Here is a 72,089-nt window from a genome sequence, read left to right on the forward strand (position 1 = left end):
TTCTCACATGCATGTATCTTCTCATAGGGCATCTTAAGTACACGGAGGATTTTCTCTGACTGGTACATGTTTGCAGGCAGTACATGGCCTTTGGGTAGAAAGCGTCCAAATATCGTCATCATCGCGTCGTAGCATTCTCTGCCTGGGTTGAATTGAGCCTTCAGAGCCATTACTTGCGCGATGGCATCCAGCTGACAAAGCTCAGTCTGCTCGCGGAGAGGACGTTTTGAAGACTCCAACATTTCATAGAAGGCCTTTGCAGATTCCTCCATCTCATCGTTCGAATCCCGAGCATCATCAAAGTCTTGCACCATGTCTTCAATCCCGGTACCATGCTCGTCGGTGCGACGACGAATCACCTCAGCTCTGGCACGTTGGTCAGACTCACCATGAGAAGTCCACACCGTATAATTAGGCGTAAAACCCCACTTCTGCAGGTGTTTACCCATTTCAAACTCTGTCTACTTTTTCCAGTTGTCGCAGTTGGGATAGGGGCACCATGCTTTTTGCTGGCCATTTGCAAATGCGGCTCTCACAAACCCCCTGGTTTTTGTTAACCATTCATGGGTCATGTCTTTCTGACTAGGGTGACCAGTGTACATCCAAGCACGATCACTCATGTTGCCTAGCTACCTATGGGGGCACAAGAAATAAATATATAATTCATCATCTATATTCATACGCTAATCAAGTTTGTTAGTTTTATTACGTCCATGCAACCTACACGCTAATAGGTAAAGATAGGTCCTAATCCTACCCGAGTATGTGTAGACTGGGTTCATTTTCCCATGCTCTGCTCCAGATGCGACGCAGAATTTCGGCAGCACCTCCCTGTTGTTCTCCTGATACACGTCTCGACAATAAGCAGAGAGGATGTGTACCCGGAGAACAACAGGGGAGGCACTAACGAAATTCCGCATCGGATCCGGAGCACAACATACGGGAAAACAAACCCAATGTACACATACTCGGGCTGTCCATGGATAATGTTGGACAATTCGAAAGGATGGCGGTTATAAATATGCAAAGAAATGCATATTTATAGATGTCGCCCTTCCGAACGGGAGACGCATACTAGTCACGCATACTCATGATTGAAGAAACCTATAGCTAGCAAGTTTCATCGGCACGAAGACCGGGACAGAGCAAATTAAGGGGGTAGGAGGAGAAGTCATTTGTGCTCACCAACAAACGCAAGGACGGTGCTCGTCCAACGCATGTGGAGGTCGTCGAACAACTGCACATTGAAATTCACACGATCAACACAAATATGATGTTTTTATAATTAACATAATCGGAAAATATGTGACATAACTCATAATTTACAAAACTATGACCCCGTGGGCCTCTAGAAGGCCGAAAAGCACCTTCTCGTTCAACAGAAGGCAGAAGAGGTGTCGGGGGTCAGGGCTTAGTGGCGTCGGGAGTCAGTGCCGTCGAGGGTCGGTAGTGTCGGGTGTCGGTGGTCGGGAGTCGGGTTAAATGCGTCGATGGTCGGGGGTCAGTGTCGTCGGGGGTCGAGGGTCACTAGCGTCGGGGGTTGGGGTCTTTTCGATCAACAAGAGGCCAAAGAGGTGTCGGGGGCTCGGGGTTGGGGGTTAGTGGCGTCGGGGGTCGAGGGTAGGGGCTCGGGGGTCGGGGGTCGAGGGTCAGTGGCGTCGGGGGTCAGGGGGTCAGTGGTGTCGGGCGTCGGGGGTCGGGAGTCGGGGGTCGGGGGTCAGTGGTGTCGGGCGTCGGGAGTTGGGGGTTGGGGTCAGTGGTGTCGGGCGTCAGGGGTCGGGGGTCGGGAGTCGGGTGTCAGTGGCGTCGGGGGTCGGGGGTTGGTGGCGTCGGGCGTCGAGGGTTGGTGGCGTCGGGCGTCGGGGGTCGGGAGTCGGGTGTCGGGGGTCAGTGGTGTCGGGTGTCGGGGGTCGGGAGTCGGGTGTCAGTGGCGTCGGGGGTCGGGGGTCGAGGGTCGGGGGTTGGTGGCGTCGGGCCTCGGGGGTTGGTGGCGTCGGGCGTCGGGGGTCGTGGGCGGGGGGTCGGGGTCCTTTTCTTTCTTCTTCTCCTCTCTCCTCTTTTTCTTCTTCTTCTTCTTCTTCTTTCTCCTCCTCCTCTTCTTCTTCTTCTTCCTCTTCTTCTTCTTTTCTCTCCTCTTCTTCTTCTTCTTCTTCTTCTTCTTCTTCTTTCTCCTCCTCCTCCTCCTCCTCTTCTAACAGTAACCTAATTAACACTAAACTAATAGTAACCTAATTAACCTAAACTAACAATAACCTAATTAACATTAAACTAATAGTAACCTAATTAACCTAAACTAACATTAACCTAATTAACACTTAGAGTAACCTAAACTAACAGATGCACTGAAATGAAAAAAAGAAGAAAAAAAAAAGAAAGAAAATGAACTCATCAGGGAAGTTGCCGCGGGAGGGGTGTGGCCGCGGGGAGGGGGTGGCCGTAGGGAGGGGTGTGGCCGCCGGGAGGGGTGTGGACGCGGGGAGGGGGTGGCCGCAGGGAGGGGTCGCCGGGAGGGGTGTGGCCGCGGGGAGGGGGTGGCCGCAGGAAGGGGTCACCGCGGGGAGGGGTGTGGCCGCGGGGAGGGGCTGGGGTGGCCGCGGGGAGGGGGTCGCCGCGGGGGGTTGCCGGTGGGAGCGAGGCGGGGCGGCGGCGGGGGCGAGTGACAGTGATCGCGAGGGGGAGAGAGAGACAGTACTGTGGGGGGAGAGAGAGACAGTGAGGCGCGAGCGGGAGAAGGCGGCTGTTACACGGTCGGCCCCTTTGCCGTCCGCCCCCCGACGGCAAAGGGCCCCACGGTAGACAGCAAAGGCCGACCCATGGCAAAGTTAGCCTTCCGTCGGACATGGCAGGCATGGGACCCACCCGTGCTCTTTGCCGTCTGCCCTTGGTCCCTTTGCCGTCCGCTGGCAGACGGCAAAGGCCCGACACATGGCAAATAGTATTTTTGCCATCAGTCAGCCCTTTGCCGTCCGCCTTGTGTCAACTGACGGCAAAGAGGTTCTTTGCCATCAGCCAGCAGACGACAAAGACACGGTTGACGGCAAAGAACTGGATTCCAGTAGTGGGTCCACATTGACATCCATTGCCATACCTAACTGAACTTTCCTAAAATATTCTTTGGATATGCATTAGTTCAATGATGTAAATGTTAATATTAATTACCAAAACCACATGGAGACTAGTTACACTTTCAACATATGAAGCTTGCGTGCATGGTTTAGTCATACGTTGGGGCAGCCAAATGTGCTTCTCTTCCCCACAAGATTGCAAAGTCTTGTAGGGATTACAAACCACAATTTGGGCGTTACACATGCTCTCTTGAAAATTCCCTAATTCCATGTCCCTCTTCTCTACTCGGGCCACTGGGTGATTTCATGATGATTTTGCAGAACTGGGCTTGTGCGTAAATAGTCATTCATGAGGGTCATGGCATAGTAGCCAGACCTTTGGAAGGTTTTGACATTTGGTTCTTTGTAGCAACAAGAACCGATGTTGAACTTGAAGTCTGAATGGTGTATCTGATCTTTTCTGTTCTCCTGATACATGACCAGAGCAGCATTTAGAACTTCCTTCAGTTTGGTCAAAGCCTTTTGAGGGTCACTCTTTGAATCAAGGAAATATGCACGGTACTGCACCAACAATAGTGAGAGCGATCCAATGCTCATTGTTGTGTAGATGATTTAACAAATTAACACGCATGAGATCAACTACAAAGTCACGTATACGTTTTAGCATAAAGGAGTAGATGACTTATTTCAAAAGTATGGCATGAGATATATGTCCTTTTGTGCATGATTCGCAATCGAGCACTAGAAGAGGTAGTGTGCGATGAGTTTGTGGCCATTTACGGAGTGCATGTGATAAAGATCAAGTAAGGAAAAATTACCATGCCAAAGTTAGGGATCCGAAGCTTGATCAAGTGCCCAAAGCCTCATTAAGGCCTGGGAGACTGTACTGACATAGAATATATTTGCATAGATCACCTCATTAAAGTCCAGACAAATTTTATGAACACCCTCTATAACCTTGGTATGTAACACTGGTCATTAAAGTGCAGGTATTTTACACTTGAAAGGAGGAAATTAGTTTTTCTCCAAGTCGAATAGTGGACAGTGGAAATACACATGGAAAATGCATTTAGTTTACAAAGGTTAATAGAGTCGTACAAAGGATGAATTCACCATTTTCATGACCTCAGTTTTCTACTAATGCAACTCATTTTCTCTTTTGGACAGTTGAACCGTTAAACTATCCACCTACCAAAAGTATGAAATTATTAAATCATTCACAAACAAATGGATTGTGTAAGCATATATATGTAGATGGAGACTTCTTTGAAGAAAAACATAAAAGCAAGTTTAAAACAGTTGCTACTTCATTAAAGATGCTCTAAAGACACATGGAGGAATAATAATACTTCGTGAAGCTCTAAATATGGTTCAGAAGAAGAAACTGGCCATATATGATGATTCCTCGGTTTCATCCTTGTATTTGACAGGTACTTAGCGCATCAACAACTTGAAGACATTCCTTAGATTGCTAAGAAGAATGTGTTGCTCTAATAAAGCCACTTATCTCCATTTAACGTGGAAACTAAAGCCAAAGCTAGATAAATATCTTAAGGTATAAATAACTATCTAACTTATGTCTCACTCTAATAAAACCACTTATCACCATTTAACTTGAGAGATAAATCCAAAGCTAGACAAATATCTTAAGGTGTAAATAACTCTGCTAATCGAACCAATTGCTAGATGAGTATTCAGAGAGATCAGGAAGATCCATACCTTGCTAGATTACAATGCGGCAGTACGGAGACCCTTGCCCTTCTCAAATTGTATTGCGAGCTCGCAAACTCAAAGGCGTCGACATTGATCAAGATGATGTTTCTGGCTGACCTGAAAAAGTCATGTCTATCCCATTCAAACCATACTTATACATCGGGAATTTATTTCTGATGACGCTTACTGGCCGCAACGGCCTGGCCACCAGTTGTGTCTCTCCATCATTGAGAGAAAACCAACCATCGGTGCCCGAGCCATGGATAAGTAATTCTGAACAGTGACCACTAACTTCAAACGGTGAGAAAAATAAGGTGAAGGGGAAAACCTCACCTCGTCATCAAAAGAGGAAGATGAGTCCATTTGGCGATGGAGGCTCAAATGGCATCGCCACCATAGGTTGCGCGCCATCAATCCACACCATCCCCAACGTGTGGTAATCATGAGCCTGGCCGAGTTGCAAGGTTGATCGGGAAGATTGTTGGTTGGGCGGAGGAAACCCCAAGGGATCCCCGCCGCACAGGACGACGCAATGGAAGGTGGAGGAGAACGCGTTGAGGCTGGAGCGCGACAGGGTCGCCACCATCGATTGCAGGTCCACAGTCACGAAGGAGCGGTCATGGTGCTGCTGGGAAGGGGGTGGGGGAGATGGTTAAAAGATCAAAATCCCCGTCTCCCATCCGCCCTAGCCCTGGTCGCTTTCTCCTCTCATATCTCTCTCTAAGAATTCCTCTCCCTCCCTCCCTCTTGCCCCCGGCACGAGCGATGATAGCAACGTAGGGCTGCAGGAGCAGCAACATAGCAGCATGGTTCCCTCTCCCATCTCCCCCACCCCCTCCACAGGGGGGTTTTTGATCTTTTACCACACTTTATCAGGGGTTTGATGATTTACCACAAGATTGTGTCAATGGCAAGTGGACCCGACCCCACCTGTCAATCTCAGGGGTGGCAAATGATCAAAGTGAAAAATAAAGTGTGGGAGATTTCAGGAAAAAAGGTGTAACGCCCAAGATGCGATCCTATCCTCAATTTGGCACGAGGGCCTCATCAGCGATAGAAGCGCATCTCGTCGTTTCGCAAGAATGGACATCGTTACAAGTACATGTACTGAAAAGATGAGATATATGGAATTGGCTTACACTCGCCACAAGCTACATCAGAGTCACATCATTACAATACATAAACATCATGAAGAAGAGCAGGGTCCGACTACGGACGAAAACAAACGAGAAAAGAAGAACAACGTCCATCCTTGCTATCCCAGGCTGCCGGCCTGGAACCCATCCTAGATCGATGAAGAAGAAGAAGAAGCAACTCCAAATGAACAATCAACGCGCTCGCGTCAAGAAACCTTTACCTGTACCTGCAACTGGTGTTGTAGTAATCTGTGAGCCAGAGGGGACTCAGCAATCTCATTTCCAAAGGTATCAAGACTAGCAAGGCTTAATAGGTGAGGTATGGTTAAGTGGTGAGGCTGCAGCAAGCGACTAAGCATAATATGAGGTGGCTAACTTACGAGTACAAGAATAAAGAGGGGGATGATCTACGCATAACGGACGTGAACCACTGATGATCAAATGAATGATCCCAAACACCTACCTACGTCAGAGAAGGAACTCACGAAAGAGACAGTCGTGGTTACGCACTCAGTTGGCATATTTTAACTAAGTTAACTTCAAGTTATCTAGAACCAGTGTTAAACAAAGTTTCCACGTTGCCACATAACCGCGGGCACGGCTTTCCGAAAAGATTTAACCCTGCAGGGGTGCTCCAACTAGTCCATCACAAATTACCACAAGCCGCATAGAAATCCTCGATCACGAAGCTCGCGATCTCATCGGACTCCTTAGTGGAAAACCTCAACTCTGAGATTACCCAAAGCATCACCGGAAACCCGATGCACAAGATATCTCGTCAAAGGTAAAAACTAATCCAGCAAGGCCGCCCTACGTGTCGACGATCCCGATAGGAGCAGCATATCTCGTTCTCAGGACACGATGGATGAGCTAGACGTCGGGATCGCTAAACCCTGGGTGACCAGGGGCGCTGGACATCGCTCAGGTGGGACCAACACTCATGCGGAGCACTGGCCCGGGGGTTGATTAATTATCCTCGGGGTCCGGAAAGTCCCTATGCAATTTTATTAGGTTATTAGGCAATTGTAGTACCAAAGTTGGGCCTTGCCAGACCAGCTTTAATCTAAAACGAATTATCAAGGGGGTCCCCATAACAACCCTGATCGTGTTAGGAGCGCTCAAATATGGAACATAACACCGGTAGCCGAAACTAAGGGGGCAAAGGTGGAACAAAACACCAGGCTAGAAAGGCCGAGCCTTCCACCTTTTACCAAGTATATAGGTCCATTAAATTAAATATCATTAATATGGTGATATAACAAGGAACCCATGTTATCACATGGAAGCAACTGCACCTGCATCTAGCAAAGCTAACACATGGTTAAACAAGCAGTAACATAGCCAATCAGTGGTTTGTTAGGTTGTGAATAGGTTAAGGTTTTCATGGCATGGTTGAGAGGCTGATATTTAACAGGTGGTAGGCAACGAGACATAGCGACAAAAACGATGATACTAGCATGGCAATGATAGTATGGTATCTGAGGAAATGGTCATCTTGCCTGAGATCCCGCTTGGAAGAAGAATGACTCCGTGAAGCACACGAACCGATGTAGTCGAACGGGTCCTCACTTTCCGACACGCTTGCGGAACTCTATCGAGACAGAGGAAACCGGAAACAATCATCAACACAGATATTCACCACGGCATATGAACGACAAGATGCAATCCACGTATGATGCATGAACAGCTGAACATAAATGCAAGTCATAGCATGACAATTCACACAATCAAACACTACGCATTAAGTGAAGTTCAATATGCAACGAGTTGCATATTGACGAAACTCCACATACGAATTATTTAGTTATATCCTGATTAGGTACTCGGCAATATTAAATGTTATTAAACATGGCAAGAGGTGAAGCGCAATTAATCTACCTATCTAGGCATTTTAAATGAGGTTGGAAATGTCATATAGCATCTCTGAAACGACCTCACATGTTAATTAACAATTTTGTCCAGATCTGAACTAATATGTTTTAATAGTTGTTAAACAGCAAAATAAATAGGTTCACGTGATTCTACGCGTCGTTACAATTAATTTACACATAGAGAACATCTCCAACGGAGCTATAGATCAAAAGATACGAGCACCGCAAGATATGATGGCATGAATGCAATATGTGTGCAACGACAGTCACAAGAATTTCAAAACATACAACCAGCAAGATAATGTGAAACTACACGAGATTCTAAGCAATCTTCATATAGGACACGATCAAAACGGAGCAACGGTTCAACAACTACGAGCTAAACAAGAAATCACTACAATTTATCCAAAATCAGCCACATAGCATTTTCTACACCCCACAACTACGAGCTACAGAAAACCAATATACTCAACCAAGGCATGAGACGATAGAAGGCAAGATGCACTACCACATGCAACTTATAACACCTAGCATGGAAGCATGGATCACTAGGAAAAGAAGTCACAAAATGGCTTCTCACACACAGTTTCAGACTTAGTGAAAATAACAGTTTATGAAATTACAGTTTTTGATCTGAAGGCATATTGACAGCAGCAAAACCATAAGCTACAGAACTCCAAATGGCATAAAAATCCACAGCATGCTAGAAATCCTAAAGTCTACAACTAACTCCATTGCACAAATCTCAAAGGAGCTACAGGTCACCAGATAAAATCATGACAAGATAGCAACAAAATATAACAGAATCCAAACTTAGAAATATTTCAGCACCTCCAAAACAACACTATTTCCTAGCAAGTTGAGAGCAAGCAAACCACACCTAGACATGGATTTCTATTGCAACCAAAAATACCAGGGGCTAGCCTACACATCCAAGGGCAAATCTCTAGTTGACAACTCCTTCATATCATGCACGGATTAAATCCCACAAAAATAACAAAAGGGCATCAGGGCAAAATATCACGCGAACTAACTTGCTCAAAAGCTAAAACTAAACACACAATTAAATTCTATGGATTTTTCTACCCCGAAAACATATATAACAAGTGGGGTTGCAACATAAATATATCGCCACACGTATATGCGAGATTATGTCCTAAACGCGGAATAATAAACTAGCGACTAAACCCTACATGCAAAAATACAACAAACTACTCTAAAATACATGGCAAAGGGTCCCTAAAAACATGAGCATTTTATCTACGGAGTTTGAGCAATCCGGGCATGCACGGAAAATAAATACGGGATAGTCTCCTATTAGGACAGCACGCATCTCTAGGCAAACAGCAGGTCAAACCACTTCAAACATTTATGCAAGTTGCAAAATCGTAATTTACGTGAAATTCTACACGAGTTACATATTCAATACGTCGCGATCCGATACACGGTTTAAAATCTACGGGCATATGAAAATATCCTAATTTCCTGAAATTATTAAGTCGCAGAAAATCCCTAAATTCTAATCGGGCCGAAACTGATAAGCGCAAGATACTAAAACGTGCACAGGCGCTGGATAGAGGGGCAGAGGGGCGCTCACCTTGGACCTAGCCCATGAGAGGAGGCGGCTAGCTGGGCCTGGGCCGAAGGGGAGCTGGCGAGCTAGGCCGGCGAGCGGGGCAGGGAGGCGGCCCACGGGAAGGTGCTAGCGCGCTCGTCGTCTCCCAGCTGCTCGAGCGGGGCCGATAGGGGAGCTGCGCCGGCGGCGGACTGGGCTCGAGGGGCAGCCGGACTCCGATGACTGCCGGATCTGGGGGGCGAGGGTGGCTGCCGGATCTGGCGCCGGAGACCGACGACGAAGCGGCTCTGGCGAGCGGAGGACGCGAGACGGCTCTGGCCGAGGCCGGTGGATTGCGCGACCGCGGCGGCCGACGGGACTCCCGCGGGCGACGGGGAGCAGGGCGGCGCGACGGGCACGGCGGGATGTGGGCGCCTAGATGCGGGCGGCGAGGCTCCAGTGGAGCACGAGAGGAGGCCGACGGCGCAGCCATGAAGGGCAACTGCGGGAGCCTCGGGCTCCAAACGACGGCGACGGATCTGGGCCCAGGCGGGCCACGGATGGGCTGCGCGGGCCCGCAACGGCTGAGAGGAGAGAGAGGGAGGTGGCTGCGCTAGGGTTAGGGTCTCAGGCGCGGATCCCGAAGAGGAGTTGGGTGGCTGTCTAAAACAAAGCATGGGGTCTATTTATAGACAAAGTGGGGCCAGGTTTAGCAAAATTTCGTCCCGGTTTCAACCGCGCGGTCGGAATCGAACAATTCCGAACGCGGGACGGGATAAGTGACCGTGTAGAGTAGGTTAGCCGAAAAATAGAGGGAAACGGTGCGGCACGGCAACGCGGTTTAAAACCCCGAAAACGTCCGACAATAAACCGAAGACGGTGCCGCTACGGCCGACCGTTCAGGTACCAGACGGACTGCGATTGCGACGAAATTTGGCAGACGGTCTATCTATAATAAAAGAAGACCGTTCGTCAAGTTCCAACCCAATCAGAGAAATTTTTACACACACTTTTAAAACAAGATTTCGACGATGCCGCGGACGCGTGCGAGTGCGGTCGGGCTCAGTACGAACAACGACGAGAACCGGCAACTAACAAATGCAAATTTAAAAATTGACGGCAACGGGATACCAATGCAATGCAGATAATGCGCATGATGCGATGATAATGCGACAGATAAAATAAGCCACACGACGAAAACGGGATAAAGGGGGAATCTTCTGAAACGTGATGATAATGCGACAGATAAAATAAGCCACACGACGAAAACGGGATAAAGGGGGAATCTTCTGAAACGTCGGTCTCGGGCTGTAACAAAAGGTTGGGAAGGCTTTCCTCAGTTTCAGCAGCAAGAAATAATTATTCCACTGTACACACAAACACTGTAGCAACAATAGCAAGTGCCGGTTAAGCAAAGGACGCCCAAAAAGGGTAGAAATGAAAACCTTCATGATTTACCCCTCCGTTCTTAAATGTAAGTCAGAAATTTCACTAAAGACTATACGGATGTATAAACACATATTTTAGAGTGTAGATTCAACCATTTTTTTTCATATATAGCCTATAGTGAAATCTCTACAAAGACTTACATTTAGAAACAGAGGAAGTAGTCTTGTATATAATAATACATCCAGGAAAAAATGACTATTTTATCTCCACTCTTTCTAAATTGTCAACAATACATGCAACATAAGTTTGCATCTTCGAAACAAGTCTACCACATGCTGGCATACAACATTTAAGGTGTCCCGGTTATGATAACAGTAATATCGGTTATCAAACCAAGTAGAGCCATTGTCTCTTGTGGGTATCAAACCAAGCACACACCTTTAAATCTACAAGGTTTTCAACAGTTCGCTGCCTCGAAACAAGTCTACCACATGCTGGCATACAACATTTAAGGTGTCCCGGTTATGATAACAGTAATATCGGTTATCAAACCAAGTAGAGCCATTGTCTCTTGTGGGTATCAAACCAAGCACACACCTTTAAATCTACAAGGTCTTCAACAGTTCGCTGCCCCCCCCCCCCCCCCCCCCCCCCCCAAAAAAGAACAGTTCACTACGGTAGATTTCATGGAAGAGAGGAACATACTTTCAGCTCTGCCATAGCCTGTGTCAGCTTCTGGCATACAACGCCCCTACCGCCTAACACTTCGCCAAGCTCCCTCCGCAGTCCATGTCATTGTCAGGCCTCCCCTGAATCTCAAATCTAAATCCAATTCCTGCCAAACCAAAGACTAGGCAAGTCCTCTCAGTCTGGTTTCTACGGAGTAAGGCTCATGGAGACATTGTTACTGCTGAGGGACATTGGGACACAGGCAACACATGCTGCTGCTTCTTGTCCTGAGAGCTGAGATGTACATCTTCCGCAAACATGTTTTTCAGATTTTAGGGGTTCTATGGTCAGCTGTCATCAGCAGCACACTAGCTACAAAGGTGAGCTGTACAGAACAAACAATGAGTCACCATAGAGCATACCAGTAACCAATAACTGGAACATCATGAGCCCTCGGCTGAGAACACCAGTATGTCAGCCACCGTATTATCAAACATCCAGTGACTTACTCAGTAGTGAGCAAGTCAGCAACGACCAGAAACACAACTCCATAGTCTGACTACAAGAATCCAAAATATGCATTTCATGGTCGAGTTGAGCCAGCAGAAAGTGAGCCATCTCTTAAATACACTAGGCACAGTTGCAGTTGCTTTTGGACCATTTCAGTAACCATTTGCAGCCTTCCTTGTGCTGTATCTCCAGCTATTGGCGATCCATTCACCGTATTCACTGCTTTAACAACACTCTGCTTACACCTCTCCCAATCCACGTGTTGCAACCAGCAAGACCTACCACCATGACTGCCATCCATTGCAAGGTATGTGACATGACTAGTGTCCCCAAAGGTGTACCTTAATCTCAGAGAAACACAAAATGGCAACCAAGCAGCTCCACCAGATGTTCTCACATGCGGTGTAAGATTATGGTCAAGCACGAAAGTTAGGGTAAAATCTACTGAATTGTTGGCTCTGTCATGCTGAATATTACTCTTGGATAATAAAGAAGGTTCAGTATAATCATCTGAAACTGATCTTGGATGCTTTTCCAAACAAAGTTCAGCCCTTGCCCTCTCTGCAGTAGCAATGTCCCCATGAGCCTCGGACAAGCTTTTATTCCATGCAATTAGTTTTACAAATTCTTGTATAACTAAAATGGGCAGAGTAAGCAACATGATAAAAGAAGCAATCCTAGAAGCATCATAAGGTTCACAGGCAACACATCGGCTAAAGTAATCACATATCTCATGTATCTCAGATGGTGTTAGCTCTCCCTGGGCGCTGCTCTGAGGAACTTGCTGTTGCTGTTGCTGGTGGTGAAACCTCTTCACATTAAGAACTTGAAGATGCAGTTGAACTCGGTGAACACTAACTGCAAAGACATAACCGCTGCAGGAAAAATGAGTCAGAATATATTTAGATACAGTATTCCTTAAGGAATCTACATAGATGTTGGTGCGCATTGACAGATGCGATAATAACCTAATACTCCCTCAGTTCCTAAATATAAGTCTTTTTAGAGATTCCACTAGGGGACTACATACGGAGCAAAATGAGTGTCTATATACATCTGTATGTAGTACCCTAATGAAACCTCTAAAAAGACTTATATTTAGGAACGGAGGGTGGTATATACCAGCACTTAATTCTACCATTTTGATCTACTCCCTCCATCTCAAAATAAGCGACTCAAAAGTGACTCAACTTTGCACTAACCAAAATAAGTGACTCAAAAATGACTCAACTTTGCACTAAAGTTACTGCAAAGTTGAGTCACTTATTTTGGGACGGAGGGAGTACAATCTTTTTCGAGAAAACGCAAAAAACCTTTGCGTTTCATTGCATTGATGGGGGGGGGGGGGGGGGGATACATCCTCCTAAGAGGCTAGTACAACGGTGTTACATATTGATCAATGGACGTCCCAGGAGGAGGGCAAGGTGATCCTAATCCCTTTAGCCCAACTTCGGGATTCGTCCTTGATCTTGTCAGCGAGCTCAACCAGCGATGGGGTTACATGGTCAAAGACACACGCATTTCTATGCTTCCAGATCATCCACGGCACCAAGAGTGCAACCAAGGCAAGCGCTTTGCGGAGCGGGTGTGGCGTGGCATCTCTTGCCCGCAGCCACCCGTCCTGGAGCGTGGCATCCTGGTCAGGCACCGGAGCCGGCAGGCGCAGCCAGGACATGACCTCATGTCAGGTCTGTCTCGCGAATGGGCATGTGAGCAGCAGGTGCCGGATCGTTTCCGGCTCTTGGTCGCAGAAGAGGCACCGAGGGTGGTGGGGGAGGCCATGGCGGGCGAGACGCTCTGCAGTCCAGCAACGGTCCTGGTTGGCGAGCCAATGAAAGAACTTAACCTTCGGCGGTGCCCAGCCCTTCCAAATCAGCTTCCACGAGCGGCAAGTGATGGATCCGTGGAAGGTGGCCCGGTAACATGACCGAGCTGTGTAGTTGCCGTTCGCCGTCCAATTCCAGATGAGTTTGTCCGGCTCGGTAGACAGGGCGGTGTGGGACACGAGCAGCCATAGTTTGAGGTACTGCCCAATCTCCTGTAGGCCAAGGGTGTCGTGGATATCCCGCGCCCATGCATTGCCGCCGATGCCCTCCGCCACCGTCCGCGATTTCCTGCGGTTTTTGGGGATGCACAGGTACAGCAAGGGCGCGTGCTCGCGGATGGATTGACCGTGGAGCCAGCGGTCCTCCCAGAAAAGTGTTGTCGCACCATCCCTGAGCAGCATGGTAGTGGAGGCGTGGAAGAGGCCGCGCTCCTCGGGTGTGAACTGCAGGTCCAGGCCGTGCCAAGCCCGGTCAGTGTCCGTCCGCAAGAGCCATAGCCATCTGAGCCTAAGGGCGAGCCCTGTGCGCTCAAGGTCGCGGACTCCCAGTCCACCATACTCGATCGGCCGGCAGACCCGGCGCCAGTTCACGTGAGTGCCCTCCATGGGCGGCCTCGCGGCTGGCCCAGAGGAAGCCACGCTGAATCTTCTCGAGCTGCTTCAGGGTTTTCTTCGGGGGCGCGAGGGCGAGCAGTTGGTGGATGGGGATGGCACCGAGCACCGACTTGACGAGCGCCAGCCGCCCGGCCTTGTTCATGAGCCACGCCTTCCACGACGGAAGGCGTCCAGCCACCTGGCCTTGTTCATGAGCCACGCCTTCCACGACGGAAGGCGTCCAACCACCCGGCCTTGTTCATGAGCCACGCCTTCCACGACGGAAGGTGTCCAGCCACCGTGTCCACGAGTGGCTGCATCTGGGCCGCGGAAGGGCGGCGGGTGGTGAGAGGGATGCCCAGGTATGTAATGGGGCAGGTCCGCCACCTGGCAGCCAAGAATCTCCAGCGAGGCGGCCGTTGACTCGTCCCCGTGCAGCGCCGTAGCAGAGCTCTTGCTATAGTTCACATGGAGGCCGGAGGCAGCACCGAAGACCCCCAGAATGCCCTTCACGGTGAGGACCTCATCGGTCGTGGCGTGACAGAATAGCATCACATCATCAGCATAGAGCGAAATGGCCGGGATAGCACGGCGGGGGTGGAGACTCCGGAGGATGCCGGTCTGGAGGGCCCGCTGCATGAGGCGGCTGAGGGAGTACAATCTAACATGTAGTAAAAGACCATATACTTGTATTGTTGCTCTTAACAAGCAACCGTCCAGACTAGATAAGATTATAAGCTTGCTATTTTATCTTTTGGTTTAATTACATACTATTGTGCTAGGGATAAGATCTCAAAGGACATAAAATATTTAGTTAGCAAAAATTGTCAGGCACGTCTCTATTTAAGGATGGGCAGAACTGTACTTAAGGATGCACACAGTGTTGCCTTGTGACCATGAGGTCACAGGTTCGAGTCCTGGAAACAGCTTCTTGCAGAAATGTAGGGAAAGGCTGAATACAAAAGACCCAAAGTGGTCAGACCCTTCCCTAGACCCTGCGCAAGCAGAGCTACATGCATCTGGCTGCTCTTCTTTTTAGCATCTGGTATAAAGTGATGAGAACAATCAGTTTTCCCTGCATCCTATTAACTGGATCAAATTTGATGGGGGCCGAATTGCCTAATGTATAGGAGAAGGCAGAATTATTTCTGTTCAGAAGAATGGATCAGTTCTCCCTCCAAAAGTTTACCGCCCAAATCTATGGTCTCATCTTTCACCTAAAAATTCCTCCTTCAACCCTTGACATCCATCCCTTCTTTTGTACAATATATATGAACAAGAAAAACTAAATTATTATAAATAGGACAAGATTCATGTAAAGAATGATAAGAAGATTTTGCACAACTCTGGGAACTTTCCATGTGCAATTGTGTTCTAATGGCACGCATCTAGTGATCCAGTTGCATCTATCAGAAAAGCTGGGGATATTTGGCTTTCTGTAAAGTTAAAAGGCTGGGGATATCTTGGCTTTCTTGTAGATACCATGCTAATATATAAATAAATTTCATCTTACCCCACAAAAAAGCGCAACGCTGGCTGTTCTTGATCCAAATTCAGAAGTGCACCTTCATTATCTTTCAAAACTGACCCTAATATATCTTTCAGAATATCACGAAATTGCGCAAACAACCATAGAACTCCAAGGTACTTGAGAATGCCTCGCAACACCTTCTTAAGAGCAGCATGGGGGACCCAGCCACCACCATAGCCACCATCATCTCCAAGCCCGATAAAAGCTGTGTTCAATTCTCCTTTCATATGCACAGGAAGGTTAGTGTCGAGAGAAAGGTGTGCAGGAGCTCCATCAGTCCGTGAAGCAAATCCTGAAGGTAGAATGGCATTGCTTGCTCTACTCACACTAGCTGCTATCTGACAACCAACACCTGAAGTTAGCTTAATTTCCCCAGGTGGGCCACCACTCGAGCGATTCGCAGCAGTAACTACATGTTGACTTCCAGATGAAGTATTGGGACTAGTATGTCTAGCACTCAGAAAGCTCGGCTCAAGAGTATTTAGACCCTGAGCAACATGCTCCATTATGAATGGTCGAAATTGTGGGCAAGGTAAAGATCCACCAACTGAAGGTCCACCTTTCGGAGGGGTTGCTGGCTGCAGCCAGACCTGATCCCCAGCAAAGCAGCGCATGTCAACAGAGAATTTATTGCGATATATAATGCGTATCCAGTATGGCCCACGGAGCACAACAGAGACATCAAAAGGCATCAAAGAACTAGGAACTAGTCCAGGCCCAGTCCGGCCTACAGCAGAGAGCATAGAGGAAGTCTGAGCATCATGACTGTTTATATGCACAGTAGTTGGTGATGAACCATTTGCCAAAAGAACATTGTTTTGCTTTTGTGCAGAACCAGAAACAGTAGGCATCTTTGAAGGACGAATTGCACCACCAAGGGAAAGCAAAGGACCTGTTGTCAGTCTGATGCAATCCAAAAATGATGCTACCTCATTGCAATTCACAAAATCCTCCAAAAACTGCATTATGGGAACATGATTAAATGAAAGATTGACAATATCTCATGCAAATTTCATATAGAAGCATGAAGTCTTGTTCAGAGTTTAGAATGCCTAAGTAGAAAATTCAAAAGTCTGGCGCAACACATAGATTGGGAGAACCCTTCGCACTATCTCGGTAAAAAAGTACTCCCTCCGTCCTAAAATTCTTGTCTTAGATTTATCTAGATATGAATGTATCTAGTCACGTTTTAGTATTTAGATACATCCATTTCTAGACAAATTTAAGACAAGAATTTTGGGACGGAGGGAGTACCATGCAAGTAATGATGTTCTGTGGTCACATTTTGGTCAAAATGAGCTTAAATCGACCAGTGCTGCATCACAATTTTGTTCATGAACCAAATGCTAGCCAACTACAGATAAGGAAACGAAATTTAAACCACCAGTATTTGACAACTTCAAGTTACAAATAAAATATGCCTTGGTCGACTGCTAGCACTCCAAAGATAAAAATGTGCACTTTGATCAACAGTTTACATGTCAGACAAGCAAAAGTACAAAACAACATCATATCTGAACAAAAACAGTATCTAAACTTTTAAATAAGGCCCTGTTTGGAAACCATAATAGATTATGATAATCTGGATTATGAAGATAGATTATATAATCTGGTTTATAAAAATAATCTAGGTGGACATGTTTGGACGCTAGATTATATAAACTGTAATCCATGTTTTACATTGCATAATGACCTGTCTGTCCTCTGTTTTTTTTTAAAGAGGAGGGTGGCGGTGGTAGGAATGTAATTATCTCCAACTTTACAAGGGTAATGGGTCATTAGCAATCCATAATCTGATTTTAGCTGGTGTAGAGTAGATTATGAGTTTTTAATAATCTGTCCATCTAGTTTTTATAATCTACACAATAATCTGTCCTGTTTGGGGACATAATAGATTATAAAAACTGGATTATATAATCTGGGTGGTTCCAAACAGGGCCTAAGTCAAGTAGTTCAGTTGGATGCAAGTGACTATAAAGTGGGCAGCCTGGTGCACGTAGCTCCGGCTTGCGCAGGGTCCGGGAAGGGTCAGGTGACTATAGAGTGGATTGAGAACAAATGTAGTTTAATCACTAAGGCAGCTGCAGTTCAAAAAGGAAAGCATGCACAACTGCACTGCTACCTATCATACCAACCTCACCAAGAGATATCACTAGTCCCCATCATACCAACCTCACTGAAATCTTTATCAATATCCAATCTAGTAAATGAGGTGACACATTTTCAAATATAAAACTTTAGTCAACATGCAAATGAAGCATAATCACAAGTCAGTCAAACATGCAGTAATGTAATGCACAAGTTGCATATACTGTGATGCAATACGCTTGTATCCAAAAACCATACCTTTGTGTGTGGCCAAAGATGATCTGGTGAAATACGCATTGTGCAACCAACCTTATCGGCCTCCCATTCAACAACAAAGTGAACCATCGTCATGGCATTGGCACCGTAACTGAACCACAAGTTCATCAAACCAACAGCGTTAATCCGGAAAGTTTTAGCCGTCTGGTCCGATAACCTATTCCTGAAACCTTTTCTTGCAGAATGTAACTTTGCCCTTCTAGCTACCTGATTCTCAACTAGTTTCTCATCTACGTTAACACGAATCAACCTCCGCATTCCACAAGCAAATACACGAGCATTTAAAAGTCGTCGTAATTCCAAGACAAGCCGTTGTATACTATCAGCCTCAACAGAGTTGTAAGTCAAAATGATCCCATCATAGTCAAAATAGATATGTGAATCCATCTCACAAGTGTTTGCAATGCGAACAGAACCCCATTCTGTAGTATTGCTGCCTCCATGAAGTTTCCACAGTGCACCATAATATGGATCGTTGATCCTAACACTCCACGACATGCTTCCAGCTTTGCCAAGACGTAAGCATGTGTGTTTCCAGGAACCATCTTGAGCAAAAGGCAGCCGTAACCAAAGACTAGAGGAGGGTGTCCCCAGACCAACTTCTTCTACATATGGAATGTCAAGAGAATTCATCTGGGTAGTCAGTTGAGCATATTTGATACAAAGCGAACAATGCTTTATGACTTGAAGAAGCACAGAAGCATAGATATTTTCTGTAATACAACAATTTCCTTCTTTGAGTATAGTTCCATAGGTGAGGGTTGTTCGAGATTGCACGTTGCTTGCATCTTCTAGCAGCTTCCTTCTCTTTCTTGGCCCGCCATCGATTATTGATCGCTGTAACGATGGGATGTTCAACAAGAACTCTGAAAGATATCGCTTTCTAGATGGAACTTCAGAGCGTAAAGTGGAGATATTCTCCAAACCTGCCAATTTCCAAATAAAAGCATAACAGTAAGAACAAAACCTCACTTTATTTTACAATAAAAAATTACTTGAATATCTTTGGTTAATGTGCACAGTAGTATAGTTTGGATTATTTGAGAAAACAAAGCGAGATTTATTTCCATCCACAATAACATGATTTCTCGAGATCTAAATGAGCTCAAGTCATGAGCGGATTCACAAGCTGATAGCTTGGATGGATCACCTGCAGGGTCTGAACTGGTGGTATCTGTACTAAATGCAGACTTCGAATTACTCAGCAGATAACTGTCCAAAGTGACACCAGAAGCGAGTTTTGCTGTGTCGGTGTTAGAACGTAGTAAGTCATCATCCAGTTCAGGTGGGCCAGCTCTACTGCTATCCCCCTGATGACCAACTTCTTGAGGACTCAAATGAATTGAGGGCGAACTATAAGGCAGCCGATTTTCCTTACTTGGAGAATCTTGCTCATATCCTAATACTGTGTTAACAACAGAAGAAAATGAATGCTTTAGAGGAAGAGACTCGTCAATTCCACTTTGCCTGGGAGACCTATCTTCCATGCTTTGTTGGTTCAACTTGCTTTGTAGTACCTGTAATTTCTCTACATCAAGAAGATTTGCACTGCATTCATCTTCACCTAGTTGCATCTGACCAATGTCAATTCTGTTAAACCTTACAACTTCTTTAGCGTCAGTGGTTGTATCAATATTAGACCTGTCTTCTCCGTCAGTATGCACCTCAAGCAAATAAAAAACCGGCATGAGGTTGTCATCAAGTTGCATCAGAAGATAATAGACATTTGTACCCCAAGGAAATCCCATAACCATAAAATCTGAACCATATAGTATGGATTTTGGTATCTTCAGAGTAATCTGACACTCAGAGTAAACCTGGAACAACCACCAGACAAATAAATTTAGTATATATGTTTTAAGATAAGATAGTACTATATGAACGAAAACAATCAAATATAGAAACGAGGTTTCACTATGAGTACAAATAAAAGATGTTAAGCTTCATGCACTAGCCAACGCAACCAAATATAGAAACGACGTTTCACTATGAGTACACATAAAAGATGTTAAGCTTCATGCACTAGCCAACGCAACCAAAAGTCCGAACTGATGGAAAGGGCTAGGCAATCCACATATACACTTCAACACCCCCTCACTTGTAACGCGGAAAGTCAAGAAGTCAACACGTGGACAAACTCAGAGATATGGCTCAAGAGGCCTATACGTGGACAGATAGGGGGCGGTCGCAGTTTTTTTAATAAACTGCGAAAGCCAGGACTTGAACTCTAAGACCTTAGGCCCTGATACCATGTTAAGCTTCATGCACTAGCCAACGCAACCAAAAGTCCGAACTGATGGAAAGAGCTAATGCAATCCACATATACTGTAACACCCCCTCTCACGTGTGACGGGGAAGAGAAGTCAACACGTGCAACCGGAAGAGAGCAACGGCGCGCGAAACTCACGTATGACTCAAGAGGCCTATACGTGCACACAAAGGGGGGCTACCAGCAATTTTTAATAAATTGCGAAAGCCAGGACTTGAACTCAAGACCTTAGCTCTGATACCATGTTAAGCTTCATGCACTAGCCAACGTAACCAAAAGTCCGAACAAATGGAAAGGGCTAGGCAATCCACATATACAATTCAACAAAAGAATGGTCGATGTTCTGCCCGGTCGACCGGCTGAAAGCCGAGGCCGGTTGCTCGCGAGCCGTTGGATCTGACACGCTAAGGCCATCTGATCCTCATCCCATTTATTCGTTTGCTTTCCTCCTTCGCTCCCCGCACAAAGTACTCGGAGTTGTACATCGCCATCTCTCCCCGCAGACGCAGCAATGTCATAGCGCGCTGCCCCGCAACTGCTCGCCAAAGCACCTCATGGGCTCGCCACTCGTTGCCATGCAACACCATCGTAGCACCGTTGTCGACCACGGATCCGTTCGTCATGCTACCCTTTCGATCGTTCCTAGCAATCTCAGCACGTCTTTTTCCGCCATTGCAGCTCTCCCATGTGTTCGGTTTCAGCTCCCCATGATCGTGCTTGTAGGATCCCGGTGCACCGGTCACAGCAAGTCTGACATCACATGTCGGTTGTTAATTGCTTACCAATGAAGGTCAGCATCACATGTCGGTTGGAAATTGCTTACCCAGATCTGCCACAGCTTTTTAGACTCCTACTACTCGCTCTGACCTCTTGAAGGTCAGCATCACCCAAGCTCTTGTTGTCGTGCCCCGTCCCCATGACCTAAAGAGGGGAGAGAATTCTACCACTAGCAAACCAGCAACCAAGCCCCAAACTTCGAATCCCGCCGCCGTCACGATCCACGCCTCCGATGGTACATGGATCAGCGAAGGACTGGGAATTTTACCACAGGGGAAATGTTCCCGAGCAGCCCATCCGCCCTACTGATCTGCACCCAAACGAAATTGGCACCGCCACTCGCCACTGGAGCTCAAAATCACCACTACCACACTCTAGGGAAGGGATTTGGTGGGACTTTATGATCTGCAAGGGAACAACCACCAATCCGGAATGTCGGTGAAGAGTTGCTCTGAATACCAATATGTCAAATCCTAGAACAATTCAGACATGTACTTGCGGAAGAAATTAGGAATTGACTATATGCTAGTATAGAGGCCAAACAGAGGGCTGATTTATCTATTACAGCTATATGTATCAGAGTTTAGCCATTCAGGCCAACTGGGAATTCAACGATAGCCAAAACCATAGCCACATCACGACTTATATAGGCTTCAGTTCTACACCCGCCACTGTGGTAATAGTGAAAGAGGTCAACAGTTAACTGTGGTAACGGTAACGGTAATAAGCATCTTACGGTCGAGCGACGAGTCCTTGCAAGGAGTGAGATGGGACATTGGATCAAATTGAAGAATTTTCGGATAAGCTACAGCTAACTGAAGAAATGTAGCGGTTAACTGAAGAAGCGTTGTAGTAGGGCATTAACAACACAATACCGCCATCCAAACCCTTGTAGATCTGGGGAGAGTGGCTGACACCATAGCTTCTTCAGTTTTTCTGGGATAACGAAAAGCAGAAGAAAAAGAAGTTGTCGATGACCGAGTGAAGGTGTGTGGGCCCTGGACTCGTTCTTTCAGTATGCGCACGGTCACCAAGCCATTGTGTCTCCTGCTCTTCAGCGGCCACGAGCAGAGGGAATACTTAAGTAGATCTGGTGTTGCTAGACCATGCAGGGCAGAAGGTGAGGGCAAGGGGAGGAAACGGGGAGGTGGGGGAGGGGCTAGCCCAAGTGGTGTTGGCGTGGCAACTAACAGTGGACCTGAGTCAATGAACCAGCCCAATTTTATTATACTTGGTCCAAATTGTGACATTGGCCCCACTGGACTTGGCAGATTCTCTAAAATACTTGGTGCCAACTGCAACTGGTGTCAAATTGCTTTGTAGTTACTCCTTTGATCTACATTATGACAGTTCACATTATTCATATTGGGTTACTGTTTCTTTGACATGAAAATGGTTACTGCAAGACCAAGTATGATCAATCAGTTGCATGAGAATTCTTTTATTGGCTATTGTAATTACCAAGCAAATAATTGTACAACCAAGTAAGGTTTTGGTTTTAGGTTCACCATGACCAAGACGACGTATTGCTGTTTCATGTCGTAGTATATCTAAGCTCCTAGATTTTTCCAGTATTCAAAGAGATCTTCGCAAGAAATAAGTTCAAGAGCTGATTGCAACACAACAGAAGAAAAAGACAGCAAGTTGAGCAAATTGATAACCTTCAGGCCCAAAAACCTTCCTGTCGCAGCAAGCAAGTGAAGGATGCTTCTGGTCTTTAAGCTCACGAAGACCTCAGGGGGTGTTATGCTCCGTTTATTAAGGGCTTCTTCAGAGTCTAATACTGCAGAAGGTGGTAATATATTTTTTGGTGATTGCAGGAGGAAGCCACCACTCCTATTGTAGAAAGAAATAAGGTATAAATTTAGGAAGTAAAGGGGACTGAGCTGCAACAAATATAGAGATTAGATAGGGGGTTTTATCTTACCATTCTGCATGCTTTGTAGCATAGGGGTCAGAGGTCTTACAGTCTTACACGCCCATATTCTATGGTCAAACTTTAACTAAACTCAAAATCAATTCTCTCCTAAACATCCCCTAAGGAGGTACTTTTCTTTCCTTCATGACAACGGACTTGTTGAAACCTATTCAGGGGGGGTAATCGTGTACGACTTTCATTCCTAGTATTGATGGAAGGCGTAGAAATTAGAATAGAAAGAACTCACTATAAGACACTCTTGATTTTTATTGGAATCTATATTATGGAACAGGCAGGAAAATAGGCCTTTTATCATGAATTAAAAGGATCACTCCCTTCATCCAAAAATATAAGGCTCGCACGCTTTCCAATATTTGTTCACCAATATGTGAATTACATGATAAAAATATTGATACCATTGATCTCTTATTAGAAAACACTTTTCCGTGGTGTCAATTTTGTACGTATGAAGTAATGCGGACTTGAACTAATAGTGGTCAAGATTAAATATTGAAAAACACTTGCATCAGTGCCAGTCTACTTGACAGATATAACCATAGTTGTCACGGTATCACCTAGGAATTCATTTGCCTGCCAACCAACACCTAGGTAAAGCACCCGTTGGCACCGAGCTTGCGGTTGTGCCATCCCACGATGCTCAATGTACGCAAGGTGTGCGTGTGCCACAATCACCATGCTCATGTCATCCCATGAGCTGGTCAAGACACACACCTAAATAGCTAACTAACTAACCAGAACGAGATAGGCCAGGGCATGGACATGCACATGCTGCATGGCTGTTTATTTAGCTAACAGTATAGCTAAACAAGCTAGCTACTGACGGGAAACAGGATTACAAACTCAACAGCAACTGCAGTTGCGCGGCGCCGGTCGACATGCAGTTGTACATGGCTGGCGGGCATGTAACTGCTGTTGCGCGCTGCCGATCGACATACAGTAGTGCGAAACTGATGGACATACAGTAGCGTGTGGCCGATGGACGTGCAACTGCAGTTGCACACCGGTGGATGCGCGTGCAACTATACTTGCTTGCAGCCTGTGGACAAGCAACTGTAATTGGTGCCGGTGCACGAGCGTGCAGCTGAAGTTGTGCGCCACCAGCTAAATACTAAGAAAGCAAAGACAGGATTCTCACATAAAAGACTACAAGAAGTCACTGTCATACCTACTATACTGCCAGAGAGTTTACGACTGCATGTTGGTTGCTTTAAGTACCATGAGTCCATGACCATGGAATGAATATTCTTTAAGAGAATAAACTGACAGTAAATACCTTGTGGATATTAAGGACAAGAAATTAAGGATGAAGCATCAACCATGCAGAAGGTAAATGACAACAGACCTGATATTTATTCCCAGGTGAATATACGATTTTCCATATGCCCTAACCTGAAGCACTTCATTTGTACAACAATTCTCGAAGCCCCTTCTATCCACTCTCTGCAATTTATGGACAGAGACAAAACACTAAAAATCAGAACTAAGCAGGGAAGCAGGCATAAAAAATGCCCACAAGCGAAAAATCTTCAGAAGGGATTAGCACAAGTGTTAGCTCGAGCAAATATAAGAAAATAAAGAGTTCAGTGAAGTTGAATTTTCAGTAATGGACTGGTACAAAAAAATATGAATCCTGCTTTGGCAAGTGCAAATCAGTAAGGTATCCCATACATAAGAAAATCCACTAGAATGCTCCTAAACATAGTGGTTTATATTAGCACCTTTTGCAGGACGTCCATATGAACTTCTTTCTGTTTCAGGACAACATCAGATGGGGATCGAGAAATCTGAGTATTTTTTTTCAACTCCCTCTGAATTTCCAAAAGACGTGTGTGTATATTGCAAGCAATTGCTTTCAAAATGAGTGCCTCAACATCAATGCAACTCAGATCAAGAGAAAGATCAGCTTCTTTATCTGTAAGTGGATCCAATACAAATGAACTGTGCTGACACTTTATCTGCATATCTTGCAGTGCCTCAACTTTAATGAATGGAGATGAATCAGATTCTGCTGACCCACTATTTCTTTCATCCAGCCAATAATTTACTTTCAAACCAGGTATCTTTAACCCACTTGAATCAAGCTCTCCATCTTGACCAAGCTGCGTTGGAGCATTATTCCCACCTTGTCCTGCACTTCTATGACTATCTGAGACAAGTTCAGATTTTATTGCCTCTTTCCATCTACCTTGTCGTAGAACATTAGTCTGTCTAATTACGGTGTCCATAACAAAAGAGATGCATAGCTCATGGAGAATTGTATACAAAATTGTGAAGGGATTGTCAGCCACAGCCATTCTCCGTTCGATGTCATCACCCAGAACATACCGTCTTGTCTCTTCAAGCTTAATAGGCCCGGTCTTCTCACCAACAAGTAACTCAATATGTAATATCCTCCACAGCGAGAAGTGCCCACGGTAACCTAACGTAAGGAGTACTTTGAATTCACCATCTACCTGTACATTGGCTATTCCATCAGCCACCAAAACCTCAGATATTTCTTTAGGAACTAGGGTTTCAAGTAATTTTGCCCGCACAAGGGTGCTTAATTTCTTCAATGTAGGCATCCGCTCATCTTGAAAAAGTGTATTCTGAGTACCTATTTCCTCTACAGATTTAGGCAATCTCCTATAGCTCCCTGTATGTATGACTTCTATCGCAGATGAAACATCAAAAATGGGAGCACGGGCGTGCTGCAATCCTTCATGCATAAAGAACAGTGAATCGCCTGTTTGGGTGAAGCAAGTTTCATGGCTGGAGAGAGTCGATGCAAGTTGCTGGCAGTAATAAAGCAAAGGCACCTGCAGAAGATCAAAAGCAATTTCTCAATCACAAAATTACTGATACATGATTTGATGGCCCGAATATGTTAATGAAGGGGGGAAACTTAGTTTTGTAATACATTCTTTGTTGAGTAGCTAAGGAATTAAGGTAGACTGTAGCCTGTCAGAGCAAATACACAATGATAAAATACTTTAAAGTTGGCATTTTGGTTTTCTTTGTGACTTCAGTACCCACTTCTTCAGCTAGAATTTTGCATACATAGAATCTCTAAATGAACTTTGGTCCTTTCCTCCATAAAAAACACACATGGATGCCCAATCAGCACAAAAGAAATAAAAAATGCGAGAAAATTAAAAGAGGGGGGGGGGGGGGGGGGTATAGTCTCCTTTCTAGAAAACACGAGTAGTTTAAGGAGAAGCTGGGGATCAACAGAACAAAAAAAGGGAAATCCAGAAACAAATATGAAAAATTGTTTTTTAACTGAAATTTTAGTTTGAAAGTATGTTTGGTTGATTCCACATCATGCGCTGCCAATTTTTACTAGAGATTCTTTGACCGTTTGTTTAACTCCGCCTATGTTGTCTCAACATAGCCGGTCCCAAGCCCGGATAAAGGAGGAGGGCTGTGATAGGCTTGGCGAGCCAACGTCAAAACTCGGCCACTCTTATGGAGATGAAACCCAAAAGATTTTCGTCAGGGCGTAACCCTCTCAGCAACACGCCACATCGGAACCCGGGTGCGGTATCAAATGGACAAGGGTCGGGCCGTCACCCCCTTGGTGGCGCGTCATATCATGATCTGGATACGGTGGCAAGTGAGCAAGGATCAGGTTGTCGCATCCTTAGTGGCGCGCTACATCGACGCCCGGGTGTGGTGGAAAATGAGCAATGGTCTTCGCATTTGACTCGACGAGTGCGAAGGGTAAGGAAGCTAGCCAGGCCTAGGAGGCTCAGCTAAGGTAGCTGAAACGTAGGGTCCCTGACGAGTAAGCTTCGGGAGCTAGTTGATACCGCGGTGAGGAGATGTGTTGATATCCTTTGCGTCCAAGAAACCAAATGAAGGGGACAGAAGGCGAAGGAGATGGAGGGTACCGGCTTCAAGTTGTGGTACACAGGGACGGTTGCAAACAGAAATGGGGTAGGCATCTTGATCAACAAGAGCCTCAAGTATGGAGTGGTAGACGTCAAAAGATGCGGGGATCGGATTATCCTGGTCAAGCTGGTAGTTGGGGACTTAGTTCTCAACATTATCAACACGTATGCCCTGCAAGTAGACCACAATGAGAACACCACGAGGGAGTTTTGGGATGGCCTGGAGGACGTGGTTAGGAGAGTACCAATTGGCGAGAGGCTCTTCACAGGAAGAGACCTCGATGGCCACGTGGGCACAACTAACACAGGTTCTCAAGAAGTGCATGGGGGCTTTGGCTATCGCATCAGGAATCAAGGAGAAGATGTCTTAAGCTTTGCTCTAGCCTACGACATGATCGTAACTAACACCCTATGTAAGAAGAGGGAATCACATCTAGTGACTTTTAGTAGTGGTCGGCACTCTAGCCAGATTAATTTCATCCTCTCGAGAAGAAAAGACAAGCGTGCATGCCTAGATTGTAAGGTGATACCTGAAGAGAGTGTTGGCCCTTAGCATAAGCTTGTGGTTGCTGACTTCCGCTTTCAAATTCGTGTCCAATGGGACAAGCGTGCCAAAGTCGCTAGAACGAAGTGGTGGAAGCTCAAGGGGGAGGTAGCCCAGGCATACAAGGAGAGGGTTATTAAGGAGGGCCCTTGGGAGGAAGGAAGTGATGCAACCAATATGTGGATGAAGATGGAGACTTGCATTCGTAAGGTGGCCTTAGAGGAGTTTGGAGTGTCCAGGGGAAGTACAAGCGAAGCTAAAGATACATGGTGGTGGCACGATGATGTCTAGAAGGCTATTAAGGAGAAGAAAGTGTTTCAGACGCCTATACCTGGATAGGAGTGTGGATAACATAGTGAAGTACAAGATGGCAAAGAAGGCCACAAAGTGAGTTGTGAGTGAAGCAAGGGGTCGGGCGAATGAGGACCTCTATCGGCGGTTAAACACTAAGGAAGGCGAAAGGGACATCTATAAGATGGCCAATATCCGAGAGAGGAAGATGAGGGATGTTGACCAAGTCAAATGCATCAAGGACGGAGCAGACCGGCTCCTAGTGAAGGACGAGGAGATTAAGCATAGATGGCGGGAGTACTTCGACAAGTTGTTCAATGGGGAGAATGAAAGCTCTACCATTGAACTAGACGACTCCTTTGATGATACTAGTCAATGATACTAGCAGGCGTTTTGTGCGGCAAATCCAGGAGTTTGAGGTCAAGGAGGCTTTAAAAAGGATGAAAGGAGGCAAGGCGATGGGCCCTGATTGTATCCCCGTTGAGGTGTGGAGAGGCCTCGGGGAGAGATATCCCATGGTGTATGCTCTATGCAGATGAAGTGGCGCTAATCGATGATAGTAGGACGGGGGTCAATAGGAAGTTCGAGGTATGGAGACAAACCTTGGAATCGAAAGGTTCTAGACTTAGTAGAACCAAAACCGAGTACATGAGGTGCGGTTTTAGTGCTACTAGACATGAGGAGGTTAGCCTTGATGGGCAGGTGTTGCCTTAGAAGGACACCTTTCGATATTTGGGGTCAATGTTGCAGAAAGATGGGGATATTGATGAAGATGTGAACCATAGAATCAAAGCCGAATGGATGAAGTGGCGCCAAGCTTCTGGCATCCTCTGTGACAGGAGAGTGCCACAAAAGCTAAAAGGCAAGTTCTATAGGAGGGTGTTTCGACTCGCAATGTTGTATGGCGCCGAGTGTTGGCCGACTAAAAGGCGACATGTGCAATAGTTAAGTGTGGTGAAGATGCGCATGTTGAGATGGATATGTGATCACACAAGGAAGGACCGAGTCCGGAATGATGGTATACGAGAGAGTTGACGTAGCACCGATTGAAGAGAAGCTTATCCAACATCGTCTAAGATGGTTTGGGCATATTCAGCACAGGTCTTCAGAAGCTCCAGGGCATAGCGGACGGCTAAAGCACGCTGATAATGCCAAAAGAGGTCGAGATAGACTAAATTTGACGTGGGAGGAGTTCGTAAAGAGAGATCTGAAGGACTGGAGTATCACCAAAGAACTAGCCATGGACAAGGGTGAATGGAAGCTTGCTATCCATGTGCTAGAACCATGAGTTGGTCACGAGATCTTATGGGGTTCACCTCTAGCCTACCCCAACTTGTTTGGGACTCAACTTGTTTGGGACTAAAGGCTTTGTTGTTGTTGTTATTCCCTGGCCGTTTGTTTGCCTATATGGAAATAATTGTGAAGGCAATGTCAAGACAGTGGGCAAGTTCTCATAGGCAACCAACTAAGTAAGAGCAAAGATGTCATGGGCTGCAAAGATTTTGGTAGGGAAATTTGGGCACCAGAAAATCCCTAGAAACAACCTTTACAATGAAGATATAAAGAGAATTGAGAAAAGGGAAGAAAAATAAAAAGAATAGATCAGATTGCTTAAGCGTATATGTGGATTGCCTAGCCCTTTCCATCAGTTCAAACTTTTGGTTGCGTTGGCTAGTGCATGAAGCTTAACATGGTATCAGAGCCTAAGGTCTTGAGTTCAAGTCCTGCCTTTCGCGGTTTATCTAAAAAATTGTCGTTGCCCCCTTTGTCCACGAGTTGACTTTCCGTTTCACACGTGAGAGGGGGTGTTGAAGTTTATATGTCAATTGCCTAGCCCTTTCCATCAGTTTGAACTTTTGGTTGCGTTGGCTAGTGCATGAAGCTTAATAGAGATAACAAAAGTGTTTGAAAAACAGGAAAATCCTTCATCTAAGTGCCAAAGTTACGGAAAAATATGTGGATTTTGAAGATGAAAAAAAATTGAACAAAAGCCTCTCATAATGTTAAAGAATTATGTGGTCAAATATTTCTGATTATTACAAGATTTCTTAAGTTCCCTACAGTTTTTAGTAACTTAACTGGAATATTTAAGTTCTTTCCCTAAATTTTAATCTCTATTCTTAAAAATTCTGACCATGTCACGTGCTTGGGAATCAGCAAGCTGGGACGTGGAGCGTAAGAGGTAGTCGTGGGATACCGGTGACCGGGGACGGTAGTCGGCAACCGTGGCGGCAGCAAGGGTGAGAGTTGCATGCGGCTCAGAAGCAAGAGGTGAGAAAATAGAACATTTCTGGTTACTTTATTGCTCAAGTGGGGTGCTATGAATAGACAATACTCTAATTGGAATTGGATTCGGTTGGCAGGGTAACCTTCTTTGGGACTAAACCTTTCCGACTTACGAACCGGACTCTTACTCTAACTCTAGATGGACTCAGACAAGCACTAGACTCAAACACGAACTAGGGCGGTCCCGCACAGCATGGCCCTTGCGCATGTATGTTCGGCCCCACATGACATCTCCCCCTCCATTTTGAAACAGCTCGTCCTCAAGCTGGAGGCACAGATAACGATCCCAAACATCCTCCAAGAGGCATCAGACGCAAACTGGCCTTCCCACTAAATCAACACTTGTTGAAGACCACAAGCTATGCGAGCACACGGTGTCTTGCCTGGAGTGGGGTAGATGCGCCACTAGAACATAGGAGGCATCACCGAGGGACCAGCCCATGATATTCTTCAACTGGCCAACACGAGAACATCATGAATGTCAGCGCGAACCAGAAGTTCCAGACAATAAGCCACCGAGTCAACCTTGGCGACAATCTTGAGCGGCGCATGGCACTTAGGCGCCAACTTGTCCTTCACATCGGGGCCTAAGAATGCTGCCAACCAATAATGAAGGCACAACCAGGCCAACTCACTGATGTCAGAGGACAAAGGAGGATTTTTACAATCGTACTAGTTTTTGTAGTGTTACGCCGCCTGAAAAAGCCGCCCACGGATGTCGATGAAGAACTGGTGAGGGTCGACAATTTGCCGCTCCACCGCTTGATTGTGAATCTCCCCTGGAGTGTAGGCTTGAAAGGAAGGAGGATCGCGGCCATAAACCACCCAGAAGGGAGTATCCTTGAGCGCCAAGTAATAGGAGGTGTTGCAGCAATTTCCGGACACTGGAGCCACTAGTGAGGGCGATCTCCGATGAGGGATCTCAGGTACATGCCAATCACATGATTTACCGCCTGTGACTGGTCGTCCGATTGAGGGTGAAAGGTGGAGCACATGTGAAGGCGGGTGCCCGCAGCCGTGAATGAGGCCTTCCAAAATCCAAAAGCAAGAACCACACCATAGCCTGAGACTGGAAGCTAGAAATCCATGTAGGTGCACAATGTTGGAGAAGGACGACTTAGCCACTGACTCCGCCGTATAAGGGTACGCCAAAGGGAATGAAGTGTGCATGCTTAGAAAATCGGTCAACGGCCCTGAGTATAACGCACTTGCCGTCAACCTTGGACAACCCTTCAATGAAGTCCAACGCAATGTCCTCTCAAATGCGAGATGGCACTATCGGTGATTGAACCAAGCCATTTGGATGAATCCACTCCCTCTTGTTGCGTCTGGCACACGGTGCAGGCGCGTATGTAGTTTTCGAGCGCCACCCGAGCCTGGGGGAGGTAAAAATCCTGACGAAGGTGATGCAACGACTTTTGAAAGCCCTCATGCCCCTGGTCAGGGGCAGCAACCAACAACAAAGGCCATGGAAGAGGCCGATGCCTGGCCCTATGATGGCGCGTAAGTAGGTCCCCGACACGTCACGTTGAGAGAGGGTGTCGGCACAACGTTATGGTGTCCCGGCTTGTACTCCACAATGAAGTCAAATCCCAATAGCTTGCCAACCCAATGATGTTGAGGGATGGTCGCAAGCAGCCGGCGAGGAGGAACTTGAGGCTGTAGTGGTCGGTCTTAACAACGAAGACGCTCCCCCCAAGGTACGACCGCAATAGTCGCATAGTATGGACCGAACCGATACACTCCCGCTCGTAAGCCACCAAGGAGGCATGTCGGGGAGCGGCTGCACAACTGGTGTAGGCGATCAAGCCGCCATCCTGGTGAAGCACCGCGCTGAACCCTAAGCCTGAAGCTTCACACTCCATCGTGAACGGTATGGTAAAATCAGAGAGTTAGAAGACCTGTGCAGTTGTGAGAGCGGTCTTCAGGCATTGGGGTGCGGGCCCATCCTTGGACCATAAGAAACCCTCCTTCGAAAGTGTCGTGAGAGGTGTCGTGATGACACCAAAATCGTGGACGAACTTCTGATAGTAGTCTGCCACTCCCAGGCAGACGTACACCATACGGACCATCCGTGGAACCGGCCAGTCAAAGATAGTGAGTATCTTCTCGCTATCCATGGTGATTCCAACGGCGGAGATGATGTGGCCGAGGTATGCCGCCGACTCCTCGTGAAAGGAACATTTGGAGCGCTTGAGGAAAAGTTGATGTGCCCTCAAAGCCTTCAAGACGAGCTTGACGTGAAAAGATGGTCCGATCAAGTGTTGTGGGTCAAAATGTCGTAAAATAATACGAGCACAAAACGACGTAAAAAGGAACGAAGCACATCGTTCAACACCTGGAATATCGCCGAGGCATTGGTTAGAGCGAATGCCACCACCACGAGCTTCAAGAAGCCTTCATGCGTGTGGAACGATGTCTTGTGGATATCCTCTAGAGCCATGCGTAGTTGATGGTAGCCAGAGCAAAGGTCCAGCTTCATGAAGAAGCGGGCGCCCTTCAGCTCATCCAAAAGATTCTCGATGACGGGAATGGAGAACTTGTCCTTCATGGTCCCCGATAGCCGACGCGGAATCGCGAAGTGCCCTCGTGCTTCTTCACCGGGAGCACCGATGAGGAGGAAGACGACAAGCTACGATAGATGAGGACGCGTTCCAGCATCTCAACACGTTGCTTCTCAAGCTCAACCTTACCTTTTGGATGGCCAGCTATTTGTATGACCGGATGGCCACCTGTTGAGACCCGAGGAACAATCGTATGCGGTGATCGTATGTGCATGGTGGAGGAAGCCCTTTGGGCTCGGTGAAGGTGTCTGCGAAGGAGGCCAGGAGGCCGTCCAGGAGCTTCCTTGCCGATGATGATGGCGGCATGTCGGAGAAGGTCGGGAGGCCATCCAGGAGCTTTCCTTGTCGATGGTGATGGTGACATGCCGAAGAAGGCCCCAACAAATGATGTGGTCGCCAACGGCGAACGTGACGTGGAGGAGACACCCATCCAAGAAGGGTGCTCCGACAGAAGCGACAAGATCCTTGCTGATGAAACTATGGGTGCTGCCAAAGTCTATCAAAGCGACGAGCTCGCGGCCGCCGATGCGCACGGCAACCTGCATGGTGTCGCTTGTAGGAATGCAGGTGATAGCTAGGAGGGAGATCTAGATGTCCTCGCAATCCTCATCAAAGTTACTGTCTTTGTTGACTTGATGTAGAAGAGGCGTTTGCAACAATTCCCGTGGACAAACTTCTCATCGCAGTTGAAACATAGACCCTTAGCACGCTGATCAACCATCTTGGCACCAATGAGCTTCTTGAAGGCAAGTGGCAGCGCTAAGCAAGTGGCATCGGACGCCACCGGGCCCGGACCTAACTGCGGGCGCGGCTGGCGGACCAAACGAGCATGTGTGGCCACCGCGGCTATCGAGACGTTGTGAAAGCACTCGAAGGAGACAATCTGATCCATGGATGCTTCAAAAGAGGTCGGGTTTGTCATCTCAACTTCCATCTTCATAGGCTCGCCCGGGTTGTTGGTTAAGATGTCCAACTCCTCGGTGGCAAGGATTGGAGGTATGCAAGTCAGGTGCTCAAGGAATCACTTGGTGTACTACAGGACCATGCAGGAGCGGCAAACCGAGATCAACTCACCAAAGGGATTGGCGTGCGTTAATGGTCTGAAGTGGTCCAAATGAGTTGTCAAAAATCTCTCTAAGACGGTAGGTTGATCTTCTCCTCCAAGTGGTCGTACACGGCACAGCATTGAGGTGGTAGGAAGCCAACCATGTCTTGTCTGACTCTAGTGTGCGCTGACAGAGCAAGAACAGGTTGCATCTGATCAGCCATGGACATGGATTGCTCTCCCCACCGAACATGAGAAAACCAATCTAGTAGAGAAACGGAGCTTGCTCAAATTCGTCTATTAGGGCAGTGATGTCTTCAAGGGTGTTTGGTGGTGGCAATGACGTCGGAGGCTGACTTATGATTGTCCCCGGGATCATAGATGAATCTGATACCAAATTGTCAGGTGCTTGGGAATTAGCATGCTGGGACGTGGAGCGTAGGAGGTAGTCATGAGATACCGGTAGCCAAGGACGATAGTCCTGGCGGTCCGCCGCGACAGCAGGGGTGAGAGGAGCGCACGGCACAGGTGTCGTGGGAACGAGCCTCATAGTAGAGGTGAGGGGTACGTAAGGAGAGGGCAGAGTCCTAGCTACGACGAGTTTGTACACACGATGTACGAGTTCAGGCCCCTCTTGTGGAGGTAACAGCCCTACGTCTCAGTGCTCAGGAGCTCTTGTCGTGTGGAATATGTGTGTTACAGAGGGTGCGAACCCTTGTGCCAGAGGGGAGGGGTGGCTTATATAGAGTGCACTACCCCTCATCAAGGCCGGGCAACCAAGGGTTCGATTAATAGAGATAAAGGCGTATGTTACTGATAACGTGCGTAATAAATGTTACTTATGACGACCAGTCGAATGCCCGCTTGTTGGCCTCCCTGGAGTGGCTTCTGATCTTCTGCGGTCGACTGGCTTCTAGTTCTTCCGAGTGAAAGTCTTCTGTCGAGTGAAGGGAGAAAGTCTCCGAGTGGATGTTCTACCGAGTGACCCATGCACCATGGCGAGTCAGTCGGAGTCTTCCTTGTAATCTTTAAGTCTTAAATGTAGTGCCCTTGGGTAGGATATGTAGGTCAGGCCTATGACCCTACCCTAGGTACATATCCCCATCAACAGGAGCAAGAGGGGAGAACATAGATCAACTTTTTTGCTTGTTTTATTGCTCATGTGAGGGAGGCTATATAAACAGCCAATTACAATTGAAGAAACAACCTTGGACTCTAACTGAAATTGGATCTGGTCAGTAGGATAACCTTCTTTGGGACTAAACGCTTTCAACTTAGGAACCGAACTCCTACTCTAACTTTAGATGGAGTCGGCAAGCCCTAGACTCGGACACGAACTAGGGCAGTCCGTGCGCAGCATGGCCCTTGCGCCTGTATGTTCGGCCCCACATGGCATCCCACTTTTCATGATTGTTTTCAATTTTCTGTGCTAATGGGTTGAGACGTGGAGCAAGGGAGGGATAACACTTGAGGGACCAAGATTGTTCTCTAGTAGAGTAGAGGGACCAAGCGTAAACTTCAGCAACAGAAGGGCTAAAAATATACTCTTTCCAATACTTTACTACCTTCAAACTAAATGGATAGCCTGACCAAACTGAAGTCGAAGCATCGGGAGCCCTAAATTATGTTAAGGTGAGTCAATTTCGCCAAGCAACGTGAAGACAATAATAACAACCCAAACATATACCTGACTAATATTTCCATCAATCAAATCTAAGGGGAATTGTTTTGTTTTGAAAATGTCTCAGTGAAATGGAAAGATTCAACATCGATTTAGCTCAAGGATATGGACACTTTCATAGCATTTTGTAGGTTTAGGTGTTGGTTCATAGACTGGTTTGCCAGATTTGTTGTAAAAGTTACCGTTCAAAAAAGACAAGTCTACTTGCTTGAGACTTGTCATATACTCATATGTCATACTGCTCAATAGCAAATGCATACTACTCATATGATTCACATAAATTCAGTTTTGTTGATGCGGACTGACCGAGTGTGTAAACCATGGTCTGACAAGCAAGGCGGATTGACAAGTCATACACCTTCTATTCTATAGCATCTAGGGTGCTGCAAAACTGATTCTCCGTGGATTCTGATTAGGATTGTGAGTCCTAAACTGAATGCTAAATGCCGACTAACTGCCTCCACAATTTTAGCAAAATTATACTTACAATAGTGGGTGTTCTCAGTATTCGCTCATTCTTCAGTGCTTGAAAGTTATACTCCCTCCATTCCAAAATAATTGAAGTTCTAGACTTGTCCTAAGTCAAACTTCATTAAGGTTGACCAATCTATATAAAAATATATTAACATCTATATCTCCCAAATTTGCTTCATTAGATTCATTATGAAATGTATTTCCGTATTATATATATTTGATATTGTAGATCATAGTATATTTTCCTATAGACTTGATCGAACTTAAAAATGATTGACTAAGGACAATCCTAGAACTTCTAATTAGTTTGGAACGGGAGAACTATATCATAAAGGAAAATATCCCCTTCAATGATATGTGGGTTTTGTAGGGCAGTCTGGTCGGAGTTATAATGGTGGAATGGAGACAAAACAGATTTTCATGTATACTCCATTCGACGCAATCATAGCCATCCCCAAGATTATAAAGTATTATGAATCTTATACAAGGATGCCTAAAATTCTTATAGTACCAATGAAGTGTTGAACAATGATTTCCTACTAGAGTGAACACTTCTGGCCATGATTGCAACAAAACCCAAAACTGTTTTCCATCACTCTATTCAACTAAGGCAGCCATCAGTGGGCAAGACCAGAGCAAGCAAAGGCCTGATCCTATAAAAACATTTTTTACTTGAGGACGCAAATTGCAGTTCTAATTGAACAATGAAAATTCAAACTCCTTATTCAAAGAAGGAAACAATTGACAGCTGCGGACCTGCTGGCACCACTTGGCGAGGACATGGAGCCGGAGCATGCGCTGGCGGGCGCGGTCGATGAATTTAAGCAGGTCGATCTTCTTCTCAGTATCCGACCTCTGCTGCGCTCCCTCCCCGTCGGCGCCCGCCCGCGACTTCTCCACGAGCTCCCGCAGCGCCAGGTAGGACTCCTCCGCCGCCTGCCGCGCCACCGTCCCCAGATCCACTGTCTGCTGACCCAGGTCCCCCGCCATCTACCACCACGCGAGAGTGAAGAGTCTAGGGTTTCACGCACGTCTTGTGGTAGGGACCTACAGGTGACTGAGCCGTGCCATAGCCACCGCAGCTGCTCTCCTGTGGGGCTTCCAGGAGATAGTAGAAGCTCCACGTACACGGAGCGGCTGGGCGGCTGAGCGGCCGCTGCCTCGGCTATAGAGTTACTCCCCCGCAGTGCCACCACGGGCTTCAAATTGGGGATCCTGTGAGAGGTTGGGAGCGGCAGCCGGTAGAGTTCGGCTTGGACCAGGAGGGGAAGTTCGAAAAGTTTGTGGAAGTGGAGCTGGGATCGCGAGGCGGCGGCCGGCAGGAAGAAGTTCTTTCTTTCCAAGGGAACGGCAGTAAGAAGATGGGCGAGCTGGTGGGTCAGACCGGGGTACACGAATCCCTTCCCCCCCCCCCCACCCCCCCACCCCACACACACACACACACACACACACACACACACACACACATATATATATATATATATATATATATATATATATATATATATTTACCTAATAATAAAGAGGCTATCGCTTCCGTCGGAAAACCCACCGAGGTGATTTTACAAAAAAGCCCTTACTATTTATGACATTAAACTCATAGTATAAATCCCTTCCCCCCACACACACATATATATATAAATATATATATATATATATCTTTACCTAATAATAAAGAGGCTATCGCTTTCGTCGGAAAACCCACCGAGGTGATTTTACAAAAAAAACCTTACTATTTATGACATTAAACTCGTAGTATATATTAAATATTTTTTTAAATACTCATATCTTTTAAACCGTAACTCCAAATTTAACATATTATACATGGAATTTGATTAGAAAAATATGTAGAATTTAAATATGATATTATTTTATCTATTAAACGTTTAATAAAAATACTATCTAGGGTGCAATCTTAATAAATAAGTCATTATTCGTCTTTCTTTCACACCGGTACTTATCCGGGTTGGGGATGAACACGTCAACAAAATCATGATTAGAGATGAAACTGAAGGTCACTTGACTGATTCTTTGTACGTATTAATTCTACATGCAAGCCGTGTTAAAATAGAAGACCTGTGAAATTTTGAACTGCATTTTTGTAGGATCAGACCATCTTTATTTGTATCGTAACTATAAATTCTCAAATTATAGACATTTTTTATAAATTAAGAGCGTGTGCCGTGTGGTATTCCTTTCTCCCGTTGCAACGCATGGGCCCTTTTACTAGTATATATATTGATATACGTGATTACGTATACGAGTTATTAAAATAAATACAAAGTTATTTATTTATATTATTTTTAATACGAAGTGTTTTTAAATTATTTCGCTTATATTGCAGGATCTTTGAGGGGCTGTCGAGGCCAACAAGACGACTGAGGTGTACGCAGTGGTGTAATATCCTACTCAGTACTCACCATATTTATCATTTGTTGTTTCAGATGTATCTAAGTTCGTTCACTTGATGTTTTAGTTGCAAATTTATAGAGTAAATTCCTATCGTCTTCCCAGACAGTTCCACCCGAAGGGAACACTTCTCTACGACCATAAGGTTCTCATTCAAATGCCATAAAAGGCTACACAGAGAACTACCGGCAGAGTTTTTTCCTGTAGGATCCCTAGCATAAGAACTCGTTCCATAAATTCAAAAATAAAATACCAAGTGAAAACACGAAACTACATCATTTCCACAACCTAATTTACATATGGTTTTCCCTTTCGGAAACCCCCGAAGGGTTTACACAAGGATAAAGAAATTACCTTCTAACTACCTTCGCGAGCTTACAAATGCTCTAAATATTGTAGCTCATTATTACACGATGAGGAAGTACTACTACTACTACTTGAGCAAAGAGCTTGCTAGCTGAGTTGCAACTCTGTGCTCTATCTGTGGTTGGTTCTTCTCCGTCTGGTGTCCCTCTTCGCAGCAAGGCTCCTCCTTTTATAGGCAAGAGAGCACCTCTTGGATGGCTTCCGGGAGAAGGCTCCTCTATTATTTCCTCCTTCTTTCTCCTTGTCCATCATGCACCTAGTTTTTAGGCCTTCTAGGCTTTATAGGCTTTGTAGCCATTATAGCCCTTCTTTCTAGGGTATTGAGTGCATGTTGGAGAGGTTTGCACACCGTGTCTTGGATGCCAATGGAGGTGGCATTGTCTTCTTTTTTTTATTTTCTTCTTCGTCATGATTCTGTCTTGGACTTTAATCTTCAGGAATATTACAATCTTTGGATATGCATGTGCCCGTACACTGCCTGTTGATATGTGTATGCGGGCATACTTGGCTGGAAACATGCACATGTGTGTGCATTGGCTATTGATATGCATACGCATACATGCTGCATTTTTTTAAAATATTTTTTTTGAGGGGGGGGGGGGTCTTCCCTGCCCATATAATTGATATTTCATATCAATATACACTAAGATTCTAGATTCCTATCAGCATTCAGTCGGAGTATATGTCCTCCGCGCCCGAATAATTGATAGTAATATCAATTCAAATTCAGTGACATTTGAAGTTGGGTTTTATTCAGGTGGCTGCCCATGCCCTGCGATATCCATATGATCCTCATCTAAGAGATGGAAATCATACTTCGTATCACATTCTTTCTTTATATCTTCAAATCTTATTTTCATTTCAACCCTTATTTCTTCTAATATCTCTTCCTTTAATTATTTCTTCATTATTTTTGACAATTCTTCAAATCTTTTGTCCATTTCTTGATCTATATATTCACTATCCAAAGGGTCTAGGCCCTTTAGAAGGCATTCTTTATATGTGTAATTTTTTGGAGAACCTTCTTCCTTTATATTCTTTACTGATGATTCTCCCTTGGTAATTTTAAATATTGGCATATTAGATGCATTGTTATCTGCATTCTTTCTCTTCTGGATATAATCTTTTGCCTTGGGGTCAATATAATAGTTTTCCCCTATCATTTTTCTTGCCCAAAACAAGGCCTCATCAATACTTTCATATTTTTTGAATGTTAAGTCTTGTCCCATTCATTTTGCATCTAGTTTCTCTATCATGATGTCTTCCCATGTCAAATATATTCCGGGTTTATTTCCATCAAACAAAACATATAATATTTCTCCTTTTTGTATTTCAGCCCTTTCTAGTTTTGTCGCCTTCATATTCATTTGGTTAAAATATTCTGCCAAGCTATTTAGAATTGATAGCATATATCCTTTTTCATCTCTCTTATTGGTATATTAGAACCAGGAATTGTCCAGTATGCACCTCTGGATTTCATCAAGCTTTATATGGGCCTTTGGCTTGAAATTGAAGGTATTTGGCTGAAATATCTTCAGCTTGTTCTCCTCTCCAAAGAAGAAGCATTCGTCCCTGGTGGGGAATAATCCTTTCTTCATTTCTGCAAATTTGATGCACGAGAAAATATGTCAGGTAAAGTATTATCTTTTCCCTTAATATGCTCAAAAATAACTTTATAACCATTCCCAGCTATGGTGTCTTCAAATAAGACCCATCTTCTGGTTGAACTTTTCTTACTATTAATTTTATTATAATATCGACATATGGCTTCACAATCAGTTCGCACTGTAAATTCTTTGAATCCTAGATATAACCTAAAAGCATTTATTGCATTTACAACTGCGAGGATTTCTCTATCAATATTATTTACCGTTTTTAACTTGTAACTTCATGAAGCATATCTACATATTTTTCATCTCCTTTCGGGAAATATTTATTAGGTTTTTGTTTTAATATAGCACCCCATCCTACTTTAGATGCATCTGTTTCAATAATAAAATAATTATCTTCTAGAGGCAATTCTAGGGGCTTTAAATTCTTGACTTTTTCTTTGATGGCCTTTACTAATTTTATATCTTCAGAATTAAAATATCTCTGACCATTCTTTATTAATTTAGCATATAAAGGTCCGGCTAGCTTTGCTAGGTTATCTATGTAATTTCTAGCATAGTTTACAATTCCTAAGAATTGTTGTAGAACTTTTTTATCACTCATATTATCAGGAAACTCTAAATTTTCTTTGCAATGTGTTCCTGCAAATGTATTTTTCCTTCTCCTATTTCATGACCAAGGAAATTTATTCTTTCTTTACAAATTTCCATCTTCTTTTTTGATAATATGAGCCCATTTTGTTCTACCTTGCGAAAGAACACTTCGAGATGGGCTATATGTTCTTTATATGATTTTGAGAATACTAACAAATCATCTACGTATACTAATATAAAGGCCTGGTTCTCATTAAATATATTTTGCATTTTCCTTTGAAATAGTGCAGGTGCATTCTTTAGACCCAATGGCATTACTAGCCATTCATAATGGCCTTGTGGACAAGTAAAGGCAGTCCATGGAATGGATTCTTCGACCATTTTCACTTGCCAAAACCCTGCTTGTAAGTCAAATTTAGAGAAAGAATTTCTTCCTTGTATTCTATTGATCCATTCCTGTTTATTAGGTATGTTGTATGCATCATCTACCGTATTATCATTAAGCCTTTTAAAGTTAATTACCATTCTGGATTTACCTCTCACCTCTTCAGCATGATTTCTCACTATAAAAGCAGCAGACCTATGAGGACTTCTGCTTTCTCTAATTGCTTTTAATTTTAATAATTCCTCAATATGCATTTTGAACTCTTCAATGTCTTTAGGAGTAGCTTCTATTGGCCCTGACTTAATGATATAGTCTGGATTTATAATATTTATTTTGCAAACTATAGAGTTCCTTTCCCAATGTTTCATCGGTATTTCCCCTATAATTTGTATGTTTTCTAATATTTGCACTATCTTATCTATATCTTTTTTGGATTTTATGTCTCTATACCAATTTGGTGAAAATGATTGTAATGCTATGCATTCTGTACTTGTATTTTCTATATGATATTCTTCTATGGTCTCACTAAGTTCTTCATCTTTATAGAATTCAAGGGCTACCTCTGGACTTGTACTATATTCTCCATCCAAATTAGATATCTCTACATTTTGCAAAGCTTTTCTTTGCTTTCTTACTTCAGATATGTATGGGAGATTATCTTGATAAGGGATAAATGTAACCCCTTCTTCATGTATAATTGTAGTTTGTAAAGACTGTTGTAAAAACCTTAACCCTATTATCATGTCATCGTTTATTACTGATAAATCTCTTATTGTAATTTCATCTATTATATATTTCGTGCCATTTATGTATGCTTCAATATTATATGCTAACTGGTTGTGGATTTTCTTTATTCCTGACATATCGGTAGATACTTCAGCTTTATTATTATCTATAGTTTCAACTATTTCTGGACATCTCATGAAATATTTATCATGTATGATGTTCTTTGTGCAACCCGTATCTAGTAGCGCTAACACTTTATAAGAAATGTTTGGCTTTAGAACTATTCTAACTGGGATTCTTATCCCTAACACTTCTTTGAATGGTAATCGAACAATATATTTGTTTCCAAAACTAGTTATTGCATCTTTTAATTGTATTAATTTATCTCCTTTTTATCCCTTATTGTTATCATTTGTTCTTTCATCTTTGTGATTTTTGCAACCTTATTATCTTTCTCTTTATTATCTTCTAATTCATCCTTTAGCTTTTCTAATTCTGCTTCTAGCTTATTTATTCTATTTTCTAAGTTTCTAACCCTGCTGGATAATATTCTTTCTTCTGGTTCCCATTCTATTTCCTGTCTCCATTTTTGATTATTGACTTTTAGACAGGAGGTACATGCTTGCTTTAAGCATAAACTACATGTGAATCTATTATCTTGGCTAGGATAATATATACAGAAAGCACATTTTATGTTATAATCCCCTTTTCCTTTAATCCAGTCATGTTCACAATCTACTTGATTCATCATTTCGATCTTTAAACCGGCTAATTCATCAATTAGGTCTATTTCATCATCGCTTGATTCATATTCTGGAGTCTCATTTTCTACTTCATCTGTCTCTATGATTGAATATATTGACTCGTCGTCTTTTATTTCATCATCACATACCAATATATTCTCATTAACACTATCTACTATTAATACTCTCTCTTGCTCCTCATATTTGCTAGAGTACCTTTTCTGGTCTTTATTAGGGCAAGTTCTACTTAAGTGATCGGGAGAGTTACATATGAAACACCTGCATGTTTTATCATATGATTTCTTAGGATTATATCTTCTTACATTTCTTTTATGCAAGAATGGGGCTCTATTATCGGACCTTCTCAAGAAATATATTTTCTTTGTTCTAAAATTTCTATTATCTCTCCTTTGTGGTTTATAATATTTGTTTTTCCGATGCCTTTCTTCTCCATACATAAGCGGTATTTGGACAATGTTATTGCGGAAATTGTAATCTGACTTCTTCATAGACCTTTGGGCTTGTATGCCTGTACATACCTTTCTTAATTGTTTAAAAACAAATGTTATGGCTTGAGATATATTTACCACGTTTCCACCTGTTTCTTTTTTATATTCTTCAAATATTATGGATCCTAGAGGGTCTGGCAACTTATTAAAATATCTTTCTACAACACCTACATTAAACCCTTGCTTCGCAGTGGTAGCATTATATAAATAATGTTGAGAGAATTTTTTTATTCCTTTCCAGCTAGTTAATGTTAGTTTTTCTATTTCTCTCAACCTTTCGTTTTGTAGTGAGGTATATCCTAATTCCGGGTCTTCTGCGATGATCATATTTGAAATAACATTTGCAAAGTTATTAGGGTTACTTCCGGCCCTTTTTAATTCTTCATACTGATTAGGATATGTCTCTACCCATTGTTCCCATCGAACTTTTACAGATTCTCCTAAAAATGTTTCAAGATATGTTAACATATCTTCTACCTTAGTTCCTATATTATACTGGTTTTGTATATATTTTTGAACTATTAAACCTTTCCATATGCTGATTATATTCGGCCAATCTATCGGATCATGAGCTGCTAGGTTTAAAATAGCGCCATCATTCTTATAATTTTGAAATTGCACTGGCTTTTCAAAATCTCTTCTTTTAGCACCCATATATCTATATTGTCCAGGGATATATGTAGGTTGATAATCTTCCTTTTCTGGAGGCCATTGTCCAGCTGATCTGGCAGGTCTCTCTCTCTCTCTCCTTCTCTTTTTACCGAAGACTCGCCATATCCATTTCTTCTTTTATTACTACTTTCTACTTCCATAGCTTCCATTGCATTGTCTAAATTTTGTAGTCCCACATCATCTAGTGAGTTATAAAAATCACTATTCTGCTCCGAATCATTATAATTTTCATCTTCTAACCACATATCTTTTACTAATTCCTCTTCCTCTTCATAACTTTCTAGTAATAACTTATTATTTATATCCCATTGATCTTCATCACTAACAACTTCTTCTTCCTAAGCAATATTCTTATCTCTATTAGTGATAGCATCATTATTACTACCAGCATGTTCTCCCCTTTCAATTGATGATGTATTTGGCATAATTGAACCACTAGTTACCAATTTTTTCTCATTTTTTAGTTTTTTTAACCTTGCAATTTCTCTAATTATAAAAAATTCTCTTTCTCTTATCTTAGGCCAATCTTTTGTCATAGAATTTTTATATTCCCAATCTATATGCTTTAGCTTATTTTCCCAGTGAATTATTTCATCATCTAAATTAGCCTTTTCCATGCATTCGGTCAAACCTTTATTCTTATCGTCAATAGATTCTTTTTCTGACATAAAGGATTCTGCGTCTTCTATTGATGCCGATTTATAGTTCTTAAATCTAATGCTACTACTTCCTTCACAATTTTGATAACTTATATAGTTTTCAGGTTGCTTTAATTCTTTTTTCTCTATTAATTCACCAATCTTCCACTCTTCTCTCGCTCTTTCTTCAGAACCAATTTTAAGTGGATTCATAAATTTAATACCCTTTGATTGCATACTATCAATTACATCGCTCACATTAACTCTATATCTAGAGTTACTTCTGTTAGTGAGCCTTCCTATAAATTCTATGCTTACTAACAAATTTGTTCCTTTAAAATCTTCATATCCCTTAATTTGGAAACCAAAACTCATTTTTTCAATAAATTATTTTACAGGCATCATTAGGTCTGGAGCTATATAGGTTATTAATCTATTTTCATTCATGTCTCCTTCTAAAAATCCTAATGCTGCTTTATCTACTGATTCCCACCTTCGGTCTAATAGAGTTATAAGCACCTTTGCTCCTAATTTCTTTCTTGTCATACCTTTAACTCCTATAATATACATACCTTGATGAATATATTTGTAACCACAATAATTTAGTTCATTTTCAATATTTTTGCTTACTATTCTTAAATCAACTGGGTGTGTTAACACACTTAGTTCTACTTCTCTTGATATTCGGTATAACCCGCTCTTACTCTCAAACATACCCATGTGATATACCTGTTGCAGTTTTATTTTTCTTAGGGTATCCTTTTGATATCTTTCGAGGTCTCTCTGAATATCTATAACTTCTTCAATACTATCAATATCATCGGCTTTACATGATAATCTATGCTTCATTGCGAGTGGTCTTGAGTCTTGCCTTACTAACTGGAGGGTTTTATCTCTTCTAAGGAAGCCTTTAGATATGTCCATTTTTCTGAATTAATATTTCTTGATGATGTTACGATTCCAGATGACGATAGCACAATTTCTTTGTTGTTTTGGACACTTTTTAGCTTGTCTAAAACTTGGATTAATAGCTGAAGAATTGTATTATTTTGTCTTATTATAATTTTAGAGTCTTCTTTTGGTGAGTCGTGATCAGAAAATCCTACAGGAGGTGACAAGTATTTGGCTACTTCGTTTAATGCTTGGCTATATTCAGTCATATAATTATGAGACAATCAAAGTTTTAACTTCTTGCAACAACTTCTTTATATCGAGTATATCTTGTCTTGCTTCTGTGCGAGGGAGTGAGTCTTTGCCTTTACTTAGGTAACGGCCAATTGACAACACTTCTTCTTTAATATAATCGTTATTCTTGCAAAGTACGTTCTGCCTGGCCTTTGCTTCTTCTAGCTTATGTAAGGCGAGATCAATTTTATTGTTCAGACCAGAATATTTATCCGCAAGCTTTTGGTATTCTTTGGATAAACTCTCAAATTTTTGGTCTAAATTATCTTGTCTTTTCCCCCAAGATATGTAAAAGTTATATATCAAATCGACAATTGTATTTAGCTGGCTATGAGATGTATGCCAGGTATGCTCTTCAGAAGGATTTATTCTGCACCTTATATTAATATTCTCTTTAGTATTTATTACCTTACTTGTGCTAACTTATAAATTTAAATACTTTAACCTATCAATGTTTAAAACGCTGGACCTGATACCAAATATATGGAATAATTAAAATATTCAGAATAATTAAAATATTTAAAATTAATCTAAACTATATTAAATTACACATTCAGGTTTGAATGTTGATATACGTGATTACGTATACGAGTTATTAAAGTAAATACAAAGTTATTTATTTATATTATTTTTAATACGAAGTGTTTTAAAATTATTTTGCTTATATTGCAGGATCTTTGAGGGGCTGTCGAGGCCAACAAGACGACTGAGGTGTACGCAGTGGTGTAATATCCTACTCAGTACTCACCATATTTATCATTATGTTGTTTCAGATGTATCTAAGTTCGTTCACTTGATGTTTTAGTTGCAAATTTATGGAGTAAATTCCTATCGTCTTCCCAGGCAGTTCCACCCGAAGGGAACACTTCTCTACGACCATAAGGTTCTCATTCAAATGCCATAAAAGGCTACACAGAGAACTACCGGCAGAGTTTTCTCCTATAGGATCCCTAGCATAAGAACTCGTTCCATAAATTCAAAAATAAAATACCAAGTGAAAACACGAAACTACATCATTTCCACAACATAATTTACATATGGTTTTCCCTTTCGGAAACCCCCGAAGGGTTTACACAAGGATAAAGAAATTACCTTCTAACTACCTTCGCGAGCTTACAAATGCTCTAAATATTGTAGCTCTTTATTACACGATGAGGAAGTACTACTACTACTACTTGAGCAAAGAGCTTGCTAGCTGAGTTGCAACTCTGTGCTCTATCTGTGGTTGGTTCTTCTCCGTCTGGTGTCCCTCTTCGCAGCAAGGCTCCTCCTTTTATAGGCAAGAGAGCACCTCTTGGATGGCTTCCGGGAGAAGGCTCCTCTATTATTTCCTCCTTCTTTCTCCTTGTCCATCATGCACCTAGTTTTTAGGCCTTCTAGGCTTTATAGGCTTTGTAGCCATTATAGCCCTTCTTTCTAGGGTATTGAGTGCATGTTGGAGAGGTTTGCACACCGTGTCTTGGCTGCCAATGGAGGTGGCATTGTCTTCTTTTTTTTATTTTCTTCTTCGTCATGATTCTGTCTTGGACTTTAATCTTCAGGAATATTACAATCTTTGGATATGCATGTGCCCGTACACTGCGTGCTAATATGTGTATGCGGGCATACTTGGCTGGAAACATGCACATGTGTGTGCATTGGTTATTGATATGCGTACGCATACATGCTGCATTTTTTTTAAATATTTTTTTTGAGGGGGGGGGGTCTTCCCTGCCCATATAATTGATATTTCATATCAATATACACTAAGATTCTAGATTCCTATCAGCATTCAGTCGGAGTATATGTCCTCCGCGCCTGAATACGTATACGGAATAATTAAAATATACTCCGACTGAAAAATGTTCTAATACTTTTTATATATATATATATATACATATATATATATATATATATATATATATATATACTAGCAAAAGGGCCCGTGCGTTGCAACGGGAGAAAAAATATCACACGCTTTTAATCTTTTTATAATCATTTTGATTTATTAAAATAATAAGTTAACTAACTAATGTAGTCAGTCATATCCTATTTTGTTGAGAAATCAACCCGTCCATTGTTAATTCCACCATGATGAGAAATTGAGCGGGACAAGCAAAACAAAACAAAAAGGCTACGTGAATTGATCAATAGACTGTTATCTTATTTCACTCATGGGATAGAGAATGTGGGATCAGATGATAAACTGAAGGTGGTGTTCCATTCTCTGTCTCTACAACAATACAATCTTATATTCAATACATTCATTCATCAACAAACAAATCCCCACAAAACAAAATTTCTTGCCGGTGCTTGGCACACGGTTGGAGGCATGGGGAGAGGATCTCACCAGATGATGAGTTCCTGCCGGAGGAGGGGATACGATGAGGGGAGCAAGGGTTAGGCGCCTCTATCTGGCCATAAGGAGTCGTCGTTGCCGCGCCATAACCTCGGAGTTCCCCATGTGAGCCATGGAGGCCCGCCTCCACCTGCAAGTACTTTGCTCCGCCGCGCCGCCGCCGTTCTGCATCGAGCAGGCGCATCATCCCCTGTCACTGTAGTTGTCGCGTTGATTTGATCGAGAAGCTGTGCTCGAGCGCCTAAACGGGGGCAGCAAGCGGGCAGAGGTACGGCCGCGGAGGCGGGTGGGTTGAGATCGACAACAGTGGTGGTTGAGGTCGGCCGCGGCGGCGAGTGGTGTGGCAGCGGCCTGGGCACAGGCCAGGGTGGACCAGGGTTGACGCGATGCGCTCGAGCGCCGCAACATGGGCAGTGAGTGGGGAGAGGTACGGTCGCGGAGGCGGGTGGGTTGAGATCGGCAGCGGTGGCGGTTGAGGTCGGCCGCGGCGGCGAGTAATGTGGCGGCGGCCTGGGCACAGGCGAGGGTGGCCCAGGGTCGACGGGAGGAGGCGATGCGTACGGGTATAATTTTTGCAGCGAATCAATTTTTCCTTTTGCGTTGCAGATAAATGATGGAGCCCGGATTGAATAACAAAAATTACAGAGTTTTTTTATAAAAATACGGTGGTGGGTTTTTCGACGGAAGCAATAGCCTCTTTATTATTAGGTATATATATATATATATACATATATATATATATACTAATAATAAAGCTATATATCTATATCTAATAATAAAGCGTGCCGTGCTTGTGTCGTCCGTCATGGCGTTTTTGAAAAAAAACGTTTTGTGTATTTAACCCGCACTCCCTTTTTAAGTTGAAAAGCGAAAAACGATTCGTTGTAATTTGGTATATATAAAGTCCCGCCTCAATTTCATCACAGTAATGGACCTAGCTCAGTGATAGACGCTCCGATGCCTTACTCCACCACTAGCACGAGACTTGAGTTCGACTCCGGCACTTGCCTTGTTTTTTTTATTGCTTCATTTTTTGTGTAAATTCAAATGATTTTAAAACATTCATATCTTTTAAATCCTAACTTCAAATCTAACATGTTATATATGAAAATCGCTCAAAAAAGTGAAGATTTCAAATATGTTATTATTTTGCATGTTACTTTCTACAATAAAGGTTATTGTGCAATATTAATTAATACATTCTCTATATTGGTTATTTTGAAAATGCCTATTACACATGTTTCTTGTCCTATTTGACTTGAGTAGATTTAACAATTTAATGCTCTCATAAAAGATAGAGTTGACACTATAGCGGATGTTGATTCCTACTAGCTACCATATTCTAAAGGTTACAATATGTATATAGTCATCGTATTTTTCATCATGCACAATAGCCAATCAATATAGGATGATGTATACTAAACTGTTGATACGAGGTTTATGTAAACAAGTGGATTAATGTTGACCTTCATATTTATTTAAATCGTGCCCATAAAGATTTTTAAAAACAAATTGAGTACACTAAAAAAATCATGCAGTCATTACATTTTTATGTAACACAATTTATCATGTTGTTTATTGTCAAAGAATTTACAAATGTCGTCCAATATGTATAAGAGGGTGATTTTTTTTCGTTGCAACGCACGGGCATGTTTGCTAGTAAAATAATAAGGCAAATACGGTTTCTTGTTGTCCGTCGTGGCATTTTTGTGAAAAAGTCCCTCCATTTTCAGTTAATCAACCCGCAGTCTTTTCCTAAGCGAGGAAAACGTTTCGTCGTGCCACTTTTACAAAAAAAAACCCAACGTTTCCTGAAATCAACCCGTAGTCCGAATTTAAGTCGAAAATGAATCGTTTTTTTTGCATTGTTCAGAAAACCCCTTGATGTTTCACGTAATCAATCCGTCCTCCGTATTTTAGCAAAACAAACCCTAACTTTTCAGTTAATCAATCCAAATTTTATCTAAAACAAAATTATCCATATCTTTTAAACCGTAACTCTGATTTTAACATGTTATATATGAAATTTGATTAAAAAAATATGTAGAATCTAAATAGGATGTTATTTTTAGTTGTTGAATACTTCTTAAATATTATTTTTGGTGCAAACTTAATCTGTAGTTTACGGTTTTTTTCTCTCTCTTTTCAACGACGATACGAATTGCAATAAACATCCATTAAATTAAAACCAAATAGAGAGGAAAGAAAACATCGTTAACCACACATGCTCACCTTTGAAAAACCTCGTGGGGAGAAACAACATATTTTTCATCTTATTCCAAGTGACTGTACATTCAAACGCGTTTTCGTTGTGTGAGCACTAAAGCCATCGTCGGCAACACAAATGTGATGCCATGTGAAAATATATTGCATTCAGAGCGTGTGTTATTTTCTCTTCCGTTGCAACGCACGGGCTCTTTTGCTAGTGCAGACTAAAAAGAAACGGAGGAAGTATGTGGAGTCGAGTCGCGTCTGGGAACTGGGATGAATTTGTTCGTTCATTCTTCCTTGGCTTTGCTTCTCCGGGGCGTGCTCCTTACTTGCAGCGAGGCCGCCGCGCGATGTGAGCTGGGGATGGAATGGAAGGGAGTGATTGGCCATTGATGGGTACAGCCAAGCGGCCAGGTTCCATCACACGCAGCGTCATGATTGATCGCGTGGTGGGTGACAAGGAACACAACTCGCGCCTCGTAGGTGGCTAGCTTGGGGATTTCTTTTACCTTATTTTTTTCTGAAATATACACGAGCGTGCATATCATAATTTATACAAGAAAGAGGGTGAAGAGCCCCTCTACAAAGTTTACATCATTACAAGGCTTAGAAGAGCCTCACATCATTCACGCTACACTAGAATAAGAGCAACTACTCAGCACTGACCCGTCTATATAATTCACTAAAAAGGAACTCTAGGTCATCCTTAAGCAGGCCCGCCGACTTCCACGCGCGACCTGTTGGGGAACGTAGCATGGGAAACAAAAATTTTCCTACGCGCACGAAGACCTATCATGGTGATGTCCATCTACGAGAGGGGATGAGTGATCTACGTACCCTTGTAGACCGTACAGCAGAAGCGTTAGAGAACGCGGTTGATGTAGTGGAACGTCCTCACGTCCCTCGATCCGCCCCGCGAACAATCCTGCGATCAGTCCCACGATCTAGTACCGAACGGACGGCACCTCCGCGTTCAGCACACGTACAGCTCGACGATGATCTCGGCCTTCTTGATCCAGCAAGAGAGACGGAGAGGTAGAAGAGTTCTCCGGCAGCGTGACGGCGCTCCGGAGGTTGGTGATGACCTTGTCCCACCAGGGCTCCGCCCGAGCTCCGCAGAAACGCGATCTAGAGGAAAAACCGTGGAGGTATGTGGTCGGGCTGCCGTGGAAAAGTCGTCTCAAATCAGCCCTAAAACCTCCGTATATATAGGTGGGAGGGAGGGGGCCTTGCCTTGGGGTCCAAGGACCCTCAAGGGGGTCGGCCGAGCCAAGGGGGAGGACTCTCCCCCCCCAAACCGAGTTGGACTAGGTTTGGTGGGAGGGAGTCCCCCTTCCTTCCCACCTCCTCCTTTTTTTTTCTCTCTTGATTTTCCTTCCCTTGGCGCATAGGGCACTTGTGGGCTGTCCCACCAGCCCACTAAGGGCTGGTGTGTATCCCCAAAGGCCTATGGGCTTCCCCGGGGTGGGTTGCCCCCCCGGTGAACTCCCGGAACCCATTCGTCATTCCCGGTACATTCCCGGTAACTCCGAAAACCTTCCGGTAATCAAATGAGGTCATCCTATATATCAATCTTCGTTTCCGGACCATTCCGGAAACCCTCGTGACGTCCGAGATCTCATCCGGGACTCCGAACAACATTCGGTAACCAACCATATAACTCAAATACGCATAAAAACAACGTCGAACCTTAAGTGTGCAGACCCTGCGGGTTCGAGAACTATGTAGACATGACCCAAGAGACTCCTCGGTCAATATCCAATAGCGGGACCTGGATACCCATATTGGATCCTACATATTCTACGAAGATCTTTATCGTTTGAACCTCAGTGCCAAGGATTCGTATAATCCCGTATGTCATTCCCTTTGTCCTTCGGTATGTTACTTGCCCGAGATTCGATCGTCAGTATCCGCATACCTATTTCAATCTCGTTTACCGGCAAGTCTCTTTACTCGTTCCGTAATACAAGATCCCGCAACTTACACTAAGTTACATTGCTTGCAAGGCTTGTGTGTGATGTTGTATTACCGAGTGGGCCCCGAGATACCTCTCCGTCACACGGAGTGACAAATCCCAGTCTTGATCCATACTAACTCAACTAACACCTTCGGAGATACCTGTAGAGCATCTTTATAGTCACCCAGTTACGTTGCGACGTTTGATACACACAAAGCATTCCTCCGGTGTCAGTGAGTTATATGATCTCATGGTCATAGGAATAAATACTTGACACGCAGAAAACAGTAGCAACAAAATGACACGATCAACATGCTACGTCTATTAGTTTGGGTCTAGTCCATCACGTGATTCTCCCAATGACGTGATCCAGTTATCAAGCAACAACACCTTGTTCATAATCAGAAGACACTGACTATCATTGATCAACTGGCTAGCCAACTAGAGGCATGCTAGGGACGGTGTTTTGCCTATGTATCCACACATGTAAATGAGTCTTCATTCAATACAATTATAGCATGGATCATAAACTATTATCTTGATACAGGAATTATAATAATAACTACATTTATTATTGCCTCTAGGGCATAATTCCAACAGTCTCCCACTTGCACTAGAGTCAATAATCTAGCCCTCACATCACCATGTGAATTACATTGTAATAAATCTAACACCCATACAGTTCTGGTGTCGATCATGTTTTGGCCGTGGAAGAGGTTTAGTCAGCGGGTTTGCTACATTCAGATCCGTGTGCACTTTGCATATATTTACGTCCTCTTCCTCGACGTAGTCGCGGATGAGGTTGAAGCGTCGTTTGATGTGTCTGGTCTTCTTGTGAAAACGTGGTTCCTTTGCTAAGGCAATGGCACCCGTGTTGTCACAGAACAAGGTTATTGGATCCAGTGCACTTGGCACCACTCCAAGATCCGTCATGAACTGCTTCATCTAGACACCCTCCTTAGCCGCCTCCGAGGCAGCCATGTACTCCGCTTCACATGTAGAATCTGCTACGACGCTTTGCTTGGAACTGCACCAGCTTACTGCACCCCCATTAAGAATAAATACGTATCCGGTTTGCGACTTAGAGTCGTCCGGATCTGTGTCAAAGCTTGCATCGACGTAACCTTTTACGGCGAGCTCTTCGTCACCTCCATACACGAGAAACATCTCCTTAGTCCTTTTTAGGTACTTCAGGATATTCTTGACCGCTGTCCAGTGATCCACTCCTGGATTACTCTAGAACCTACCTGCCATACTTATGGCCAGGCTAACATCCGGTCTAGTGCACAGCATCGCATACATGATAGAACCTATGGCTGAAGCATAGGGGACGGAGCGCATATGCTCTCTATCTTCATCAGTTGCTGGGCACTGAGTCTTACTCAATCTCGTACCTTGTAAAACTGGCAAGAACCCTTTCTTGGACTGTTCCATTTTGAACCTCTTCAAAACTTTATCAAGGTATGTGCTTTGTGAAAGTCCTATCAGGCGTTTTGATCTATCCCTATAGATCTTAATGCCTAGAATGTAAGCAGCTTCTCCTAGGTCCTTCATAGAGAAACTTTTATTCAAGTAACCTTTTATGCTCTCCAAAAACTCTACGTTGTTTCCAATCAGCAATATGTCATCCACATATAATATTAGAAACGCCACAGAGCTCCCACTCACTTTCTTGTAAATACAAGATTCTCCAACCACTTGTATAAACCCAAATGCTTTGATCACCTCATCAAAGCGTTTGTTCCAACTCCGAGATGCTTGCACCAGTCCATAAATGGATCGCTGGAGCTTGCACACCTTGTCATCATTTTTAGGATCGACAAAACCTTCGGGTTGCATCATATACAACTCTTTCTTAAGGAAACCGTTAAGGAACGCCGTTTTGACATCCATCTGCCAGATTTCATAATCGAAAATTGCAGCTATTGCTAACATGATTCTGACGGACTTAAGCATCGCTACGGGTGAGAAAGTCTCATCGTAGTCAACTCCTGGAACTTGCGGAAAACCCTTTGCCACAAGTCGAGCTTTATAAACGGTCACATTACCGTCAGCGTCCGTCTTCTTCTTAAAGATCCATTTGTTCTGAATAGCCTTGCGGCCCTCAGGTAGTATCTCCAAAGTCCACACTTTGTTCTCATACATGGATCCTATCTCGGATTTCATGGCTTCTAGCCATTTGTTGGAATCTGGGCCCACCATTGCTTCTTCATAATTTGCAGGTTCATTGTTGTCTAACAACATGATTGATAAGACGGGATTACCGTAGCACTCTGGAGCAGCGCGTGATCTCGTCGACCTGCGTGGTTCAACAGAAACTTGAACTGGAGTTTCATGATCATCATCATTAACTTCCTCCTCAACCGGCGTCGCAACGACAGAGGTTTCCCCTTGCCCTGCACCACCATCCAGAGGGATGAGAGGTTCGACAACCTCGTCAAGTTCTATCTTCCTCCCACTCAATTCTCTCGAGAGAAACTCCTTCTCGAGAAAAGCTCCGTTTTTAGCAACAAACACTTTGCCCTCGGATTTGAGATAGAAGGTGTACCCAACTGTCTCTTTTGGGTAACCTATGAAGATGCACTTTTCCGCTTTGGGTTCCAGCTTTTCAGGCTGAAGCTTTTTGACATAAGCATCACATCCCCAAACCTTAAGAAACGACAACTTTGGCCTTTTGCCATACCACAGTTCGTATGGTGTCGTCTCAACGGATTTTGATGGTGCCCTATTTAAAGTGAATGCAGCTGTTTCTAATGCATAACCCCAAAATGATAACGGCAAATCAGTAAGAGACATCATAGATCGCACCATCTCTAACAAAGTACGATTACGACGTTCGGACACACCATTACGCTGTGGTGTTCCAGGCGGTGTTAACTGCGAAACAATTCCACATTGTCTTAAGTGAGCACCAAACTCGAAACTCAGATATTCACCCCCACGATCAGACCGTAGGAACTTGATCTTCTTGTTACGATGATTTTCCACTTCACTCTGAAATTGCTTGAACTTTTCAAATGTTTCAGACTTGTGCTTCATCAAGTAGACATAACCATATCTACTTAAATCGTCAGTGAAGGTGAGAAAATAACGATATCCGCCGCGTGCCTCTACGCTCATTGGACCACACACATCGGTATGTATGATTTCCAACAAGTCACTTGCACGCTCCATTGTTCCGGAGAACGGAGTCTTAGTCATCTTGCCCATGAGGCATGGTTCGCACGTGTCAAGTGAATCAAAGTCAAGTGACTCCAAAAGTCCATCAGCATGGAGTTTCTTCATGCGCTTTACACCAATATGACCCAAGCGGCAGTGCCACAAAAATATGGCGCTATCATTGTTTACTCTAACTCTTTTGGTCTCAATGTTATGTATATGCGTATCGCTATCAAGATTCAATATGAACAATCCTCTCACATTCGGTGCATGACCATAAAAGATGTTACTCATAGAAATAGAACAACCATTATTCTCAGACTTAAAAGAGTAACCGTCTCGCAATAAACAAGATCCAGATATAATGTTCATGCTCAACGCAGGCACTAAATAACAATGATTTAAGTTCATCACTAATCCCGATGGTAGCTGAAGTGACACTGTGCCGACGGCGATTGCATCAACCTTGGAACCATTTCCTACGCGCATCGTCACTTCGTCTTTCGCTAGCCTTCGTCTATTCCGCAGTTCCTGCTTCGAGTTGCAAATGTGAGCAACAGAACCGGTATCGAATACCCAGGCACTACTACGAGAGCCGGTTAAGTACACATCAATAACATGTATATCAAATATACCTGATTTTTCTTTGCCCGCCTTCTTATCTGCCAGATACTTGGGGCAATTGCGCTTCCAGTGACCCATACCCTTGCAATAGAAACACTCCGTTTCAGGCTTAGGTACAGCTTTGGGTTTCTTCGGCGGATTGGCAACAGGCTTGCCGCTCTTCTTCGAATTGCCCTTCTTGCCTTTGCCATTTCTCTTGAAACTAGTGGTCTTGCTCACCATCAACACTTGATGCTCTTTACGGAGTTCAGACTCTGCGACTTTCAGCATCGCAAACAACTCGCCGGGAGACTTGTTCATCCCTTGCATGTTGTAGTTCAACACAAAGCCTTTATAGCTTGGCGGCAGTGATTGAAGGATTCTGTCAATGATAGCTTCTTGCGGGAGTTCAATCCCCAGCTCAGCTAGACGGTTTGAGTACCCAGACATTTTGAGCACATGTTCACTGACAGACGAGTTTTCCTCCATCTTGCAAGCATAGAATTTATCGGAGGTCTCATACCTCTCGATCCGGGCGTTCTTCTGAAAGATAAACTCCAACTCCTGGAACATCTCGAATGCTCCATGACGCTCAAAGCGACGTTGAAGTCCCGGTTCTAAGCCATACAGGACTACACATTGAACTATTGAGTAGTCCTCCTTACGTGCTAACCAAGCGTTCTTAACATCCTGATCAGCCGTAGCGGGTGGTTCATCTCCTAGCGCAGCATTAAGGACATAATCCTTCTTCCCAGCTTGTAAGATTAGCTTAAGATTACGAGCCCAGTCTACAAAGTTGCTTCCATCATCTTTCAACTTAGCTTTCTCTAGGAACGTATTAAAATTCAGGATGACTGTCGCGTGAGCCATGATCTACAACACAAATATATTCAAAGTGGACTTAGACTATGTTCAAGATAATTAGAGTTCAACTTAATCAAATTATATGCTAAACTCCCACTCAAAAAGTACATCTCTCTAGTCATTTGAGTGGTTCATGATCCACTTACACTATCCCAAGTCCGATCATCACGTGAGTTGAGTATAGTTTCAGTGGTAAGCATCCCTATGCTAATCATATCAACTATATGATTCATGATCGACCTTTCGGTCTCATGTGTTCCGAGGCCATGTCTGCACATGCTAGGCTCGTCAAGCTTAACCCGAGTGTTCCGCGTGCGCAACTGTTTTGCACCCGTTGTATGTGAACGTTGAGTCTATCACACCCAATCATCACGTGGTGTCTCGAAACGACGAACTGTAGCAACGGTGCACAGTCGGGGAGAACACAATTTCGTCTTGAAATTTTAGTGAGAGATCACCTCATAATGCTACCGTCGTTCTAAGCGAAATAAGGTGCATAAAAGGATTAACATCACATGCAATTCATAAGTGACATGATATGGCCATCATCACGTGCTTCTTGATCTCCATCACCAAAGCACCGGCACGATCTTCTTGTCACCGGCGCCACACCATGATCATCCATCAACGTGTTGCCATCGGGGTTGTCGTGCTACTTATGCTATTACTACTAAAGCTACATCCTAGCAAAATAGTAAACGCATCTGCAAGCACAAACGTTAGTATAAAGACAACCCTATGGCTCCTGCCGGTTGCCGTACCATCGACGTGCAAGTCGATATTTCTATTACAACATGATCATCTCATACATCCAATATATCACATCACATCGTTGGCCATATCACATCACAATCACACCCTGCAAAAACAAGTTAGACGTCCTCTAATTTTGTTGTTGCATGTTTTACGTGGTGACCAAGGGTATCTAGTAGGATCGCATCTTACTTACGCAAACACCACAACGGAGATATATGAGTTGCTATTTAACCTCATCCAAGGACCTCCTCGGTCAAATCCGATTCAACTAAAGTTGGAGAAACCGACACTTGCCAGTCATCTTTGAGCAAAGGGGGTTACTCGTAACGATGAAACCAGTCTCTCGTAAGCGTACGAGTAATGTCGGTCCAAGCCGCTTCAATCCAACAATACCGCGGAATCAAGAAAAGACTAAGGAGGGCAGCAAAACGCACATCACCGCCCACAAAAACTTTTGTGTTCTACTCGAGAAGACATCTACGCATGAACCTAGCTCATGATGCCACTGTTGGGGAACGTAGCATGGGAAACAAAAATTTTCCTACGCGCACGAAGACCTATCATGGTGATGTCCATCTACGAGAGGGGATGAGTGATCTACGTACCCTTGTAGACCGTACAGCAGAAGCGTTAGAGAACGCGGTTGATGTAGTGGAACGTCCTCACGTCCCTCGATCCGCCCCGCGAACAATCCCGCGATCAGTCCCACGATCTAGTACCGAACGGACGGCACCTCCGCGTTCAGCACACGTACAGCTCGACGATGATCTCGGCCTTCTTGATCCAGCAAGAGAGACGGAGAGGTAGAAGAGTTCTCCGACAGCGTGACGGCGCTCCGGAGGTTGGTGATGACCTTGTTCCAGCAAGGCTCCGCCCGAGCTCCGCAGAAACGAGATCTAGAGGAAAAACCGTGGAGGTATGTGGTCGGGCTGCCGTGGAAAAGTCGTCTCAAATCAGCCCTAAAACCTTCGTATATATAGGTGGGAGGGAGGGGGCCTTGCCTTGGGGTCCAAGGACCCTCAAGGGGGTCGGCCGAGCCAAGGGGGAGGACTCTCCCCCCCCAAACCGAGTTGGACTAGGTTTGGTGGGAGGGAGTCCCCCTTCCTTCCCACCTCCTCCTTTTTTTTCTCTCTTGATTTTCCTTCCCTTGGCGCATAGGGCACTTGTGGGCTGTCCCACCAGCCCACTAAGGGCTGGTGTGTCTCCCCAAAGGCCTATGGGCTTCCCCGGGGTGGGTTGCCCCCCCGGTGAACTCCCGGAACCCATTCGTCATTCCCGGTACATTCCCGGTAACTCCGAAAACCTTCCGGTAATCAAATGAGGTCATCCTATATATCAATCTTCGTTTCCGGACCATTCCGGAAACCCTCGTGACGTCCGAGATCTCATCCGGGACTCCGAACAACATTCGGTAACCAACCATATAACTCAAATACGCATAAAAACAACGTCGAACCTTAAGTGTGCAGACCCTGCGGGTTTGAGAACTATGTAGACATGACCCGAGAGACTCCTCGGTCAATATCCAATAGCGGGACCTGGATACCCATATTGGATCCTACATATTCTACGAAGATCTTTATCGTTTGAACCTCAGTGCCAAGGATTCGTATAATCCCGTATGTCATTCCCTTTGTCCTTCGGTATGTTACTTGCCCGAGATTCGATCGTCAGTATCCGCATACCTATTTCAATCTCGTTTACCGGCAAGTCTCTTTACTCGTTCCGTAATACAAGATCCCGCAACTTACACTAAGTTACATTTCTTGCAAGGCTTGTGTGTGATGTTGTATTACCGAGTGGGCCCCGAGATACCTCTCCGTCACACGGAGTGACAAATCCCAGTCTTGATCCATACTAACTCAACTAACACCTTCGGAGATACCTGTAGAGCATCTTTATAGTCACCCAGTTATGTTGCGACGTTTGATACACATAAAGCATTCCTCCGGTGTCAGTGGGTTATATGATCTCATGGTCATAGGAATAAATACTTGACACGCAGAAAACAGTAGCAACAAAATGACACGATCAACATGCTACGTCTATTAGTTTGGGTCTAGTCCATCACGTGATTCTCCCAATGACGTGATCCAGTTATCAAGCAACAACACCTTGTTCATAATCAGAAGACACTGACTATCATTGATCAACTGGCTAGCCAACTAGAGGCATGCTAGGGACGGTGTTTTGTCTATGTATCCACACATGTAAATGAGTCTTCATTCAATACAATTATAGCATGGATCATGAACTATTATCTTGATACAGGAATTATAATAATAACTACATTTATTATTGCCTCTAGGGCATAATTCCAACACGACCTTCACGGTCAATGTTGCGCAGTGTTGTTTAAAGTGATGGTGTTTCGTCGTCAAAAACAATTGCATTGCGATGCTTTTCACGGTTCCCATAAATATAAAGTGATGATCGTCTTGAGGTCTTTTGGTGTGCAATGGGTCCCCACCCGTGTGGAGCACCATTCCACCAAGTCGTCTTTTGTCGCTGGCACCTGTCCGGGAGCCCCATGGCACTCCAAACCCAGAGTCAAACGCACGTTAGCAGTATGTGGTTTATGATCTTCGCTTGTTGGTTGCAGAAGGAGCATGCGGCATCGTCAGGTAGTCTTCCACATGCCAAGTTACCTCATTTTTTTCAGCTCTTTCTGATGCCTCTTTTTTGGCACGAGAAGGCTAGATTTGTTTAATGACAATACTTGGCAAGTCTAAAATTTGGCTATCAAAAATGATTTTCTCAATTTGTAAAATACTTCCCCCGTCTCACAATATAAGGCATCCTTTGGTTTATAGGATAGGATTATTATAGGAATAGGAAATTTTTAGGAAATGAGATGACATGCATCTCAATTCCTATGAGTAGGATTAGGGAAAGAGGTGCCATTTGGTTCACATCGTAGGAATTTTTTTCATTGAGTCTAGGATTTTTTTATTTTCCTTTAAATGTGGAGGATAGGAACCAATCCTATTTAGGAATAGGAATGCATTCCTACAAACCAAAGGGCTCTAAAGGAAAATTTTCTATAAAAATAATATCATGTAGGATTCCTGTGAAATTCCTCCAAGCCATAGGAGGCCTAAGACGTATTTAGCTTGCAGAAGGTCTTATACTATGGGACAAAGGTGGTTGTTGTCAATTTTTGACAACTTTTGATTTTGCGAGATCTTGGCATCAAAGCAATTAGTCTTGAGATCCTCTCACGTTATCGAGGCTACGGTAGAGGGACATCCAATTCGCATCGTTGTTTGTGTGCCATCTAATGGCAACATGCAACCCCATGGACACACGACGCACTTGGGCCTGCAAGTATGATTCAGATCCGATGCTAGAGTTTCGTATCAATGGTGTTGTCAGGCGATACTATATTTGTTTGGTGCGGCGTGCGAGCAGCAGATCGAGACGGTGAGGCACGGGGCATGGGGTTAACCCAGGTTCATGCCCTTTGGGATGAGGTAAGAGCATCTACAATCGGGCACACCAAGCCTACCGCAAACGTCCGGGCAGACAACCTAATCACTGGGCCATATAAAGACAACCCACCCAGCCGACCCAAAAAAATCATGGAGTGGGGCAAATTAGTGGAGTGGGGGCATTTCTTCTATAATTATGAAAAATTTGAGTATTTTTGAGTGAAACACAAGCATACTCTAGTGAAGTTTGAAAAACTTGAGCCGGGGCATAGGCTCTGACTCGGCTACACTTAGGTCCGCCCGTGCAACCCGGCGCCTCAAACCAGCCTCGAACATGTAGGGACCAAGAGTATATCAAGCAGAGGGGTTAATGGGAGATTTAAACTTTCGTGCGGAACTTTGAACGAAACAAAGACACAATAACGAGTAGAAACGAACAAGTAGACCAAAAAAAGAAATCATGAGTGTAATGCTTGCGAGATATAACTTAGATGGGGTGTTGAGCAAAACTCTCAAGGAAATCACTTGTTATCCTCTTGACACGGTAACTGATAGCATTCACACATAAGATGGTGGCACAACAAAATAGTACAATAACTATCATGGCAAGAGAACTATTGTAAAGAAGTTGCACACGAATGTAAATTAAAAAGGATACGGGTGAAGTGATTAAGTGAAATGTTACCAGAATGCACGAAGCAAATGAACTGATTGTAGCAGATATATAAGTTGAGTGCAAGCAAGTAGAAATATGGTTACACGTTGTTGATGCAAATTGAGATGAGAACATGAACGAGAGGTGCTCGATGGCGACAGTCGATTTGGTAGACCAGTTCACTCTTTTGCAAAAGAGTTGTGTCTCGTTGGAGGGACTTGTGATTTAATATAGGAGAAAAACTCTCTCCGTCCTATTCTCCTTCAACTTGAGGTTGATCAGACTCCAATTGATTTTACTTGTGGTAGATGCTTGTCGGTGATCTCCAAACCTTTGACGGACTTAGTCTTCGGTGACCACGACAACTCTTGGTCACATGGTGAACCACAAACACTCTTGATTGTTGAAGACTGACTCAGAGACGACAATTACTCTTCGTCACTCAAGCCGACACCCATCCGTCTAGAGAGTGTGCAGCTCACAAGAGTAATAGGTACAATTACTTTAACTCAGATCTACTGTGATGCTCAACCACTGCCTAAGTTTTGGCTCTTGATTTTTCCCAATGGATTTTAAACTCATATATTTCATAGAGTGTATTCTCAATCATTCTTCTTAGAAAAATGAAGCGGGGCAGCTATTTAGAAAACATGCCACAATCTCACCAATGTTTTTGGGCTGGTTTGTTGGGGTGAGTGAGTTGCATAGAACATAGAATTGTATTTCGTTCTCATATGCAAGATTTTTTGGATCAAATATAGTGCAAGCATCTCCAACAAGCTCGGGTCCATCGATAGATGAATTTGAGCTTCACAAACTTTCAAAAAATGCAGTCGGTGATCTCAAGTCTCATCAAATTCGAAGCGAGGAAGATTCAACAAAGCTAAGAACTTTTCTGCAAAGTACGTGAGCTTATCTTCTTTGGACATTCATTCGAGGACCGAGGTGTTGATTTCAGCAATGTCTCCTGGGATGTACATAGTGGCATAGAACTGAAGAATAACTTCTCAATTCCAGGCATGGTTGAAGCGCAACAATCCCTTTAGAAAAGCTTGCTCAATGGTACATAGGAAATAGGGTAACCTTCCAGCTGTGTGAAGTCCAACACCTTGTTCTTGAATAAGCGATATTGCAGAATAGAATTGCACATAATAGACTACATGTTCCTTAGTCCGGAACATTGGTAAAAGGATGTGGGTGTCGCCTAGAGGGTGTGAATAGGCGCTTTAAAATAATTACAATTTAGGCTTGAACAAATGTGGAATAAAACTAACGTCTAATTAGTCAATAAAACCTAAAACAACTAGGCTCACCTATGTGCACCAACAACTTATGCTAAGCAATATAAACAATTAAGTGATAGCAAGATATATAACATGAACGCTATCACAAAGTAAAATGCATAAGTAAAGGGCTCGGGTAAGAGATAACCGAGGCACGTGGAGACGACGATGTATCCCGAAGTTCACACCCTTGCGGATGCTAATCTTCGTTTATAGCGGTGTGGAGGCACAATGCTCCTTAAGAAGCCACTATGTAACGACTAAGATGTTGTCCTTTCCGATTTAGGGAACGAGGCCCCAAAATGGAAAGAAGTGCATCTAAGCGTTTAGCAAGCACGGTAACATAGCACATACATAATAATAGAATGACAATTAGGGATTCAACTGCCATCTCATACATAATATCAGAGTTTACATCACACATTTATTCAGTCAAGGTATTTTTGCTACGGACTACAAAACAGGAGAAATGGCTATGCTACCCTGCATGCTTGCCCACGATCACGACCACGCCTCAGTCTTGTGGATAGTTTACGTACAGGCGGTCGTTCTCCTCATCGTACTGCCACGCCAGCTGCGTGCCGTCGGGATCACCTGATTCGGGTGTACCTGTACCTGTTGGTGTGTTGAAGTAATCTGTGAGCCACGGGGACTCAACAATCTATGACCTCGGTGCCAGAACTAGTCAATTTATTAGGTAAGGAAGGTTCAGTGTTTAGGTTGCAGCATCCTAAGCATTTATGGTGGCTAACTTACGTAGAATAAGTATTGATGGTGGTCTATACTAGCGATCGATGACTAGCTGATCAATAAGTGATCTTGAACACCTACTTATGTCAATCATAACCCCACCGTGTTCCCGATCGAAGAGAGGTCTTCGAAGGGGACAATCATGGTTACGCACACAGTTGGCAATTTTATTATATTATGTTCAAGTTATCTATAACCGGATGTTAACAAATATTCCAAGTTGCCACATAACCGCGGGCACGACTTTCCGAAAGATCTGTAGGGGTGCTCCAACTAGTCCATCACAAACGGTCACGGGCCGCAAAGTAATCCTCTATCACAAATCTCGTGATCTCGTCGGATTCCTTAGAGGAAAACCTCAACTCTGGGAAGAACCAAAGCTTCACCGGGATTCCTATACGCAAGATATATCGCTAAGGTAAGACAAGACTTGCAGGACCTCCCGTCATGTCGACGACCCGATAAGAGCCGCGTATCTCAGTCTCAGGACACGACGGATGAGCTACGCGCACGATGGCCTGATAGAAATCACTCAAGTTGGCCTTAGTTGGCCCCGAACACTGCTCAGTTTGGACCAACACTAATGACGAGCACTAGCCCGGGTTGTTGATTAATTCCTCGGGGTAGCTATTCCCTATGCATATTATTATTAAGTGATTAGCAAATTAACACCAATGTTGGGTCCTGCCAGACAAGTCTTAGCACTACACGATTTATCAAGGGGGTCCCCATAACAACCCTGAACGTGTTAGGAGCGATCAGTTATGGAATCAAACACCGGTAGCCGGAAACTATGGCGGCAATAACGGAAGAAAACACCCGGCAAAAGGCTAGGCCTTCCGTTATTTACCAAGTATATAGGTGCATTAATTAAATAACAGACTTAACATAATGATATCAACTCATGTTGTCACATGAGACAATTGCACCTGCAACTAGCAACGCTAACATTAGAAGCTGAGCAAGGCCTACTTAGCCATTCAAGATTTGCTAGGAAGGGATAAGTGTTTGGGTTTCATGGCAATATCAGGAGGCAATTATTTCAGTGGTAGGCAGCGAGCATATGACGAAGGAAGCGTGAATCTAGCATAACAAGTCTAGAGATGGAATCAAGGTCATATCATCTTGCATGTGATGTCCTCAGCTTGGAACTGCTCTTGTTCGTCATGCACGTACTCTCCCGGATCCACGTACTCGTTCTCCGATCCCGGTGCTACCCAACATAAAAATAGCATCCAATGAACAACAACACAACAAGATGCAACAAACACATGATGCATGAGATGAAAATGAACATCCATTTCTATCCTAGCTACTAGCACAAGCATGAGAAGATAATACAAACTTCTGGACAGAACTGTACTCTAAGCTATCTTTACATGCATGAGGATGACATGAACAAATGCGTCACGTGAAAGCGATGCAAAAACATATAAATAACATTACGAATGGAGCTACGGATCATCCAGAAACAACGAAACAAGAAATGGAGTGCTACGTATCAAATCCATCACAACACACTCCAATGGCATACTTCTGGTATTCCCAGGTTGCCATATCACAAAACAAACAAGAATGGATGGGGTGGTGCAAGGAATAGCACCACACCATCAACTATGCACTCACAAGCATCAAAACATCCGAACTATACAATCTGTCCTAAACAGCATCATAGCAGTTTGAGAGCTACATGCAAGGCACCTACAACCTCCCAAATATGCCAAATAGGATATGTGGCAGAAGCTATTCAAAATCTCTAAAAGCACGAGCAAAAAGATAAAACAAATGAGTTTCACACAGAGAGTTCTACAGCTGCTAACTTGGACAAAAATATCAGTTTTCAGGGACTTAGTGAAAATTCCAGATTCTCACTAGCTGTTTATGCTCTGAAGCATTTTGACAGCACCCAAAACAATATCTACAGGAATTTAAATGGAATGAAAATTGACATAGAGCTAGATAAACACAAAAGCTACAACTTTCCAGTTGATAGCGAGGGCTGATTCCCAACACATGGACTTCTACAAGCAGAACAACAGGAGAAGAAAATATAAGCAGATTCTCAGACTTAGTGAAAATCACAGATTTTCACTAAACTGGAATTTTAGCCACATGCCTACTTTGACTAAGCACCACTTGCACATATGAATTACTAAGCATGAAACAAAACCAACATGCTATAGAGGGGGTCACCCTCTACTGCCACAACAAGGAAACAACCTCTTGGGCTCACCACATCTCATGGAACCAAGCTCCAAACATTGATCAAAACAGAAATATAAAATTCCCAGAAAGTGTTCCAAAGTGGAATCTGAACCCACCATTAGATTCCTGGGATGATTCTACCCCAAACATATATAAAACATAGGCACTTGCATAGAATAATTGGGCACAAAGCTAAGAAGAAGATTTACATGGAATCACATAGAGATGAATAGTGCATCATCACATGTGCTTCCACTAGCTCATACCTACACATGCATATGCACACTCTCACAAGTCCAATGGTGCACATGAGGGGTAGACCTCATGTTCATGTGTCTTAGAACACCACCACACACACACATACATCAAACACATGCATAATAACACCTACACATGCTAGTCATCACATACACACTAGCTTACACTCCCATAAGCATCTCTACACCTACACACACTAACTTGCACATGGGTTCAACAAGGCACATCATGCCTTGGCATGTGTGTGACACACACACACAAGCACACACAACACCACACACACATACATGATATCTAGCTCACATAAGCACATATGCACTCCATCCTACACATGCATAACTACACATGCAACAACTCCACATGCTAGCAATTAACTAGGCAACCTGCTGGAATAAATCTAGCAACCAAAACTTGCCTCACAAGCAGCTGCAACACAATATAGCAAGCAATAGTACACAACAAAACAAATGCAACAAAAAAAGGAATGGGGGGATTCGAATCCAGGACCTCCTGGTTCCCCACCAGCAACAACACCACTCTGCTACTGCTTCTCTGCTCGACACAACATGGAAGCAAGCAAGGTAAGACACCCCTTCTGCGCTACTGTGCCGAAGCAAATCACCAACAAAAAAAGGGGTGCTGCCGCTGGGACTCGAACCCACACCCTCAACTAACACCACCACGACACCTACCACTACGCTGCGCTACGAGACTTGACAGAGAGGAGGTATTCTACAAGGTAAACTACCAAGAGCATAGATCGCCCTGCTCTGCTCTGCACAGAGGGACGACGCAGCAACGCCATCGGAGCATGCCTCTCCACTACTACTGCGCCAGGGAGATCATCTAACGCTACCTACTGTTGCGCTGTTGGAGGCTCCTACTCTGCCACTCTGCACAGCCCGAGCACAACCACAACAAAGAACAACACATGCTCTACACAGAACTGCGGTTCTCCTCTCTGAACAGAGGCACGCCCACGAGCCCTACGCCGCATCTAACGAGGGGGAAGGGAGAGAAGAGAGCAGGCTCACCCTAGGGGTAGGAGAGGTGGGCCGATCAGAGGAAGGAGCCACCTGGAGATGAACGAAGACGATCTGAAGAAGATGAAGTCGCGCTGTTGCAGAACCGAAGCAGGGGGAACAGGGCCGTCGGGAGCACGCCGGAGACGAGCTCCTGCCCGTCGATGTGATCGCTCCCCGACCTCAACGACGGCGGGAATGGAACGTGGGCGCCTTCCCCGCGCTCCCGGACATGCTGGCCGGCGCCGGAGGCGAGGGGTGCACGGGGGACTACGGCGGCTACTTCTCTCTCTGTGCTAGCCCGATCTACAAAAACTTACCTAGGGAGGAAGGAGGAGACGGAGGAGAGGTGGCGGCACAAAGAGGGGGACGCGGAACCCTAGGCCAAGGGGGCACGCACGCCGAGGTTTATATGAGGGCCTCGACGTCCGTGAGCCTCACGGCGTACTCGCTCTCTCACTGGAGTTTGACGAAAAGCGTGCGCAAAGGGGGGGGGGGAGAAACGCCGTCAGAGAAAGGAGAAGGAGCGCTTGGGCTGCCGCTAGGAAATAGAGAGGTGTGCTGGGCCTCGGGAGGGAGAAGAGAGGCCCAAGCTGGCGCCTGATAGAGGAAAAGAAACCCACTGGGGTTTCTTATTTAAAACCAACACAGACAACAAAATTAAATGCACAGGCTAACTGAGATGCTAGAAATACAGGAAAAAAATACCCCTGGTCATAAGGAATTATGACCTATTTGAATAAAAAGAAAAAGGGATTTTTAGAGCAACTAAATATTTACAAAACAAAATATAATCCTCTGTTTTGTGAATATTTGGACCTCTCAACCAAAGTTTCAAAACAGCAAATACTTATCTTCACATCCACCACAAAACATACTAAATCATGGGCATTTTTAAAACAGGGAAGGAACAAGTAAATATTCGCTTGAGATAAAAGAGAGGGGGAAGTTTTAAAACCCTAGTTGAAACCCACAAGCTTCCTACTTTCAAACAACACTACTCCACACCTTCACATAAATCACATATCATCACATGACATCACACCACAACATCAATCACAAGAACAACAAACACAAATAGGCATGGAAGAAATAGATGCATGCATGCAAAAGGAAACATGACAAGGAGATACATGAAATAACACATGCAATATGCTCTCATTGCAATGACAAGATGGACCCACATAGAGAACGTTCCAAATATGGCAAGATACACTCTTGGGGCATTACAAACTCTCCCACACTACAAAAATATCTCGCCGCGAGATCTAAGACTGAAAGAACTCCGGAAATTCAGAACGGAGGTGATCCTCGCGTTCCCAAGTAGCCTCTTTATCGAAATGGTGTGACCACTCCACTTTGAGAAATTTGACAGTCTTGTTGCGGGTCTTGCGCTCAGTCGCCTCGAGAACCACAACTGGATGTTCACGATAGGATAGGTCAGGTTGAAGGTCGATGTCTTGAAGATGAACAGTGCGCTCGGGAGTCTTGAAGCACCTCCAGTGCTGAGAGACATGGAACACGTCATGCACATTTGCAAAGTTTGACGGGAGCTCGAGCTGGTACGCAAGGTCGCCTCTCTTGCCAACAACTCTGAAAGGACCAACGAAACAAGGTGCAAGCTTGCCTTTGATGCCAAAGCGCTGTGTACCCTTCATAGGCGACACCTTGAGATAGACGAAGTCATCAAGGTCATAAGACATGTCAGGATGCTTGCTATCATAATAGCTCTTCTGACGGGACTGAGCTGCTCTGAGGTTATCCCGGATGACCCGACACATCTCTTCAGCTTCTTCTATCAAGTCATTCCCAAGAATCTGACGCTCGCCGGTCTCGGACCAGTTGAGGGGGGTACGACACTTCCTGCCATAGAGAATTTCAAATGGAGCTTTGCCTGAACTAGCTTGATAACTGTTGTTATACGAGAACTCAGCGAAAGGCATGCAGTCTTCCCACTTCATGCCAAAAGAGATAACACAGGCTCTCAGCATATCCTCAAGGACCTGATTGACTCGCTCCACTTGACCACTAGTCTGAGGATGAAATGCTATGCTGAAGCGTATCTTCGTGCTCATCGCAGACTGAAAAGAGTCCCAGAACTTGGAAGTGAAGATACTTCCGCGATCCGAAGAGATCATCATAGGCACGCCATGCAAAGACACTATCTTGGAAGTGTATAGTTCTGCAAGTTGAGCTGCGGAGATAGATTCCTTGACTGGAAGAAAATGAGCCACTTTACTCAACTTGTCGATGACGACGAAGATGGCATCATTACCCTTCTTGGACTTCGGAAACCCGGTGACGAAATCCATCTCAATATGGTCGAACTTCCACTCGGGAATGGTCAAAGGATGCAAAAGACCCGCTGGACGTTGATGCTCTGCTTTCACCATTCAACATAAATCACATTCATTTACGAACTGGGCAATCTCACGCTTCATGCGAGTCCACCAGAAGGTCTGTTTCAAGTCCTGATACATCTTGGAGTTTCCAGGATGTATAGAGAGCAGAGAGTTATGAGCTTCTTCCAAGATTACCTTTCTGAGATCACCTTTCGGAACGTCAAGACAATCCTCAAAGAACAACGTGTCTCTGGCATCAACACTGAAGCACTTATATTTGGGAAGACCCTTTGCCACGCCAATATTGAGTTTCTTCACCATTGCATCAAGAAGTTGTGCTGCTCGAACCTGATCTTCCAAGGTAGGAGAGATCTGAAGATTTGCAAGAAATCCCTGAGGTACTAACTGAAGGTTGAGCTTCCTGAAAGACTCACAAAGGTCAGGCTGGAGAGGTTTCAGAATGAGACTGTTGTAGTAAGCCTTCCTGCTCAAAGCATCTGCCACGACATTAGCTTTGCCTGGCGTGTACTCAACACTCGGATTAAAATCTTTGAGCATTTCCACGCAACGAGTTTGCCGGAGATTCAGGTTAGGATGGGTGAAGATGTACTTGAGACTCTTGTGATCGGTGAACACTTCAACCTTTCGTTCCAACAAGAGGTGTCTCCAAGTCATCAGAGCATGTACCACAACTGCTAGCTCAAGATCATGCACATGATAATTCTTCTCCGCTGGCTTTAACTGCTTGGAGGTATAAGCAACCACTTTCTTCTCTTGCATCAGAACTGCACCAAGACCCTGAAGAGAGGCGTCGCAGAACACTTGGTAGGGTTTGGAATCATCCGGAGGAACCAAGACTGGAGTAGAGGTGAGCTTCTCTTTGAGTGTGTCGAAGGCCAACTGACACTCTGGAGACCGAGCATACTTCACACCTTTCGGAAGAAGATTTGAGAGAGGCTTAGCAATCTTGGAGAAGTTCTCAACGAACCTTCTGCAATAGCTTGCAAGCCCGAGAAAGCTTCGAAACTGCTTCACATTCTGCGGAGGCTCCCATTCAACAATGGCCTGCACCTTCGACGGATCAACTTTGATGCCCTCGGCTGAGATGATGTGCCCAAGATAGACGACTTCTTTCAACCAGAACTCACACTTGGAAAACTTGGCATATAATTCGTACTCCCTCTGCTTATCAAGCACCAATCTGAGATGTTCTTCATCTTCTTCCTCAGTTTCAGAAAAGACCAGAATATCGTCGAGATAAAGCAAGACGAACTCATTCTTGAACCGAGAGAATATGTAGTTCATCAATCGACAAAATGTTGGAGGAGCATTTGCCAGACCAAAAGACATGACCGTATACTCATACGAGCCAAAACTAGTCCTAAAAGCAGTCTTCAAAATATCCTCTTCGCGAATGCGAATTTGATGATAGCCCATTCTGAGATGAGCTTGGAGAAGATCTTAGCCCCTTTCAACTGTTCGAACAACTCATTTATGTCCTGAAGTGGATACTTGTTCCTGATTGTCTTCTTGTCCAATGGACGGTAGTCGACACACAACCGGTCCGTGCCATCCTTCTTCTTGACAAACAGAACTCCACAGCCCCACGGAGACGAGATTGGTCTGATCAGACCCAAACGCTCCTGCTCATCGAGTTGCCTCTGAAGTTCCTTCAACTCTTCTGGATCCAATTTATACGGCCGTTTGCACACAGGCTCAGTACCTGGTTCAAGCTCAATAAGAAATTCAACTTCTTGGTGCAGAGGCATTCCTGACAGCTCTTCTGGAAACACATCTTCATATTCGCAGACCACTGGGACTTGCGAAATAGGATTAATCTCACCTTTTCATTCAACGAGAACAGACAGATTGTATCATTGCGCGCCGCGAATATAATCACGTCCTCTGAAGAGTGAGTAAGCTTCACTTCTTTAGCTTCACAATCAATTGATGCCTTGTTCATGGCCAACCAGTCCATACCAAGGATCAAATCAATGTCGGAATTGCCCAAGACAATAGGAGATGCGAGAAAAGAATAACTACCCATCTTGACAGAAACATCCGGGACAACCCAACGAGAACTCATAAGCATCCCCGGAGAAACAATGTCCAAAGACTTAGCCAACTCTTGAAGATGGAAATCGTGCTTTGCCGCAAAAGGATATGACAAGAAAGAATGCGATGCACCAGAATCAAACAACACTTTAGCAGGAATATCATTGACGAGGAGGTTACCCATGATCACATCTGACGAGTTTTGTGCCTCAGCTGCATTCACCATGTCGACTCGAGATGACCTGGGGTTGAACTTCACGAGAGCATTGCTTGGAGGTTTGCCTGGAGCGGAAGACGGAGCTGAGAAGTGCACTTGTTGGCATAGTGACCCTTCTGCACACACTTGTGACAAGTAACATCTACTAGCTGATGGTACTGTGTCTCAGGAGGCCCTTGCTT

The 72,089-nt window shown here is 44.2% G+C and overlaps 1 protein-coding gene across 1 annotated transcript; it reads right to left on the minus strand.

Moving 5' to 3' along the window:
- Positions 1–10,969: 10,969 nt before the first annotated feature.
- On the minus strand, positions 10,970–37,359 carry LOC123426010 (mediator of RNA polymerase II transcription subunit 14-like). Its single transcript, XM_045109789.1, has 8 exons — positions 36,721–37,359; positions 24,926–26,005; positions 24,550–24,647; positions 22,930–23,104; positions 19,373–20,039; positions 18,205–19,148; positions 15,841–16,817; positions 10,970–12,783 (listed from the first exon to the last, which is right to left on the minus strand). Exons 1-8 carry the CDS (start codon positions 36,952–36,954, stop codon positions 11,982–11,984), a joined length of 4,977 nt encoding a protein of 1,658 aa, XP_044965724.1. The 5' UTR covers positions 36,955–37,359; the 3' UTR covers positions 10,970–11,981.
- Between the last annotated feature and the right edge of the window lie 34,730 nt (positions 37,360–72,089).

Source organism: Hordeum vulgare, chromosome 2H, assembly GCF_904849725.1.
Source record: "Hordeum vulgare subsp. vulgare chromosome 2H, MorexV3_pseudomolecules_assembly, whole genome shotgun sequence".
Taxonomy (NCBI): domain Eukaryota; kingdom Viridiplantae; phylum Streptophyta; class Magnoliopsida; order Poales; family Poaceae; genus Hordeum; species Hordeum vulgare.

Bases quoted from the DNA above. Each gene is read 5' to 3' on its own strand.
- LOC123426010 (XM_045109789.1), bottom strand. From the start codon at position 36,954: ATGGCGGGGGACCTGGGTCAGCAGACAGTGGATCTGGGGACGGTGGCG. The intron at 24,648-24,925 runs GTGCTAATATAA...CATAAATTGCAG, and splicing joins ATATGGACGTCCTGCAAAAG to AGAGTGGATAGAAGGGGCTT. The intron at 16,818-18,204 runs GTATGGTTTTTG...CCCATAATGCAG, and splicing joins ATCTTTGGCCACACACAAAG to TTTTTGGAGGATTTTGTGAA.